This window comes from Saccostrea cucullata, unplaced genomic scaffold (genome assembly GCF_032062105.1).
Source record: "Saccostrea cucullata isolate Sc308-1 unplaced genomic scaffold, CSIRO_AGI_Scuc_v1 ctg2129, whole genome shotgun sequence".
NCBI classification, from domain to species: Eukaryota; Metazoa; Mollusca; class Bivalvia; order Ostreida; family Ostreidae; genus Saccostrea; species Saccostrea cuccullata.
Window position 1 is genome coordinate 1 of NW_026936545.1, and position 72089 is coordinate 72089.

General features: G+C 35.4%; 4 protein-coding genes across 5 annotated transcripts in view; 2 read left to right on the top strand and 2 right to left on the bottom strand.

Annotated features, from left to right (window-relative positions):
• Positions 1-5638: 5638 nt before the first annotated feature.
• On the bottom strand, positions 5639-6894 carry LOC134245790 (ladderlectin-like). Its single transcript, XM_062728043.1, has 3 exons — positions 6731-6894; positions 6021-6154; positions 5639-5774 (listed from the first exon to the last, which is right to left on the bottom strand). Exons 1-3 carry the CDS (start codon positions 6792-6794, stop codon positions 5676-5678), a joined length of 297 nt encoding a protein of 98 aa, XP_062584027.1. The 5' UTR covers positions 6795-6894; the 3' UTR covers positions 5639-5675.
• Positions 6895-10910: 4016 nt separating this feature from the next.
• LOC134245789 (integumentary mucin C.1-like) lies at positions 10911-16474 on the top strand. Of its 2 annotated transcripts, XM_062728040.1 has the most exons (4): positions 10911-10967; positions 11037-11174; positions 14970-15171; positions 15822-16474. In XM_062728040.1, the coding sequence occupies exons 3-4, from the start codon at positions 15009-15011 to the stop codon at positions 16397-16399; spliced, it is 741 nt and encodes a 246-aa protein (XP_062584024.1). In that variant the 5' UTR covers positions 10911-10967; positions 11037-11174; positions 14970-15008; the 3' UTR covers positions 16400-16474. The 2 variants fall into 2 exon arrangements, with proteins under 2 accessions (XP_062584024.1, XP_062584026.1); XM_062728042.1 differs by lacking the exons at positions 10911-10967; positions 11037-11174 and having other exon boundaries at positions 14812-15171.
• Positions 16475-26776: 10302 nt separating this feature from the next.
• LOC134245791 (uncharacterized) lies at positions 26777-38086 on the top strand. The gene is made up of 8 exons (XM_062728044.1): positions 26777-27191; positions 29926-30168; positions 30450-30540; positions 31181-31725; positions 31938-32168; positions 36293-36383; positions 36758-37302; positions 37770-38086. Exons 2-8 carry the CDS (start codon positions 29958-29960, stop codon positions 38075-38077), a joined length of 2022 nt encoding a protein of 673 aa, XP_062584028.1. The 5' UTR covers positions 26777-27191; positions 29926-29957; the 3' UTR covers positions 38078-38086.
• A 31455-nt stretch (positions 38087-69541) lies between these two features.
• LOC134245792 (small nuclear ribonucleoprotein G-like) overlaps positions 69542-72089 on the bottom strand; it is a 3417-nt gene continuing 869 nt past the window's right edge. Inside the window, exons 2-4 of the mRNA XM_062728045.1 lie at positions 71551-71573; positions 71312-71436; positions 69542-69879 (exon numbers count right to left, since the gene is read on the bottom strand). Of these exons, the coding sequence (XP_062584029.1) occupies positions 69826-69879; positions 71312-71436; positions 71551-71573 (202 nt within the window). The 3' untranslated portion in view covers positions 69542-69825. The remainder of the gene's footprint in view (positions 69880-71311; positions 71437-71550; positions 71574-72089) is intronic.

The window sequence follows — 72089 nt, forward strand, 5'->3', positions numbered from 1 at the left end:
AGAATAAAGAGCCATAGCACATTTGATAGTCACTTTCACCTACTCTATAAGTGTTTTTTAAATACATTGTTTAACTAAACTTTTGTCATACAACGTTAGTTTATACTTGCCTTAAAGCAAATCACACAAAAATGATACTCAAATATTAATAGTTCCCTCATATGATAGATATAAAAATCGTTCAGTTAATATGGAGAATATATTAAATACTGAGGTATACCCCTAAACAATGACAAATTGTAGCAAAAGACCACCCATAACCAGAAAAACAACTGCTGAACAATTTTAGTTGGATATGACTGCATTTAATTACATTTAGATGATTTTGGTTAAAAGTGGTTTTTCATATTAAAAAAAGTAGAAAATATGTATTCAATTTTTCTTCTCATACTATTTTAAGATTAAACAACCTGTCTTAAGGTCAAGATCTAGTAAATAACTTGGGACTAATTTTTTGGAGCAAGATCCATTATGACGTCATAATCAATTTAAACTTTCTTTTTCCCATACATTACGGCTTTAGCATAATTATGTAGAAAATAAGGTATTTTCATGACATTCAATTTGAAATCATATGAAAAGTAAACCGGATACCTATATTTAATTTGATATTGATTTAAAAAAGAGGCCATGAACATACTAATTACCGTTTTCTGAGAGACTGTAGGCAATCTGGATACATTTCCTTTGTCGAATTTTAAAAAACTCCCAAATTCATGACTGGTTTTCTTAATTTTTCATTGAAAATGACAGTTTGAAATATAGTTTTTTATATTGTTAACCTACAAACTATACCCCGAAACATCTTATTTGACCAAGCTTAAGTTGTAAAGCATCAATAGAATTTATTTCTCAAGTTTGATAAATCTGTAGGCACCTTTCATTTACTAGATCTTGACCTTAAATTTGTCCATCCGATTAAAATGACTTCGTGGCATAGTGGTATGATTGCTGGATTGTAGAGATAATGAATGTGAGTTCGAGTCTCAAAGTGTAGGTTTCTTAACTATGCTTTTATTATTTTTCCTGTGCATTTTTTCAATGTTTTCTTTTATTATTTTATAATACATGTATAAATAATGTAAGAGGTATATAATACACCATTACATTTTGAAAGTATTTCGGGAAAAAATCAGTCCTAAACTATTTTAATGACCCAAAGTCATAACTGCTTGTTTTTGTTTTTTTTAATTTTCTAAAATCTTATTTAGAATAAGAGTATTGAACAAGTAAAATGATTGTCATATAACAAATGTGCAACTATGAATATATAACACTGGTCCACAAATGATTACAAACATTGTAGTTTGATCTTGAATTCAAAAGGTGCATGTATCTATAAATAGCAACAGGTGATTTCCTTTTGAATACTTGAGTCGGCTGTGTCGTCGGTAAGGCGGCTATGGCTCTTTTAATTTCTTATATTACTTTCATATTATAGAAAAATATAGGGCATAATTTGTATTGAAACTGTACCTTGTTCTTTGATATGGATTTGACAAGAACTCTTTTGACACAGATACATATTTAAAGGAACTGCCTTAACGTGTATATACCACAAATTATTAGATTATTTTAACTGGTATATTGTTTTGAAGTCGTCCAGGTGGCGCTTTGAATAGTGCATTAATTTTGTTCTAGCAGAGTAAGGAGTTCTTTTCATGTCGCAGGTTCAAATCCAACTTACACTGCAAACTAGGAGAAAAATTCCTCAAATACTTCAAGGTCCCGTGAAGCAAAGGGTGCTGTGTTACAGCGCACTTTGAAAAATTACGCACTTTGAATTTGGGACCAAGCTAACGCACTTTGAAAAAATAAAATTTCTTTTAAAAGTGCGTTAATATCGACCATATAAACGCACTTTGAAAAACATAGGTAATCAAAGATTACGAAGCTCACCTCGACGAATGTTATCAGTTAAAGTAATGCAAATCTCACATCATATTTTCTTAATATTTAGTATTCATCCCAATAACAATATTCTTGCAAGTTGTGTTTAACCCCTTACATGGCATATACACTTTCTATGCGTGTAGCGTGAAAAACATGTATAGTGTAAACTAATATTCATAACTGTTAATACTGCAGATATCAAGGACTTCAAGTTCTTTTTGATTGATCTGTTCCCAAAACTTAAACCTGGTCTCTTGTATGGAAAATATAGGTCAGATCCAGTATCCGAAGCAAGTCTGATAGTGTCCATCCTTAGATACATCATCCATGCAAGTTTGGTTTAGCTAGAGCTTATACATGTAGTTACTTGGGAATGAAAATGTAGGTCAGATTCAGCATCCGCAGCAAGTTTTGTAGTGTCCATCCCTAGATACATCATCCATGCAAGTTTGGTTTATCTATGGCTTATAGTTACTTGGCAATGAAAATGTAGGTCAGATCCAGCATCCGAAGCAAGTCTAGTAGTGTCCATCCCTAGATACATCATCCATGAAAGTTTGGTTTAGCTAGGGCTTATAGTTACTTGGGAATGAAAAAGTAGGTCAGATCCAGCATCCGAAGCAAGTCTGGAAGTGTCCATCCCTAGATACATCACCCATGAAAGTTTGGTCCAGGTTGGGCTTATAGTTCCTTGGGAATAGACCTAATTCAAAAACTTTAACCTGGTCACTCAACTGGAAAATGTAGGTCTGATCCAGCATCTGAAGCAAGTCTGGTAGTGTCCTTTCCTAGATGCATCATTCATGCAAGTTTGGTCCAGGTTGGGCTTATAGTTCCTTGGGAATAGACCTGCTCCAAAAACTTTAACCTGGTCACTCATCTGGTAAATGTTGGTCAGATCCAGCATCCGAAGCAAGTCTGGTAGTGTACATCCCTAGATGCATCATCCATGCAAATTTGGTCCGGGTAGGGCTTATAGTTCCTTGGGAATGGACCTGCTCCAAAAACTTTAACCTGCTCCAAAAACTTTAACCTCGTCACTCATCTGGTAAATGTTGGTCAGATCCAGCATCCGAAGCAAGTCTGGTAGTGTACATCCCTAGATGCATCATCCATGCAAATTTGGTCCCGGTAGGGCATATAGTTCCTTGGGAATGGACCTGCTCCAGAAACTTTAACCTGGTCACTCATCTAGAAATTGTAGGTCAGATCCAGCATTCGAAGCAAGTCTGGTAGTGTACATCCCTAGATGCATCATCCATGCAAGTTTGGTTTAGGTAGGGCTTATAGTTGCTTGGGAATGGACTTGCTCCTAAAACTTTAACCTGGGACGCCGACGCCGACGCCAACGCCGGGGGTATAGCATAAGCTCATCTCGACTTCGTCGAGGTGAGCTAAAAATGTAAAGCTTGATCAATTTTCTTACAAATAATCGGTTTGATAAATAATTGACCCTGGTTGGATAACTTTTTGGTGATAAGATTACTTCAGGACCAGAGATAATAATGTTTTAAATATTTAAGATTTTGATACGTAATACAGTTATTATAAAACGGGAATGGGTCCTTTAGATTAGATAGAGCTGACTCTTTAATAAATAGATGTAGGAAGTAAGGGGTTGGGTAAAAGCATATAGCCATTTATCTTCATAAAAAGGGGTACTCTGATTTTTCAAGACTATGAAAATTCTTTCTCATTAGTTTTACTGTGCTTAAAAATTTCTCATCTGCTTTAAGTTAATACAATTATTGATAGTTTTTAACGTCATACCGGTAATGTAAATACATATCCATTTTAGGTAGGTTGAGTTGTTGCCGACGCCTGTGTATTGAAAGAAAAAGAGTTAGGCTAAAAAAATCTTCCCGGCTTTTCCTCTTCTCGACGGGAGCAAAACAAGTTTTTTGCCAGATAAATAACACTGAAATAGAATCGTTCCATTACCAAAATCTATATCCAAATTTTTTGTGTTTACATATTTTTTTTCAAGTGCGTTGAGTATGTCCAAAATTTAACGCACTTTGAAAAAAAAAAAACTTCAAAGTGCGTTGATTTTGTCCAAATTTTAACGCACTTTGAATTTTTTTTTCAAAGTGCGTAATTTTTTCAAAGTGCGTTGCCACAGTGCTGGCATAAAAAATGCCATACAGTTCAAAGAGTTAAACTGCTAATAACAGATCTGAATTGGCAGTCCTCTACCAGCAAGTGAACATAGGTAATCAAAGATTACGAAGCTCACCTCGACGAATTTTATTAGTTGAAGTAATGCTAATCTCACATCATATTTTCTTAATATTAAGTATTTATCCCAACAACAATATTCTTGCAAGTTGTGTTTAACCCCTTACATGGCATATACACATTTCTATGCATGTAGCGTGAAAAACGTGTATCGTGTAAACAAATATTCATAACTAATAATACTGCAGATATCAAGGACTTCAAGTTCATTTGGACCTAAATTTCCCAAAACTTTAACGTAGTCTCTTGTATGGAATATATAGGTCAGATCCAGCATCGAAGCACCTCTGATAGTGTCCATCCTTAGATGCATCATCCATGCAAATTTGCTTTATCTAGGGCTTATAGTTACTTGGCAATGAAAATGTAAGTCAGATCCAGCATCCGGAGCAAGTCTGGTGGTGTCCATCCTTAGATGCATCATCCATGCAAGTTTGGTTTAGCTAGGGCTTATAGTTACCTGGCAATGAAAATGTAGGTCAGATCCAGCATCCGAAGCAAGTTTGGTAGTGTACATCCCTAGATACATCATCCATGCAAGTTTGGTTTAGCTAGGGCTTATAATTACTTAGGAATGAAAATGTAGGTCAGATCCAGCAGCCGAAGCAAGTTTTGTAGTGTCCTGTCCTAGATGCATCATCCATGCAAGATTGGTCCAGGTAGGGCTTATAGTTCCTTGGGAATAGACCTGCTCCAAAAACTTTAACCTGGTCACTCATCTGGAAAATGTAGGTCAGATCCAGCATCTGAAGCAAGTTTTGTAGTGTCCTTTCCTAGATGCATCATCCATGCAAGTTTATCCATGAAGGGCTTTTAGTTCCTTGGGAATAGACCTGTTCTAAAAACTTTAACCTGGTCACTCATCTGGAAAATGTAGGTCAGATCCAGCATCCGAAGCAAGTCTGGTAGTGTACATCCCTAGATGCATCATCCATGCAAGTTTGGTCCGGGTGGGGTTTATAGTTCCTAATGGGAATGGACCTGCTCCAAAAACTTTAACCTGGTCACTCATCTGGAAAATGTAGGTCAGATCCAGCATCCGAAGCAAGTCTTGTAGTGTACATCCCTAGATGCATCATCCATGCAAGTTTGGTCCGGGTGGGGTTTATAGTTCCTAATGGGAATGGACCTGCTCCAAAAACTTTAACCTACTCCAAAAACTTTAACCTGGTCACTCATCTAGAAATTGTAGGTCAGATCCAGCATTCGAAGCAAGTCTGGTAGTGTACATCCCTAGATGCATCATCCATGCAAGTTTAGTTCAGATAGGGCTAATAGTTACTTGGGAATGGACTTGCTCCTAAAACTTTAACCTGGGACGCCGACGCCAACGCCGGGGGTATAGCATAAGCTCATCTCGACTTCGTCGAGGTGAGCTAAAAATGTCTTATTATCAATAGAAAATTTTTCAGAGGGACTTTAAAACTAATCAAATGAAAATACCTATGTATAGCCTAGGTTTTAAAAAGTCGTATAGAAACTATAATAGTTTTACTACAATATTTTGGCACAAAATGCTTAGTTTGAAAAAATATGCAAGATATTCAATTACCTGTGATCGTTGCCAAAATGCCTTGCAGGAATTCATATTGGGCCGTTGATCTTAAGGTCACGAGAGTGTTTTTGAATGTTTGACAAAACACCTTAAAAAGAAATGTGATCGGTTTCATTATATTAAATATTAAACAATAGAATTATAAATTGCAACTAAGTTAGAGAAGGTAGTACACACAGTTACTGGATCCATTTTTCATTCCATTTTGACTATGATTTATAAGCACTTATAGGTTGCCTCTTATTTATGTGAGGGTCCTGCGAGAAGGTTTCAGTTCTTTCACCTTAAAAAGATAACAGTCACTAGAAGAGATCAAGACACAACTTCAACAAACCAGAGCCTCTGGCCAGGAGAATGCCTCGGAGTGAAAGCTGTAGCAGGATTCCTCGTATCTTACAAAGCCATTAGGGCACTTCACAGAGGTGTCTCCTTTGGTAGCCTTGACGTTTGGAGAAACCGTTACCGTTGCTGAAAAAAAGTAAGGTTTTATCATAGAGAGAAAGAGAGAGAGAGAGAGAGAGAGAGAGTTATTGTTTCCTTTCTCTTGGATTATTTCAGAAAAAAAGTCTTTTGACTGTCTAAAACCATTTATTATTATATATTCTAAAGGATTCTTACAGTGTACTAAGGAAACAAATGGAAACACTTGCGTTGAAGATATGTACAGTAATGACAACAGAGAAGAGGACGACATACACATATCTCATAAAATCTACATCAATACATATATCTCTGAACAGTACAAAACAAAACCCGACATATGGGACCAAGTGCATAGAGGAGGAAAGTATCACCCATCCACCGTTCACAAATGTATCAAAAAGACAGAATATTTCAAAGTCTCTTTTGAGGCATACATCAAATCAATGCAAATGAGATTACAGATTATACTTACAGGAAATATTGTTAATCAAGAAACAGTTACTCAAGAAACAAACAGAAAAATTCCAAAGTTAGGAAAATTAAATACATCGGTTATGATTTCATAGTCATACTGACGACCATGGATAGACCTGTATTAATTTTATTCAAAAAAGATCAAACCTGCATTTGCAGAAAATATTCCAAGACAAGTAAGCAAAACCATTATAACCAGTTCCCCATCCATTATAATCACAGTTTTTGCCTGCTGTATCTATCTGTTAGATGATTGCAGTTGAATGTGGCGTATTAATCATCCGCAGTGTGTATATGATGTATGATGTTATGCTGTTTTCTGAAAGTGCGTTTCACGCAAAGATTTCCAAGAAAATCTCTCAATTTCTGAAAACGAAGAAGTTAAAGCCCATTAATATTTTTTTTTTAGAATTTTGTTCTATCAATCAACATAAATGATTAAGCATTTCAAATTTGTGTGTAGATATATACATGTATATTTAAGGCATGTCGATGAGTTTTAGTGCCTCGGTTTCCTTAGTATTGTTTTATAAACAATCAAATTTAAAAACAAGCTCCGTATTTTGAATACAGATAGATGTAAACTTTTAAAAAAATTCTCTAAAAAATCTTGTTAGCTATTAAAAAAAACCCGGTACCATTCTGAAAATATGACTGGAGCGGTTGGAAATTATTCTATTTTAAATTATAACAAACAAAAGTTTTATTTTCACTCATTATGATATATTTATCAATTATTTTTTTTCGTTATTGTGACAATGTATTTGTTTTTCAACTTTCAAATAATTCATCGTGTTTTGTTACTCTGATTAGTGTGCTAAATATTGCTCATGTACCATTTACACTATGTACATGGTTTAGAGTGAATAAATTGAATTGAATTGCGTAGTGTAGAATTCTGAGTGGGGGGTTAGCAATCAGTTGTGGCTAGTATTATGTCTCAGCAGCAATCCCCATGTCTTCAAGTTACATGTATGTGTTTCTCAGTGTGATGAATGTATTTACACTTTTTTTGGATCATTGTGTACCATGTTTTTGATAATAACTGAAAAGATACAATGTAAGCATGCAAGTAAGTGCTCTAAAATCACCGAAAATTTGTGAAAAAAAGATAACAGAAGTATTGTTCTACGGAGAATGATAGAAGTCGCGTTGGGCAAGGAATTTCTTTTAAATGTATGTGTCAATACGAGATACAAATTGTGTTTAAGTCAAAAATTTAATGGTGATTAGTTGAGCCGATTGTTCAAATGCCTACAATGTACGTTCCATTCGATATTTTACACTCATAAAAAGACGTACGTCACCACCTATCGGTGAAGGGGTTCAAATTTAGACCACATATACTTGGCACTTAAAGTCTTAGAGATACATATACGAATCTTCATCCTGTCAACGCCTACCGTGACACCGGTCTTTTAGGTATGACATCCGAACGACCCGCTACAATCACTTTAAGGTATTCACCCAGCGCTTGCCGAAGAAACAGCTGCTACAATTCTTTTATTGACATATGTCAGTCGTGGCAGAGGTTTGAACCAACGTCTCTACCGATTAGTGTACCATGAAAGTCGAATATAGAATGTTATACATATGTAATCAAATGAAGTATTATCCCTCAAATCACAAGGATAAAATGAATCATGAATTTAACATCATTAGAAATACTTCTAAAACATTGTATTTATTATTTAATAAAAGTCTTCATAAAGATTTCAAACCATTTTTACGGAGATTCTCGGTCTATAACTTTGTTTAATTAAGCATGCAATGAATCATTATTTTTTGAATGATATTTGGTCTTATAACTGCAATGGTGTGAGCAAAGAAATTATATAAAGAGATTTTATTAGAAATATTTCCAATTAGGGATGTCAAAATTGTCAATAATTGATATTCGAATATTCGATAGGAGTATTCGAATATATTCGAATATATTCGAATATTCGATAAAATAAATACATCTTGCATTATTAAATATATATCTTCACTCTCCTGTCAAACAGTATAGGTTTTTGCCATTATTTTGGAATAAAAACTCATGTAGAGTTCAAAAAATGCACTACAATTATGTATTTTTTTGCATTATTGAATAGTATACATTCAAAATGTAATGATCGTTCTTTTTTTTTTTGAAAATTCAAAAGTGTCTTTAATATGTTCCAGATTAATTGATCGTCTTACCAAAGTCTGCACTGATAACTCCTACAAATTTTTACCAAGCAGAACAATTATCTAACGGTGAAATATTAAAAGCAATTACTTTTTGCAAATTATAATTTCCTGATAATGATTTTTAATGATATTAAATTAGATAAATAAGAAGTCTGTGTGTTCACTGTAAAACTGGGTCCTTACAACAATAAAAGCTGATTGTTAGTACTGGACACTATTATACCACTAATTAAGTGAACAAATAAATAAACTACTCTTAGATACACACTTCACACCTTTAAGGTAATCCAAGAGGAGTGTTTTTTTTTATTTTGTACAAACTTGATTCAATTTCTAATAAAACTTTCCAGGTTTTTCTCTCTTTTTAATGCTTGTATACTTAAAAACGAATATTCGAATCATAAATTTATATTCGAATATCAACTCATCGAATGAATATTCGAATATTCGAATATTCGTTGACATCCCTATTTCCAATACTAGTATACTTTTCACATTTATATGCACTCCCTGGCTGTAAATGACATGGGGAATAATGCTATGTTTGCTATATCTAACCAAAAAAGCCAACACTGTGCTTTTTTCTTGATGTTTTTTCTTATGGGAAACATAGAGCGCAGTGTAGAACATACATAATTTTTCTGTCACTAATTTAATAGTATTGAATAGATACATCTTTGGTAAAAAATATTAAGTTTGTTCTAGTCTGCACTCAATATTTTCTGGAAGAAAACTGCTTGAAACTAAGTATAGTTTTATACAAAGTATGCTAAATTTGCGGGAAAACGTGAGGTTTATTGTGTCATATTTCTAAATCAACGGCATTTCCATCGAATTGAAAATACCAAATAAAGGTTGCATGTATAGCTGTACAGATTAAAGCTATATAGAAAAATTAAGATATTCATTTTAAGGGGCCATTTGGGACACTTATCATACATTGCTCTTTCATGCAGGTATGTAGGAGGAGTTGCAAATAAAAGATGGATACCCCAAAGCGTAAAAGAAGACAGGACAGACATCTTGATCATTGTATACGCTCCCACTTCTCAAGCGGAGTTAGATAAATGCATTATGGTGAATTCCGCTCAGATGTCCTCCTGCGCTTATAGTGAAATGTGAAGTTTTACAATTTGATCATGCGCAGACATCCCATTTAATGTACTCCCTGTAGATATTTCCAACAGGGACCTCTTAAAACAGAAGTGACATCAAATTCCGTGGAGGAGTAAACCTCTTGTCATGATCGAATAAATGGGAAATTATGTAGCAAAATCTATATGAAAATAATGGCATATAACTAACAATTTGTAAAATTATATCAATGATCATTATTGATTTGGCGACAGATTGCATTTGCATCTTAGATCTTTTATAACAATGTATAGAATAAGCCATAATGCTGACATTAAAATATTGTTGGTATCCTTGTATCATCACCTTATTTGTCTAAAGCCTGTCTCATTTGAGAACGTACTATAATAGGTCAAATATGTTTTGCTCACCTTATGGAAGACGTAAACTTAATATTTGGGTAATTTTTTTCCTCTATTGCAACATTACCATCAAGGAAAGTTGACAAAGACAAGATAAAGTCATCATGTTTACAGTAAAGGTAAGGTTTTTGAGTTTGCCATAAGTATATCTATTTTATTCTGCAGATATGTAGCAAGTGCGTCAAACTCTGTTTTTTCCTACAGCTTCTATTCAGGTACAAGTTTATGAATAATTTTTTTCCCTATACAAATACTAAGAACTGCATGGTGAAATCTGATCTAAAGGGTTCGCATCATTATAGGGCCCAACTCTTTTCGAAAGGTTGTGTGCATAGCAATAAACACCAGTGTTACACTATTTGAAACTGATATTATCAAAGTAACTATGCGTTATAATGTTATCATCCTAGACAAGGATGTTGATAAAAAAGATAATACAATATATATAAAATGAGCTTTTTTAATGTTATTCAACAAGCTGTGCATTCCAGGACGATAGCTCTCCATTTAAACTTTTTTATTTTGTTTAGATTTTGAAAGAAGTAACACATGCTTTAAAATCCATTGTCCATATTCAGTATTTCTATGCAAATAACTCTGTATAGGGTTGATTCATAGAGAATATTGATAAAAACATGATTCTCTAGAATTTTTATCATATTGTGAAAATCTGTATACTGTATTTTATTAAAATCATGCTCGGCTGTAAATAAGTACGAGTATTTTTTTCAAAATGAAATTCATGCTTCGTTGGGACTGCTGTTAAATGGACTATATAATAGGTAAACTCAGTCGTGATCTACCACGAATGAAAACAGAAAATTGTGCAAGATGACGTCCTTAAAGCTGAAATTCTATATGTAAAATAATAATGTAAAGAGAGTAAATGAACAAGAGGTTTATCTTTTTCCTGGAGTAAGGTAAGAAAATTGTAATATTTAAATTAAAAGGACATAATTATATACACTTAAAGCAACAAAAAAAATTATGTACCCCTTCCCTAAATAATATAGAAGATTTATATATATTATATCGTCCCAGATTTCTCTAGATACATTGTATAAGGATGGATATTTGTTTTCCAATGACAGGCGTCTTAAATGAGAGTGCTTACTGGAAGATTTTATTGCAAGTAAATGCCTTGTTAGACTTTAAGGACCCTCTCTACACCAGTGCAAAATATTTTTTGGACATTGAGAAAAAATTATTGCAAAAAGGAGCTTATATTGTGCGTATCTATCTAATTTTCAATGTATGGAGCGTGGCATTTACCCCCGAGAAAAATGTTTAGAGACAACACAGTATCTGTGAATAGATATCGCTGTTAATTACTCAGTAGAGAAAATACATGTAAATAATATGTTCAGTTAATTTATCCTGGCCTTTTAAAATTTTGAGAATACTTGAATTGATTACATATTGAGTAATATTGTGTAAATTTATATTTTTTAGAATTAACTTTAATGGGCAGATCACTCTAACTGCAGAAAAATACCTTAGAATCAGAAGTCTTTAGTGTGCAGTGTAGAGAGGTTTCTTAAAAAAAACTTTGTTTTTTCCGGCGGGAGATGCATGTAGTATCTTACATCTTTTTATCACATCTCCCACAGCTTACATATGTAGATAAATTCTATCCATGTTTTTAGGGAACTAGCATACCATGTACATGTACACTTTGCCTATTCAACTCCTTTGTAACACTACCCAAGACCTTTATCCCATCACTATAAAACGACAAGATTTGTTTACTGCATTTGAAACTTAAAAAAGAGGCCCATGGGCCACATCGCTCAACTGAGCACTAAGGGTAGGAAAAAGTAGAAAATGGCTTTTTATTGTAAAGTTTAAATCCAAAAGTAGTCCCATGACCAATCATGGATTTGCTATTTTTTAGAAAGTGATTTTTAAAGAATTTTCCTATATATATCTTTAAAAACTTTGGTCGGCCATTTTGGCCCCGCCCTACCCCTGGGGGTCATGATTTGAACAAATTTGAATCTACACTACTTGAGCATGCTTCCATATAAATATGATGAATTATGGCTTTGTCATTCTTGAGAAGAAGATTTTTGAAGAATTTTCCTATATATTTCTATGTAAAACTTAGGTCGGCCATTTTGGCCCCGCCCTACCCCTGGGGGTCATGATTTGAACAAACTTGAAACTACACTACCTGAGCATGCTTCCATATATATATGATGAATTATGGCTTTGTTATTTTTGAGAAGAAGATTTTTAAAGAATTTTCGTATATATTTCTATGTAAAACTTTGGTCGGCCATTTTGGCCCCGCCCTACCCCCGGGGGTCATGATTTGAACAAACTTGAATTGCACAACCTGAGCATGCTTCCATATAAATATGATGAATTATGGCTTAGTCATTCTTGAGAAGAAGATTTTTCAAGAATTTTCCTAATATATTTCTATGTTAAAATTTGGTCGGCCATTTTGGCCCCGCCCTTCCCCCGGGGATCATGATTTGAACAAACTTGAAACTACACTACCTGAACATGCTTCCATATAAATATGATCAATTATGGCTTTGTCATTCTTGAGAAGAAGATTTTTAAAGAATTTTCCTTTATATTTCTATGTAAAAATTTGGTCGGCCATTTTGGCCCCGCCCTACCCCCGGGAGTCATGATTTGAACAAACTTAAATCTACACTACCTGAATATGTTTCCCCATAAGTTTCATCTTTCCTGGCACAGTGGTTCTTGAGAAGAAGATTTTTAAAACATGCCACCAAATTTTCATTAATTCCCAATTATCTCCCCTTGGATGAGGGCGTGGCCCTTCATTTGAACAAACTTGAATCCCCTGTACCCAAGGATACTTTGTTGCAAGTTTGGTTGAAATTGGCCCAGCGGTTCTTGAGAAGAAGTCGAAAATGTGAAAAGTTTACAGACAGACGGACAGACAGACGGACGGACAGACAGACGGACGCCGGACAAAATGTGATCAGAAAAGCTCACTTGAGCCTTCGGCTCAGGTGAGCTAAAAAGCTCAGGTGAGCTAATAAAAAGCATATGTACTTGAAATCTTTAATGTGCCCCCATTTGTATAGCTTCTCAACGTTATGGGTGAACATGAAACGTTCCCTGGCAGTTAAAAGTCTATCATATATTACATGATTTTCTTTTATAAGAATTCCAAAGTGTCGATTAATAAACATGTGTATAGGGTTTCAGGGTTTTTTTTCAATCAATATATCTTAAATCACATGTCCCTTGCTGAAGTATGCAATGCAAAGAAACGTTCCATTCAAAATTTTTAAAAGTGTACTTGAGTTTCTTCTTGCAGTCACGTAAAAGAAATGCTTCGCGGATTATAAAGCGTAAACTGACCCAAACCAGGTTCTACTCGAATATTTTGGCCAAGAATAAAAAAAATATAAGGATTGTTTTGTTGTGGGCAGTTGACATCTACACAAAACGGGTTCGACCGAATTATCTTGCAAACCAAAATGGCAGTATAAATAAGCGAAATGTTCGACGGTCTCCATTTAAGGTCAGGAAGAGCTTTTAACAAGTTATAAGGAGGAATGTTTTGTTGTGGTTTGTTTGGAAACCTTGAAAAATACGTTAAAAACACACGTTTACTAATATTTTGAGATTGCACTTTTAAAAACATGGAGAAATAAATCGAAAAAAGCACATATTTTTGGGCGCAATATGTATAGTTTTTCAATGGGTGGCACTGTAGCTCTACGGACTGTCAATATTTTTTTTCAGAGAGCTTTAATTTTGAAGCTTTAAAAATGTTAGCATGTTTGAATTTTCGTTTTCGGTGATCTTAAACATGCATTGCAGCAATTTAAATCGGTAGAGCAATAAAATCACTAGTTTTATTCCTTATTTCCATCTGCGTACATTTCTTATGTTTAAAAGTTGTACATACAAGTTCTTGTAATATTTCTACTAAGATGTAATTTTCAAGAATTTTCTATTACAACAAGGGAAGAACAACACGGAAGGGGTCGGGGTGGCGACTAACGACAGATCGAGAGACAGGAGTTGGGGTAGGGTGTTGTAAATGAGTAAGCGAATATAAATAAACACTATCAAATATTAAGAATCGAATAAATTGTATGACACATTAACATGATTAACACAATAAAAATTCCATGTTTGACTTCAATTTTGTGTTTCTGAAAAAAGGCATATAAAAGTCAATATTGTCTAGGAAAATTGAATCATTGACCACGTTGGACTCCTTTTAATAAAACTATGTTGAAATTAAATGCCCTGCAAATGAAAAAATGAATCCATGACCACTCTCCCATCTTTCTCTCTTTTCATCGCGTTTACTCTTTCTCTCAATTGCGATTCCCCTTAATCGAAGAATCTGAGGTACTGTGTACAATTTTGCTCCGCTTGCCCGACTTTCTTCCTATCTACAGTTCTATTTGACAGTAAAAGCTTCAACTTAGCCCATAACTTTTGATATAACTAGGTATTTCGTATTTACACAAGTATTTATTATTATTGTGAGAAGACCTTTAAGATGCAACATTTTGAGCCTTTGACTTTGGAGTTCGGTCAAATTTTTGAACATTTGGTGCTAAAGCCGTGATGTTATATGTGTACTTAATCACTGAATTTTTCCATGAGTATAAATGTTTTTGACCAAATGACCTTGATTTAGTGTTTCCAACATTCATTTGATCATTACTTCCGTGCGGTAGTTTTTCATTCATGAATTCATCATTTAGGTTACCACGATCTTCAAGAAAGTACATTGTAGAGGAACCATGAGAAGCCTAATATCTCTCGTTGCTCTGATAATGTACTGGTACCAACCTGTCCAATGTCAACAACGTACTGGATGTGCGGGGTGCAGGTCCTCTACGATGGATATTTCTACACATACTCCTATAGAGGATGTTACATCTACCTTAACAGAAAAAACACAATGTAGGTTCATTATCATCCAATGACGTGTTATATATAAATATATATATATATATTTATATGTATATTGATTTTATATTTTATTGATAACATAAAAAAAATACAAAATGTTTGTGGTATATTTGAATAGAAAGACATGGAAACTTAAACGAGAAGGAAGATACGATGTAACGATTGATTGATTGTATATTGATTAACGTCCCTCTCGAGAATTTTTCACTCATATTGAGACGCCACCACTTGCCCGTGTAAATTTTGTCCTACACTCGGCACTCAGGGCCATTGAGCAGGGAGGGATCTTTTTCGTGCCAACACGTACTGCGACACGTGACCTCGGTTTATACGGTCTCATCCGAAGGACCGGTCTCCACGTGCCACAGTGGGATTCGAATCTGCGACGTAAGGATCAACTCCTTACTTCGTCACTCTAGGGCAGACGCTCTATCCACTGCGCCACGCACGATGTAACGAACAAACATGATTAATCGTACACATAAATTATGACATATACATTATCCTCATTTATATATTTGTTTACTACTCCAGAACTTAATTGTATATAATTAAATTAGGTTGATGTGGTATTACATCAAGATTTAAAAAAAAATTCATTCAGTCATCGGATTAACAAAAGGAGTTTTTAAAATTTTCAGCAAGTTCGGAGTACGGAACAGTTACTAGCTTGGATTGTGCCGAAGATAATCCTAACAGAGACTCAAAGTGCACAACAACTACTCCAGCTCCAATATCCACCAGCAGAACCACAACTCCCCAAACAGTTACTAGCTCGGATTGTGCCGAAGATAATCCTAACAGAGACTCAAAGTGCACAACAACTACTCCAGCTCCAATATCCACCAGCAGAACCACAACTCCCCAAACAGTTACTAGCTCGGATTGTGCCGAAGATAATCCTAACAGAGACTCAAAGTGCACAACAACTACTCCAGCTCCAATATCCACCAGCAGAACCACAACTCCCCAAACAGTTACTAGCTTGGATTGTGCCGAAGATAATCCTAACAGAGACTCAAAGTGCACAATAACTACTTCAGCTCCAATATCCACCAGCAGAACCACAACTCCCCAAACAACTACTCCAGCTCCTATGCCCACCACAAACAGCGTAGGCCGTCCGGGCAATATTGTTGATGGACGCAGTGCAGGTGCGCGAACAATGGCCGAAATTTTCCCCCTAATATCCCTGTTTTCTATACTTTTAATTCTTTAATTATATTTCTGATGTGCAAGAGCAGATATTTTATAGACGTATTTATATTCGTTGTTATTGTGTGTACATAGACTCTTCTATGGTATCATTTTAATCTTTAAGAACATTGTACATAGCTCATTTTATCATTATCATTTTTAGTCGTTTGACAATGTATATAATAAACTTTAAGTCAGTCACTTTTATTCCAATAGAATGTTCAATTTTGAAAACTACCGGGAAAGTTTTGGTATTGACTTAAATCAGGCGTCCGCTAAAATGCATTCGATGGCCATCTTAATCGGACCAATGCTAGTTGAACTACGGGATCTAGAGCTCGACGCCATACTTAAACATTTTTGTTTAAAACTGAACACGACTCGTAAAAGGAATCTGTCCGCCATTTTTGTTCTCGAGTCTCGCTCCTCTGCAGAACCCTATAAATAGAGCAGAACTTAGTCACTGTTCAGTGTAATCAGTCGACACCGGCGAAGACGGACGTATGCTATACAGAACTCGACGGTAGCGAGAATAATAGCGTAATACTTCGTCTAATGCAGGAAAATAAGGTACCAAATCAATTTACAATTATAGTTGTACAGGTCAGTGCAGTATACAAACAACACAGATAAACGTAACTGCAAATAAAATATAAACAAGGGTAATGCAAGATAACCAGCACGAACACGGGTCGCCATTCCACGCCGATACCCGTGACAATAAAAGCAGTCAGGTGTAACGAATGCGACGAGTATACCCTAGTATTGATGTATCGTAGATAATGCTATTGAAAATGGCGTATGCCTATTTACGAGTCGTGTTCAGCTTTAAGCTTTACTTCTCCTATCACCTTCTCAAAAAAATCATGTGGATTTTGAAAATGAAATAGAATGTCAAATTTCTAGGCTCTAAAAACACCAACGCCAATGGGCCACATCGCTCACCTGAGTAACTTTAGCCAGGCTGTTCTTAACTAAACCCAACCTTGAATTACCTACATGTATTTTGAACCCGTCCTTCACTCATGGGTCATGGTTTGGACAATTTAGAATCTTCACTACCCCAGGATGATTCAACATAAGCATCAGCTTTTCAGGCCCAGTGGTCGTCGATAAAAAGATATTTGAAGGTTTTTCCTATATATTTCATTGCAAAAGTTTGGTTCCCCATTCTGACAACGCCCTATTCCAAAGGATCATGATTTAAACAATTTAGAATTATACTATCACAGGATGCTTCCACATAAGTTTTACATTTTCTGGCCCAGTGGTTCTTGAGAAGAAGTTTTTCCTCTAAATTTCAATGTAAAACTCTGATTCCCTATTGCAGCCTCGCCCTACCCCCGGGGTCATGATTTAATCAATTTAGAATCTACACTATCCCAGGATGATTCCACATTTGTTTAAGCTTTTCAAGCCCATTGGTTCAGTCTTGAGAAGAAGATTTTTAAAGATTTTTCTAAAACATGTCAATGTAAAAGTTTGGTTCTCTAGTGTGGTCCCGCAGTACGCCCCGGGGATCATGATTTGAACAATTTAAAATCTACACTACCACAACTAAGTTTCAGCTTTTCTGGCCCAGTGGTCCTTAAGAGGAAGATTTTTAATGACCCCACTCTATTTTTGCCCTTCATTTTCACAATTTAAACTCCACTTTACCCAAGGATGCTTTTTATCAAGTTTGGTTAAAATTTGCCCAGTGGTTCTTGAGAAGAAGTTGGAAATGTGAGAAGTTTACAGACGGACGGACAAACAGCAAGATGGACGACGGACAACGGGTGATCAGAAAAGCTACCTTGAGCTTTCATCTCAGGTGGGCTTAAATCAGTTAAATTAATTAGTTTTTACCAGTTCTTAAAAATCTGAACTTCATATCTTAAGTAAAAGAGGCAGTGTTTATAATTCAACACTTCATTTACAAAACAAGAGGACCAGGGGCCATATCGCTCACCTGAGCATATGGCTAGGAAAAAGCACAAATCAGATCAGAACTAAAAAGTTTACTGAAGGAAGGGGGAGGGGGCTTGCATTTAATACTACTTGAGAATGCTTTCATATTTATACAGCATATTACTTAGCTGTTCTTGATAAAAAGATTTTTTAAAAACATTTTCTTCCTATATATAACTTCATACTTATTTGAATTTGATTCCCCATTACTTCCCTCCGTACCCTAAAGGGCCATGATTTGAATAAATTTAAATCTTTTATACATGATGATGCTTACATGTCAATATGACTAAACATAGCTTTTCTGTTCTGGGATTTTCCCCTTTATTTTTCGATGTAAAACTTTGATTCACCATTGTGGCTCCTACCTACCCTTGGGGGTTATCATTTGAACAAGCTTTATTATTCTACACAACCTGAAAATGCTTCCATATAAATACTAGTACCACTAATCATGGCTATTCTTGAGAAGAAGATTTTAAATATATTTTAAAGTAAAACTTGGATCCCCCATTGTGACCCCACCCTATCCCTGGGGGTTATGGTTTGAACAAACTAGAATCTACACTGCCTGAGGATGATTCCATATAAATATAACTAATCATGGCTTTGAAGTACTTGAGAAGAAGATTTCAAAAGATTTCCCTATCTAGTCCTATGTAAAATTTTGATCAGCCATTTTGGCCCCACCCTAACCCCGGGGGTTATGATTTGAACAAACTTGAGTCTACACTACCTAAGGATGATTTCATATGAGTTTCATCTTTCATAGCCCAGTGGTTCTTGAGAAGAAGATTTTTAAAGATTTTTCCTATATATGCCTATGTAAGACTTAAATCGGCCATTGTGGCCCCACCCTACCCCCGGGGTCATGATTTGAGCAAACTTCAATCTACACTATTCGAGGATGCTTCCACATGAGTTTCATCTTTCCTGGCCCAGTGGTTCTGGAGAAGATTTTTAAAGAATTTCACTATATACTCCTATGTAAAACTTTGATCAGCCATTATGGCCCCATCCTACATTCGGTGGTCATGATTTAAACAAACTTGAATCTACACTACCTGAGGATGCTTCCACATAAGTTTCATCTTTCCTGGCCTATTGGTTCCTCAGAAGATTTTTTTTAAAAATGCCATTAATATTTCATTATTCATAATTATCTCCCTTTGGAAGAAGGTATGGCCCCTCATTTGAACAAACTTGAATCCCCTTCACCTAAGGATACTTTATGGCAAGTTTATTTGAAAATGGCCCAGTGTTTCTTGAGAAGAAGATGAAAATGTGAAAAGTTTACAACGACAACAACGACGACTACGACGACAGGCAACGGACAAAGTATATAGTATGTTTCCACTTAAGCATAGTGCCGTGACCCCTTTTTTGGACCCCTCTAATTTTATCAAATTAACTCAAATCTTAATAATTTTACACCTAACTCATACTTTGCTATCTTTGTTGTATATTACTTGCAAAAATTCACACTGAAAACGGCGCCTTCGTTTTATAAATGGTTATTAAAAAGCCATATACTGAGTGTTAATTCCGGAATGCTGCGCTTGTCCGAGTTCGGTTTTAATTGTGTCACATTAATATTCGGAGTAGGCGGGACATTTCATCGATCGATTGAAAACATGCAATATTTAGCCAGTTATAATGGCTTCTGGAAGTTTTGTACCTTTTTTCAAAAAGTTTACCCCGAGCGCAGGCTTGCCAAAAATTCTCCCTTAAATATGTTGAATTTCTAACAGTTCTACACCTTCTGTCCTTTTGAGAAATTTGGGCAAGCATGCGCTCACTATGTATTTCAGCTCTATAAATTGGAATAACTTTGAATAACAATGGAGATTCTTGATTTGCATTGACCCCTCTTACAAAACACATCCTCGTTCTTTAATTTTACTCACTTTTAAGTTCTGTAATTTTACAAAATAGCGATTAAGACCTAGAAGAATTGTTTTATTAACTTCATTAGGCTAGTTTCTATTATTTTTGCGCAATTCACCGGGGGCCACTTTTTGTACACTAAGTGCAATCATTCTTTTGAGCAGAAAATTTAACTTGAGACTTCGGCTCCGGTGAGCTAAAAACTTTACATGGCCTGGATAACAAGTATCTGAAACATAATCCTCCATCGCATTCATGTTCTTCTTCGCCCTATAACTATAGTCCCACTGGACACGTTATCACAGGTGACGTAAATATAGTTAATGAGGACCTTAGATCACTTATTTTAAAAGGTCCTAGATATAAGGAACCCCGATCCTTCTGGCGTCGGAATTTCATAAATATTATAGATTCTGTTGAAAATTCGATAAGCAAGAGCATGCTCTTCGTATGAACATTTTCTAAAACTAGCAATGAGCTGACTAAATGATACCCCCCGCCTCCCATAATGTCCATGTGTTGCTATATATATATATATATATATATATATATATATATATATATATATATATATATATATATATATATATATATATATATGACGTCATAGGTAATGATATAATTGCAATGTCCATGTTGCGGATAAGAGATGGGTACCCCAAAGCGTAACAGAGGGACGGTCGGACGGACGGACGGACGGAAATCTCGATTACTATATACCCTCCCACTTTTCAAGCGGGGGGTATAATAGTGGACTAACAATTGGTATGAAAAACGTCAGTCAGCATTTGACTCGATGATAAATTGTATTTGTTGACAGGGTCATTGTATCGACCATAGAACTTACGAAATGATGACTTTAAACGAGACTACTGATATTATTGTTTCGTCAACTTGCTTGTCAATAATGTACCTCGTTATACCCCCCCCCCCCCGGCCCCCGCTTGAAAAGTAGGAGGGTATATAGTAATCGGGATTTCCGTTCGTCTGTACGTCCGTCCATCCGACTATTACGCTTTATCTCTCATCCGCTACTCATCTTATACTACTGAGTGAAATTTAATGAAACTTTCACAGAATCTTGATTACACATTGCCATTGTGCACCTCCTATTTTACTTTTTTATTCGACACGTATTTTAGGTTTTCCATGGCAAAACATGGACATTGCCATTATATTCTATGTTTATATCCTATGACGTCACATATAGAAGCTTCTGCAAGGTTGTTAGATTACCATTAACGTCTTTTTCAAGTAAAATATCCAAGTATGAAACAGATGTGTGAGACTCTGTGGTATCTTTTATCTCAAGCTCACCAGAATATATCATATCGACGTAGGAATGTAAATTATCATTGTTAATTGACAATACGTCGTCGATATATCTAAATGTCGAGTTGAAGGTCATAGCAAGTGTTTTCTTCTTTTCACACATAAGATTTTGCACAAATTCGGCTTCAATTGAATATGAAAATAGATCAATAGATCAGATTATAACCAAAGAAAAGAAAAATGTTAACATTAAAATATTGTTGATATTTTTGTGTCATCAACTTATTTTTCAAAGGCCTGTCTCGTTTTAAAAACTGTTATAATACTTAAATATGCTTTTTGCATCGAACGGAAGACAATACATCTGTCAGGTGATTTTGATTAATGTATTGCTACCTATAATAACTTGTGAAGTTTTATAAAGAGACTTACTTTAACATTCGACAGCTGACTTTTACATGTTAGTAATTAGAGTTTGTCGCTGTTTAAATTGTAGAAGTCAGTTGTCGATTGTAAAAGTAATTCTCTTTAAAAAAAACACCCATTAAGGGAAGTTGATGACAGAATAGATAGTCATCACCTTTATTAAAAATTTTAGGGATTATGAGTTTGCGATCAATATCTTTATACCCCCCGCTTGAAAAGCGGGAGGGTATATAGTAATCGGGATTTCCGTCCGTCCGTCTGTTACGCTTTATCTCTTATCCGCAGCTCCACTTATACTACTGAGTGAAATTTAATTAAACTTTCACAGAATCTTTATTACATATTGCCATCGTGCAACTCCTATTTTTAGCTCACCTCAACGAAGTTGGGGGAGTTTATGTAATACCCTCGGCGTCGGCGTCCCAGGTTAAGGTTAACTTTTTTGGAGCAGTTTTCTTTTTAAGAACTTCTATGTCCTATATTGATTAGACATGCATGGAAGATGATTCTAGTGTGTTTCATTGTACCAGTCAAAGTTTCAGATGCTGCAATTTCAGCAAAGGAATGACCAGGTTAATGTTTTTGGAGCAGGTTAACATTTTTGGTGTAGGTTTCATTTCCAAGTAACTATAAGCCTTATGTTGCCCAAACTTGCAGGGATGGTACATCTAAGGATGCATACTACCGGGCTTGCTTCGGATGCTGAATCTGACCTAAATTTTCCGGTTGAGCGAACAGGTTAAAGTTTTTGGTGCAGGTTTCATTTGCAAGTAACTATAAGCCCTATGTTGACCAAACTTGCATGGATGATACATCTTAGGATGCATACTACCGGGCTTGCATCGGATGCTGAATCTGACCTACATTTTCCGGTTGAGTGAACAGGTTAAAGTTTTTGGTACAGGTTTCATTTGCAAGTAACTTTAAGCCCTATGATGACCAAACTTGCATGGGTGATACATCTAAGGATACATACTACCAGGCTTGCTTCGGATGCTGAATCTGACCTACATTTTCCGGTTGAGTGAACAGGTAAAAGTTTTTGGTGCAGGTTTCATTTCCAAGGAACTATGAGTTTTTTAATGACCAATCTTGCATAGATAATACATCTAAGGATGCATACTACCAGGCTTGCTTCGGATGCTGAATCTGACCTACTTTTTGTGGATGAGTGAAAATGTTAGTTTTTTATGCATGTTTCATTTCCAATAAACTATGAGCCCTATAATGAGCAAACTTGCATGGATGATACATCTTAGGATGCACACTAATGGACTTGCTTCGGATGCTGAATTCGACATACATTTTTCAGATAATAGACCAGGTAAAAGTTATGGCTGCAGGTCTATTACCAAAAACTATAAGGCTTATATAACATTATATAAACCAAACTTGCACAAATGTTGCATCAAGAGATGAAAACTCTCAAATTTGCTTCAGAGGCTTGATTTTCATTACATTTTCATGAAGAAGAACTAGTTTAAATTTTTTATGTAGGTCTATTTCAAAGTATCATATCAAAATTGCTTAAATATGTTCATTTTTGGAATGTACACTTTTTGTTGGTTAATTGTGTGACTTTGCCTTACTTAAGACAACATTCGTTGAGGTGAGCTCTGTAATCTCTGATTACTTATGTTTTACTTTTATTATTGGACGCGTATTTTAGGTTTCCCATAACAAAACATGGACATTGCCATTATATGTTTATCTATGACGTCACATATAGAAGCTTCTGGATAACATTTGATAGGACGGGTTATTCCTCTTTACACATTACCGTACAACAATATACTCAACAAAAAAAGAAACGCATATTGTTTTACTCGTCAAAGAAATTTTTAAAATGTACATGGAACAACTATTTTTTATATCATTGGATACCTGTGACCTATTTAAAGGACAACATGGGGTTTTAAAACCCAAATGTTGAATTATCTCCCTTGATTAAACATGTTTTTAAAAGTAGTAATTTTCATGAATTCTTCTAAACTGGATGTCTATTTTCGTTGATATTTTGGATTTAGAGAAACTATTAACACTCCTATTAAACCCATCTTTAAGATTTGATTGGAGAGTTGTTGCTGCAACGCCACGCCGAAACAAAGATGAACACAACCAGGCTAACGATGATACTTAACGGAGCTACGGAACAGGAAGTTGCAACTGTATTTGGAATAAATCAATGGGCTTTGCAACCGTTATTATAATAAACTAACGTCTGAAGACCATTATCTGGCCATCCGCAGGTAACCACGACCAGGCAGGACATTCAGACACCCCCCCCCTTCAGCACCTGAAGCGATTCATAACTTGCTGTAAAACTGCTGCTACAATTGCTGGATGAAAAAATCAGCATAAAAGTGCATAATTAAATTGTTCGCAAGAGACTGAAAAGAGATGGTATTCCTCCACGATATCCGTACATTGGAAACTCACTAGCATTCAGACGTCGCACAGTACATATTGTTATATAACATTTTTGAATACGTTTTCCTATTATATCACAATTGTAATAAATTTCGCTATAAACCCTGAAAAATGCCGAGTCACACCGGAAACAGTTATGTCAACACTCGCCGGAAACAGTTATGTCACTATTTCGATCACGTTCGCGTGTTTTTACGTTACGCATTTTTGCTCTGGTTCGAGATGTTATGACGTCGGTTGCTAAGCAAATGTAAACAACGGAGCGTTATCCTTAACGTCAAGAAAGCATTTCTGGATTATTTGTGAAAATTTCAACGATTTTAAATGATTTAATTTTTTTTTAATTTTAAAAATATAATATAACATATACTACATGACTTCTCGGGTGACTATACCAGAATATTTGCCCCTCGGTGACAGGAAAGCCCTGGAGTGTTATGTCACCCTCTGCCTTCGGCATTGGGCGACATAACACTCCAGGGCTTTCCTGTCACCTTGGGGCAAATATTCTGGTATGTCACCCTCGAAGCCATGTGATATATGTATAATGCCCCTTGAATTTGGGGGCGATGAAAATGGCATCAACTTGACTTGTCTATTTGCAACATAGGACATGTTTGATTTTTATCACAACACACTCTAAAATCACTTAAATAAAATAAGGTTTAAACTTAAAACTTAGATTTTCATATTATTCTGAATATGCGTTTCATTTTTTGTTGAGTATATATAGCAACACAGTGACATTATGGGAGGCGGGGGTATCATTTAGTGAGCTCATTGCTCACAGTATCTCTAGTTTTATGTTAGACTGAGGATATGTATCAAGTGTGACAAACTCTGGGTTTTTTTCAGGTATGTTTTGAACTATTTTTCCTTACAAATCAAACTGCAATCTGCTCCAAGACGCAACTCTCCGTAAGGCTGTGTGCATGGCAATAAACTTCAATGTTGCACAATAATAATTGATATTTGAAATCATTAACAAAGTATCTATGCGTTATAATGTCATCATTCGAGACATGGATGTGGATAAAGAGATAATGAAATAGAGTTAAAGAACACAGGTGCTTGAGGACAGGACACCCCCCCCCAATATAGACCCCCGGGCCTGTTAGAATTTTTTCCACATAAATTATATATGGATTACACATTTGTGATATAATCTATCCTATCAATTCAGAAAATTTGCTCAAACTTACATTTTATAAAAAAAAATATCTACCCTCTCTATATATAAATTAACAAGGTTGCCAACTTCTTCTGCAAACCGAGAGGCACTGCCGAGAATTTTGGTTGAATCGACTCATAAATCTAAACAAAGCCCTAAAATCAACAACTCATATTGTAGATTGAATATTCTTTTCATTAACCATTAACTCTCATGAAGGTTAAAGCACTGTAACAGTTGTTATGACCAAGTTTTCGAAAGGATGTCAGGCTACAGTCAGCGTTTTTGCTTAGTGAAGGGAGGTGACGAGGAGACGACTTTTTACCAAAATACACAGTTCTGCAGAAAGTCTAAAACACTGTTTTGAAGTAAAATTTTGAAGAAATTTGGTTGATATACACTTTAAAAAATGTCTTTCAAATGTATTGAGAGAATAGAGTTCTCAACAACTCATATTGTAGATTGAATATTCTTTTCATTAACCATTAACTCTCATGAAGGTTAAAGCACTGTAACAGTTGTTATGACCAAGTTTTCGAAAGGATGTCAGGCTACAGTCAGCGTTTTTGCTTAGTGAAGGGAGGTGACGAGGAGACGACTTTTTACCAAAATACACAGTTCTGCAGAAAGTCTAAAACACTGTTTTGAAGTAAAATTTTGAAGAAATTTGGTTGATATACACTTTAAAAAATGTCTTTCAAATGTATTGAGAGAATAGAGTTCTAAACCGCTGATGCAAATGAAATGTCTCTAATTATTTTTCAAATACCTGATTTGCATATGAGAGTTATGCCCTTTTAAAAATGAAATTTATAAAAATATCTTCTTTTCCTTAAATATTTGTGTAAATCTACAAAACGTTTGAAAATAAAATTTTGATGAAGAATTCGTACAAAAAAAACAAGAATATATCTATTGTTGATATTTTACACGCATATTTGGGTATATGGGGAACATCGGGATTAGTCCTCTCCTCATTACTTCCGTTCAATAAGCTTTTTACGGAGTTGGCAACCTTGTAGATTTTTATATAGAGAATGTAGGGTAGATTTAATAGAACGTTTGTTTTAGGTAATTTTTCGATTTGCCGGTATAGATCTTTTCACAAATATGGCAATGAAAGATTTTTTATGAGAAAAAAAATCGAAAAAGCCCAGGGGTCTATATCGAAGGGAGGGGGGTCCTGTCCTCAAGCACCTGTGTTAAAGAATAGCTTTTTTAATGTCATTCAGCAAGCTGTGTATACCACGACAATAGTCTTTTCATTTTAATTTTTATATTTGCTTCGATTAAAAAAAACTGCACGTTTTACAATCCATCGTTTATATTCGGTATTTCTGTGCAATGAACACTATATGTACTTGATTCAGAGAGAATTTTTCATAAGTACATGATTCTCTGGAATTTTTATCACATTGTGAAAATCTACCCGATAACGTTTTAATTTTTTTTTTTTAAGTCACGCTCGCCTATAAATAAGTACGAGTATTTTTAACAAAATAAAACCCGTGCTTCGCTAGGACTGCTGTTAAATGGACAAGGTCAACTAAATCGTGATCTACCTCGAATAAAAATAGAAATGTGTGCAAGATGACATTCTTAAAGCTGAAAATTTATGTAAAATAATAATGTGAAGCAACTGACTGAACACCTGGCTTATCTTATTTTCTGGTTTTAGGTAAGATAAATATTATATTTAAATCAAAAGGACATTTATCCACTTTAAGCAACAAAGAAGATATATACCCCTTCTCTAGATCAAAAAGACGAACTTGTAGTCAATAGTCCCAGCTTTCTCTTGTTATGAGGATGGACATTCTTTTTCCCATGATGGGCGTCATTATTTGAATGAGAATGGTCACTAGACAGTTTTATCGCAAGTTAACGCATTGTTAGATTCTGAAGACATTTGTTGTTTTTGGCGAAAGATTCATGTAGCTTCTTCTAATTATCGCTTTGTTACATCTGCAAAATCATAACTGCAACGCTTAATACTTCAAACGATAAATTGATCTCATGCTTTAGGGGAAATACCACTCAATGTACAATTTATCTATTCAATTCGTTTTTCACATTACCCAAGACCTTTATCCAATTACTATACAAATACAAGTTTAGTTTACTGCTTTTGATCATTTAAACTTTAACAACGTTCTTGAGGCATATGCAACATAAAGGTGACCCAATTGCAATTTGCATTGCTGCTAAACGTTACGAGTGGATTATACATGAAAGGTTCTCTGGCATTTCAAACTATCAATATCTATCAAAATAATGCAATTTTTATAAGAATCCCAAAGTAGCAATAATCACAGAAACATGTGAAAAGAAAGTTTCAGGGTGTTTTTTTTTCTATCAATATACATGTATCTTATAAAATACACGTACTTATAACCCATCGTTTCTTTTCACTATTATATATATTTCAGCAATTTTGCTGAAATGTATTTAGTGAAAAAAAAACCAATGGGTTTAATATCCCCTTAAAACTTATAAAAGTACACTTTAGATGGTTTCTTCTTTCAGGCACGTAAAAAAAATGACCTTTTATTTTGATATCTTATATTATCTTCTAAGATTTGTCTTAATTTTAGTCCAGGATGGTTTTTTTTTCAATATTAAGTCAACAAAAACAATAAAGCAAATACACATGAAAGTCAAGTTTTATCTCGCCCAGTGGTTCTTGAGACGATTTTTTAAAAAAATGATTTCACCCTATTTTTTGCCTTTCTTGATTATCTCCTCTTGCAAGGGGGCTTGGCCCTTCATTTTATCATTTTAACAATTTTGGTGAGCTAATAATAATAATAAAGGTATGACAAATCTCGACTAATAAAAAAAATTGAGAAGAAATCTAGACAGGAGTTTTTACAATAATTAAGTCATTTAACTACACATATGCGTAGCTTAACTTTCTCAACCTCAGACTGAACAAATGACAATGCATAGCAATGAGTGCGGGTAAAGTAAATGATTAACCGCCCCCATGATCGATTGACTGATTGACTGTATGTTGTTTAACATCCCTCTCAAGATTTTTCAAGACGTTACCTCTTCCGATGGAGAGTTGCAAATTTGGTCCTGTACTCGGCACTCAGGGCCATTGAGCATACGGGCACGGTCCCTACGTCCAAAAGTGGGATTCGAAACCGCGAAGTGAGGATCTGATCAACTCCTTACTCCGCGACTCTTGGAAAAAAAAGCTCTGACCAGTAGTACTGCCCCATTCTGGAGACTTCTCGAATCGAGAATCTGGGGTACTGTTTATAAGTCCGCCGTCTGTCTGTCTGTCTTACTATCTGTCCGTTTGTCTGCAAAACCTTGTCCATAACTTGTGATTACTTGAATATAGGTATTTTATATTTCACACGAGTATTTCTTATGACAAGACTATTCTTTGGATATCAAAATTGAGCTTATGACCTTAGAGTTTGGTCCAATTTTGAACAGTTGGTGCTAGGGTTTTGATATTTCATATGTGTTCTTAATTGAAAGTTATGTGAGAATAAACGTTTTTGTCCATTTGACATTAAAACATAAAATCAAATTAACATCGGTCATTACTTCTGTGCAGCAAGACTACATCTTAATAATTAATTCTACACCTTGACCTTTGATTTTTACCCTCTTTAGAAGAAACTTCATCCTTGGTCTTAACTTTTGAATGGTTAGTGCTTGGACTATTTTCACAGTTAAATTTCCTTTCTCTGGTTTATAGCATTTTTATATTTTTGGACCTTGTTGTTTCATTTGCATTTAAGAAACTTAGACTTTCACATAACCATAATATAAGGGCATCGGTGTTTAAAACCGTATTTGAATTTGTATTCTTGTATTTGAGTTAGGATCATCTTTGAAATGTGCATTACACTTGTATTAAGAAATATCTTAGTCTTGAACCAGACATATCCCGTATTTTTGATTAAAGTCTTTTTTTTTCCTTTTGAAGCTTTTTTCCCCATGGTGTTCTGAAAAACTCTTTACAAGTAACTAAAGTAGATTTTTTTCATTCCTGAAATATACTGCTTGTCATTTATGTACCATTTAAGATAAAGAATAATTTGCGAATCACAAAAAAATCCCTAAAATTTAAACGCCATTTAAGGACATATGCAACGTTATTGTCTTTTTCTCTGGAGTTGAAGAGTTCCAATACTTTCTCTTATACAAGTTTGGATGAACAAAACGTCTAGAATATATTTTGAGTAATTTTTGTATATTTGTCTTTGAATTATACAAGAATGTTCAGTAGTTCATATCTTTTCAAAATCCCTGGTAATGCTTGATGATTTTTCTAATGATACTATTATCTTAAAATTAAAATTATCTTGAAAAATTACCAGTAAGTATGGTACGTTGGGTATGTCCTTTATTGGATATATCATTTGCCATTTTGGATTACCATCATTTAGGTTACCACGATCTTCCAGAAAGTAAAGGAACAATGAGAAGACTAATATCTTTTGTTGCACTGATAATGTACTGGTACCAACCTGTTCAATGTCAACCACGTCCTGAATGTGCTCCTGATAATCCTAATCGACCCCCAGACTGCCCAGTATGTCCACGAGAGGGGTGCCGGTCCTCTACGATGGATATAGCTACACTTATTCCTATAGAGGATGTTACATCTACCTCAACAGATAAAACACAATGTAGGTTCTTTACCATCTAATTGAGTGTTTAATTTTTACATATTTATTTATTTTTCTACATTTAATCTATAACATTAAAACATACATAATGTCTGTGGTATATTTGAGTAGAAAGACAAGGACAAGTAATCAAATGGGAGATACGATGTAACGAAATGAAAATAAATATGATAAATCGTACAAACATAAATATATTAAATAAATATATTCATTTACTATTCCAGACTGTGTGTTATTAAATTATGTTAGCGTCGTATTAAATCAAGATTTTTTTTATTCAGTCAGTGGATTGACAACAGAAGAGATTTCAAAATTTTCAGCAAGTTCGGAGTACGGAGCGTCAGTCCGAGTTCACACTGATGACCCAAGAGTGTAATAACAAAATATTTACATCCACTGAATATATTTTCCTTTATTTCTTATGAATACCATTGCCATTAATTAGTTTATGAACAACACTGAGGAAGCCACGTGTGAAGCTGTTTTAACAATGGCTGTTCCATCATTTTTACATACAATGACATACATGTATACATCTTAAAAATAATAGTTAACAAATTTTATTTCACTTTGAATGATTTTGAGACAGATAAATATAAACAATAAAGTGCTTTCTTTGTTAGTACGGGAATTAACGTCGCAGCAATTGCAGTAAAAATACATAACCCGCGTTTTTTCTGCAATTTCTGCGACATTAATACCCGTACTAACAACCAAAGAAAGCATAATATTATTTAAGTAAATGTGCAATTTTAAATTGTAACTTAAAATATCAAGTGGTTGTTTTCCAAGTCCAAGTACATTATAAAAGTATTAATCTGATCTACTTTGTGAAAAAATAGCCTTAAAATAATAAATTGAATTTTGAAGTTTGAAAAAATGGTCACAATTTGAGAAAATTAAAATTAAAAAAAGCTAAATGATTATGCCAGCATTCGTGATGCTTAAAAGGAGACACCTTTTGTCTTGTGTTTATATTAATCCATATAAATACCTTAAAATTTTAATTCAGATTTTTCATTTCGGCGAGTGGACTTCCTGATCATGAAACACAGAGAGTCAATCCAAACACACCCACAGCTCAGAACTACAATATAACAATTCTGAAAAATCCCCAGATTGAACAAGTACCCGGATGTGTTGGGCTGGGAATGATTGGAATTACACGAACTGGTGTCGCCATCTACAATCCACTGGCAGGGGAGTTAACAAATGCTGTGGAGGGATCCAATCCCGAAACGTTCGATCAATGTGATGGACACGCAAGTCCAAATGGTGCTTATCATTACCATAAAATACCCGATAGTTGTATGTATAAAGGGGAAATTGACGAATTCATTGGAGTGGCGCTTGATGGCTTTCCTATCTATGGACCGAGGGTTGGACAGTCAAAGAACATTTCCGAAGCTGAATTGGATAAGTGCCATGGAAAATTTGTCAATGGGAGTTACAGATATTATGTTACAGAGAAGTTTCCATATTATTTGGGTTGTTTCAAAGGACGTGTTGTTAATCAAGGGACAATAACTTCTAACAATTGTACCACAGACACATCACGTAAGTTTGTTACATCGACCAAAATTGTGGATATTTATGTATTATTTCTTCCAGAATTTTTCATCATCTGGTAAATTTCATTATTTTAACAGTCGAAATTTGCTGGTAAATTTCATTATTTTAACAGTCGAATTTTGCTGGTTGTGCAACGCTTTTTCTCTTATTTGTAAGATTTTTTTAAGAAACAGATCATTGTTTTACATTCTTGGTAGACTGGAACATGGAAAGCTATGGATACGACTACTATCTTTGTCACTGTGTGAACTCGGGCCCCGGTGGTGGAGGCGGAGGACCTCGCCCGGAATGTGCTCCAGAAAACCCTGACAGACCCCCAGACTGCCCGCAGTGTCCTCCCGAGGGATGCAGATCAACAACAATGGACACGGCTACCCATCCGCCAATGGAAAATGTCACCACTTCTAACTCTACCGGAGCTATGCAATGTATATTTTTTCATATTTGTTTAAATCAAGTTTCACGTATATTTGGTACATTTAGTTACGTGCATCAGGTTCATGATAATTATTTATTTACTTGAATCTCTTCATATATTCCAAACGAAATATATTGCAATAACGAACAGTATTCAAACTCAAAATTCCATATTTAACAATTCAAATTTTGGAGCAGAGCAAACATGGATCTCTAACACATCAGAGGTAGGAACAGGTGATATGAAGGAGATATCATCCCCTGCCGACCGCTCACATCCGCTGTTACTCCTTGTTATGATCGAGAAATGACGGGAAAATCTGTTGACAATTCAGTGTGTATACTGTAAATAATGGTCTAACAATTACACATAATATGAAAAACGTCAGTCAGCATTTGACCCAATGTCAAACTGTATTTGCTTATGAGAAGTTCAACAAATATTAACCATCAAGAAAACATGCAAGGATTGGTTTGTGAGGTAGCATTATTATTAAATCATTATTGCTAATTTATGCGTCATTATGATAATTAAGTTATCCGCAAAGGCCTATATTTACATTACCTTACCCATTACACTCTTTGAACACTATACTCCTCAGGTGGTTAATTCATATTTCCGACAAAAAAACTTCCTATGGCCTAAGAAAGACCCCTATTGATTTTGAGGTCAAAAGGACACAGGTCAAGGTCATAAATTCAACAAGAGGCCCAGGGGCCACAGCGCTCACCTGAGCACATCGGGCTTGAATTTACTACCCCCCCCCCCTTCCAGGCGTTCATCATTTCAACAAACTAGAATCTACACTACCTGAGGATGATACCATATAAATATCACTAATCATAGCTTTGAAACACTTGAAAGCAGATTTTAAAAGGTTTCCCTACATATCCCTATGTAAAACTTGGGTCGGCCATTTTGGCCCCACCCTATCCCCAGGGCCGGAGGTCATGATTTGAACAAACTTGAATCTACACTACCTGAGGATGATTCCACATGAGTTTCATCTTTCCCGGCCCAGTGGTTCTTGAGAAGAAGATTTTTGAAGATATTTCCTATATATTCCTATGTAAAACTTGGGTCGGCCATTTTGGCCCCACCCTTGCCCCGAGGGTCATGATTTGAACAAACTTGAATCTACACTACCTGAGGATGATTCCACATGAGATTCATCTTTCCTGGCCCAGTGGTTCTGGAGAAGAAGATTTTTAAAGATTTTTCCTATATATTCAGTTATAAAACTTGGGTCGGCCATTTTGGCCCCACCCTTGCCCCGGGGGTCATGATTTGAACAAACTTGAATCTATACTACCTAAGAATGCTTCCACATGAGTTTCATTTTTCCTGGCCCAGTGGTTCTGGAGAAGAAGATTTTTAAAGATTTTTCTTATATATTCCTATGCAAAACTTGGGTCGGCCATTTTGGCCCCGACCTTGCCCCAGGGGTCATGATTTGAACAAACTTGAATCTACACTACCTGAGGATGATTCCACACGAGTTTCATCTTTCCTGTTCTAGTGGTTGATTTTTAAAGATTTTTCCTATATATATATTCCTATGTAAAACTTGGATCGGCCATTTTGGCCCCACCCTTGCCCCGGGGGTCATGATTTGAACAAGAGGCCCAGGGGCCACAGCGCTCACCTGAGCACATCAGGCTTGAATTTACTCCACCCCCCCTCTAGGCATTCATCATTTGAACAAACTAGAATCTACACTACCTGAGGATGATTCCATTTAAATATCACTAATCATAGCTTTGAAGTACTTGAAAAGAAGATTTTAAAAGTTTTCCCTATATATCCCTGTATAAAACTAGGGTAGGCCATTTTGGCCCCACCCTATCCCCGGGGGTCATGATTTGAACAAACTTGAATCTGCACTACCTGAGGATGATTCCACATGAGTTTCATCTTTCTTGGCCCAGTGGTTCTGGAGAAGAAGATTTTTAAAGATTTTTCCTATATATTCCTATGTAAAACTTGGGTCGGCCATTTTGGCCCCACCCTTGCCCCGGGGGTCATGATTTGAACAAACTTGAATCTGCACTACCTGAGGATGATTCCACATGAGTTTCATCTTTCCTGTCCTAGTGGTTCTTGAGAAGAAGATTTTTAAAGATTTTTCCTATACATTCCTATGTAAAACTTGGGTCGGCCATTTTGGCCCCACCCTTGCCCCGGTGGTCATGATTTGAACAAACTTGAATCTACACTACCTGAGGATGCTTCAACATGAGTTTCATCTTTCCTGGCCTAGTGGTTCTGGAGAAGAAGATTTTTTAAAAATGCCATTAATTTTTAACAAATTCATGATTATCTCCCCTTGGAAAAGGGCGTGGCCCTTCATTTGAACAAACTTGAATCCTCTTTACCCAAGGATACTTTGTGCCAAGTTTGGTTGAAATTGGCCCAGTGGTTCTTGAGAAGAAGATGAAAATGTGAAAAGTTAACGACGACGACAACAACGACTACGACAACGACAGACAACGGACAAATTTTGATCAGAAAAGCTCACTTGAGCCTTCGGCTCAGGTGAGCTAACAAACTTGAATCTACACTACCTGAGGATGATTCCACATGAGTTTCATCTTTCCTGGCCCAGTGGTTCTGGAGAAGAAGATTTTTAAGGTTTTTCCTATATATTTATATGTAAAACTTGGGTCGGCCATTTTGGCCCCACCCTTGCCTCGGGGGTCATGATTTGAACAAACTTGAATCTACACTACCTGAGGATGATTCCACGTGAGTTTCATCTTTCCTGGCCCAGTGGTTCTGGAAAAGAAGATTTTTAAAGATTTTTCCTATATTTTCCTATGTAAAACTTGGGTCGGCCATTTTGGCCCCATCCTTGCCCCGGGGGTCATGATTTGAACAAACTTGAATCTACACTACCTGAGGATGCTTCCACATGAGTTTCATCTTTCCTGGCCCAGCGGTTCTGGAGAAGAAGATTTTTTAAAAATGCTATTAATTTTTAACAAATTCATGATTATCTCCCCTTGGAAGAGGGCGTGGCACTTCATTTGAACAAACTTGAATTCCCTTCACCTAAGGATACTTTGTGCCAAGTTTGGTTGAAATTGGCCCAGTGGTTCTTGAGAAGAAGATGAAAATGTGAAAAGTTTACAACGACTACGACAACAACAACGACAGACAACGGACAAATTTTGATCAGAAAAGCTCACTTGAGCCTTCGGCTCAGGTGAGCTAAAAATTCTGTTTTAACACTTTCGTTTACTCGCTATACCTAGAGAAACGTATGAGCTTTTGTAATGACATTTTATACCACAATTTCCTATGGTCTAAGAAAGACCTCTATTGATTTTGAGGTCAAAGATCAAGGTTATGAATTCAAAACATTCTGCCTGCTTTATCACTTTCGTTTCCGCTCGACATCTCGAGAAGCGCTTGAGCTTTTGAATGACATTTTTTGCCACAAATCCCCACGGTCTAAGCAAGATCCCTATTAAATTTGAGGTCAAAATTGTCAATTCATACATTCTTTGTGCGTGTGTAGGCGATATCTCAAGAAGTTTTTTAGATTTTTTTTTCAGTTAAACGTTTTATATCATACCTCTCTTCTTACAGCATTCCCCTCCCGGGTCAGCACATTCTCTTCTTTTATCCTTCACCGGGGAACATAGATTTTCAAAGTGAGCTTATTTATCAATCCCCTGATCGTTCACGGTAGCTCAGTCGGTGATCGGGAGGTCGTGAATTCGAATCTCAGCCGCGACTGACCCAAGTCGATAAAAAATGGGTAGCAACTGTTCCTTCGTCATGCGCACGACACTTTGAAGTAAAATATGTGGGTCATTCGGATGAAACCTTAAAAACCGAGGCCCCAAGTCAGCGGCAGGCCTTCTACAATAAAGATCCCTCATTGCTCAATGGCCCTGAGTGCCAAGTAAAGGTTAAAATTTGAAGCCCTTCACCGGCATACGCTGACGTCTCCATATGAGTGAAAAATTCTCGAGAGGGACGTTAAACAACATACAATCAATCAATTCCCTGATAACGCTTCTTTTGTAAGAGATGACAAATTGATTTCTTTGTATGTGTATATTGTCTTGGACAACACACAATTAGTTCCTGATTTTATTGTTAGAAGTTTTCTTATATTTCTTACAGTACATGGACTAAAAAGAGAAGAAATCGCAAAATTCACAGCAAGTTCAACGTATGGGGCATCTGTTAGAGTTCACACCAATGACTCGAAAGTGTAAGTCTCCATATGAGCCCTTTTCACATACAATGAACCATTTCTGCATGAACAAATGTCAATTTTTACTTCTTTATTTCAATAGAAAATACATGATTATTTTTAAATACAAAACAAAGATGATATTCGTAAAACTTTTCAATATCATGTTTATATGTTACAAAAAAATTACTCATGCATACACCTTATCAATTTTACTTGTCGCATATTTTATACCTTGAACTCAGAATGAATAGAATCTTCTAAAAAAAAAAAGATTCCTACCTCTTCATCGGTTCGATCCTCCTCTGATTCAAAGATACTGCATTTTTTCTAATCCCTGTAAAAAGATATAAAGCGTGCTAGAAATTAACAATATAAATCATAACTTGTAGATTTTTCATTTCGGCGAGTGGACTTCCTGATCATGAAACACAGAGAGTCAATCCAAACACACCCACAGCTCAGAACTACAATATAACAATTCTGAAAAATCCCCAAATTGAACAAGTACCTGGATGTGTCGGGCTGGGAATGATTGGGATTACACGAACTGGTGTCGCCATCTACAATCCACTGGCAGGGGAGTTAACAAATGCTGTGGAGGGATCCAGTCCCGAAACATTCGATCAATGTGATGGACACGCAAGTCCAAATGGTGCTTATCATTACCATAAAATACCCGACAGTTGTATGTATAAAGGGGAAATTGACGAATTCATTGGAGTGGCGCTTGATGGCTTTCCTATCTATGGACCGAGGGTTGGACAGACCAAGAACATTTCCGAAGCTGAATTGGACAAGTGTCATGGAAAATTTGTCAATGGGAGTTACAGATATTATGTTACAGAGAGATTTCCATATTATTTGGGTTGTTTCAAAGGACGTGTTGTTAATCAAGGAACTATTACTTCTTACAATTGTACCACAAATACATCACGTGAGTGTTTTTTAAATTAATCTTTAGAGTTTCCATGTACCGGGAAATGCGCGTTATTTGTCTTTGATCTGCGGGAATCATGTATACTTAACATTTTCCCCAAATATTCCTTAAAATTCGGCTTAGGCAAACTAATTTCAATATTTTGTACAAAATTACTCATTTAACTAATATTTCTAATAAACCTTTAGCAGATAAAAACAATATTTGGAAAGTAATTCCCTTTGTATAATTCAATATGAAAATGGAATAGCAAATGTGGTGGATACATAAAACGTACGTTTCAAGTGCGGCCAGTTTCTTGCCAAATTCCAATAAAAATCGCCTCCTTCTTTTCAAAATTAGTTTTTAATTTTCCTATTCAATTCAGTTTGCTTATTATAAGCAGGGAAAACACGCTTTTATATAAGTGTTCATTTCTTATTTCTATTTTCAAATTACTTGGAAACATTTTTTTCCATATAAAGACTGGAACATGGAAAGCTATGGATACGACTACTATCTCTGTCACTGTGTAAACTCGGGCCCCGGTGGTGGAGGCGGAGGACCTCGCCCGGAATGTGCTCCAGAAAACCCTGACAGACCCCCAGACTGCCCGCAATGTCCCCCAGGTGGATGCAGAGTCACAACTCCACCAGCTTCGATGTCCACCACAAACAGCGTAGGCCGTCCCAATGTTGTTGACGGACACAGTGCAGCTGGCCGAACAGTGGCCGAAAATTTATCCCTATTATCCCTGTTTTCTATACCTTTATTTTTTAAATTATATTTTTGATGTGCAAGAGCAGATATTTTATAGTCGTATCTATATTAGTTGTTATACATAGATTCTTCTTATCTTGTTCATCTTTAAGAACATTGTACATTGAACAGTTCATTTTCTCTTTGTTTTAAACAGAAATTGGTCGTTTGTATAAGCTTTATTTCAGTAACTTTAATTCCAATGAAATGTTCTATTATGAAAAAAGGAAGGATTTGGTAAATTATATTCCGATCATGACAAGAAGCCTATGGCGTGTGCACAAGGGGATGCTCCTGTTTTAACATACATGTGTTGAATACTCAGTATCCCTGTTCAATTGAAAGAAATAAAATCATCAAAATAGTTTTCATTTATTCCTTTGCAGACTGATACCCGCCTTTTAATGTACGAGGGTTGTACGTAAAGTTTGTGGACAAGCCTAAATTAACTAAATTAAAATAGAAATTGTGCCTTTGATATTTATTATTAGCATATTTACAATCCTTTACTAAATGTGAATTACAAAATGTATAAATTTGTATTCGATTTTAAATATTCATTTACAATTATGACGTCAATATTAGATTTAAGATTGTGACCCGGAGCATGGCAATGTTTTAATTGAAAATTTATTTATCACTTTTTACATTTCAATTTTATCTTTTAAACCAGAAGTCCCTGTCGAGACTGTAGCTCTACTGGATTGCACTTATAAAAAAGGATGATAAAAGAAGCCATTGCCATCAGACCAAAACTTAAGGAGTAGCATTTTAAAGGAATTCACAAAAAATTCTATTACTAGTAAGCATGGCAACACTGTTCATCGAAATCAAAAACCTATGCACTATTCTATGTATCTTAGTGTTGTCTACTTGTTTGCCAATTTATATTGAAATCAGACTAAAACTGTAGAAGGAGTAGCGTTTCAAAGGAATTTCACAGAAAATTCTATTTTTAGTAACCATGGCAACACCGTTCATCATAATCAAAAACCCATGTACTATTTTATGTATCTTAGTGTAGTCTACTTGTGTGCCAAGTTATATTAAAAGCAGACCAAAACTGTAGGAGGAGAAGCGTTTTTACCAAGAGGCCCATGGGCCACACCGCTCACCTGAGAAGCTTTGACAATACCGTTCTTTACCAGATTTCACCCTTGGAATACATAATGCATCCCCATCCTACCCCACTGATCATAATTTAGACATTTTGAAATCTACACTACCCAGGGATCCTTCCATGTGCACATAAATTTCAGCTTTTCTGGCCCAGTGGCTCTTGAGAAGAAGATTTTCAAAGATTTTTCCTATATATTTCTATGTAAAACTTTGATTCCCCATTGTACCCCCCCCCCCACCCCCGGGGATCATAATTTGAAAAATTTAGAATCTACACTACCCCAGGATGCTTCTACATAAGTTTCAGCTTTTCTGGCTCAGTGGTTTTTGAGATGATTTTCAAAGATTTTTCCTTTATACTTCTATGTAAAAATTGACTCCCCATTGTGGCCCCGCCCTACCCCCGGGAGTTATGATTTGAACAACTTAGAATCTACACTACCCTAGGATGCTTCAACATAAGTTTCAGCTTTTTTGACCCAGTGGTTCTTGAGAAGCAGATTTTTTAATGACCCACCCTAATTTTGTCTTTTCTTGATTATCTCCCCTTGTAAGGGAACTTTGTACCAAGTCAAAATTGTACCAGTGGTTCTTGAGAAGAAGTCGAAAATGTGAAAAGTTTACAGACGGACAGACAGCTAGACAGACGGACGGACGACGGACAAAATGTGATCAGAAAAGCTCACTTGAGCCTTTGGCTCAGGTGAGCTAAAAATTGTTTACAGACAGACGGACGGACGACGAACACCTTACTATTGCATAAGCTCTTCTGGTCTCTGACCAGTAGAGCTAAAAACATACCAGAAATTTGGATCTTTTACATTATGAGGTTGGCAAAAGAACGTCAATTCTGCAAAATTAGAGCGTACAATGTCTGAGAAATCGAGGTTGGAATATATACTCAACAAAAAAAACGCATATTGTTTAACTCATCAACGAAATTATGGAACAACCATCTTTTTTTATCATTGGATACCTGTGACCTATATAAAGTACATCGTCGGCTTTAATAAACCCCAATTGTTGAATTATTTCCCTTGATCATGCTTCTGAAAATAGTGTTTTGCATTATTTCAAAACACTATTTTCAGAAGCATGATCAAGGTCTCTCTCACCCTCCTCTCTCCCCACTCTCACCCTCCTCTCTCCCCACTCTCTCATACTCCTCTCTCCCCACTCTCTCACCCTCTTCTCTCCCACTCTCTCACCCTCCTCTCTCCACTCCTACCTTCCTCTATCCCACTCTCCTCACTCCCCACTCACTCTCTTCTCTCCTCACTCTCACCCTCCTCTCTCCCCTCTCTGTCACCCTCCTCTCTCACCATCTCTCCCCACTCTCTCACCCTCCTCTCTCCCCACTCTCTCACCCTCCTCTCTCCCCACTCTCTCACCTTCCTCTCTCTCCCACTCTCTCACCTTCCTCTCTCTCCCACTCTCTCACCTTCCTCTCTCACCAACTCTCTCACCCTCCTCTCTCCCCACTCACACCCTCCTCTCTCCCTACTCTCTCCCTCCTTTCTCCCCACTATCACACTCCTCTCTCCCCACTCTCTCACCCTCCTCTCTCCCCACTCTCTCACCTTCTTCTCTTCTTACTCTCACCCTCCTCTCTCCCCACTCTCTCACCCTCCTCTCTCCCCACTCTCTCAAATTCTTCTCTCCTCACTCTCACCCTCCTCTCTCCCCCTCCTCTCTCCCCACTCTCTCACCCTCCTCTCTCCACTCCTACCTTCCTCTCTCCCACTCTCCCACCCTCCTCTCTCCCCACTCACTTTTCTTCTCTCCTCACTCTCACGGTCCTCTCTCCCAACTCTCTCACCCTCCTCTCTCCCATTCTCTCACCCTCCTCTCTCCCCTTCTCTCCCCACTCTCTCTCCCTCCTCTCTCCCCACTCTCTCACCTTCCTCTCTCTCCCACTCTCTCACCCTCCTCTCTCCCCACCCTCTCACCCTCCTCTCTCCCCACTCTCTCACCCTCCTCTCTCCCCACTCTCACCCTCCTCTCTCCCCACTCTTTCTCCTCTCTCCCCACTCTCTCACCCTCCTCTCTCCCCACTCTCTCACCCTCCTCTCTCCCCACTCTCTCACCCCACCCTTCTCTCTCCCCAATCTCTCCCCTCTTCTCTCCCCACTCTCTCACCCTCCTCTCTCCCCTCTCTGTCACCCTCCTCTCTCACCTTCTCTCCCCACTCTCTCACCCTCCTCTCCCCACTCTCTCACCCTCCTCTCTCCCCACTCTCTCACCCTCCTCTCCCCACTCTCTCACCCTCCTCTCCCCACTCTCTCACCCTCCTCTCTCCCCACTCTCTCACCCTCCTCTCTCCCCACTCTCTCACCCTCCTCTCTCCCCACTCTCACCCTCCTCTCTCCCCACTCTTTCTCCTCTCTCCCCACTCTCTCACCCTCCTCTCTCACCATTCTCTCTCCCCACTCTCTCACCCAACTCTCTTTCACTTCCCTCTTTTCTTCTCTCTCTCCCTCCTTTCTGTCAGCACTCATATGTACCAAACATTAGACTATTCCTGATTTCAATTGTATTTGATAATAAGTTGACAGCAAATTATTCCTCCATAAATATCACATTTTGTTACACAATAACTTGTATCATTGTACATGTATTAGTATAAATTTTTCCTTTAGTAATTAAATGAGATTAAAATGTAAAGGTTATTCACGGTAAATATGTGGGAAATTTTTCACTCTTCCAAACTTTTTTTCTTACTTTGAAAGATATTTTTATCAAGAAAATCTTTTGAAAAAAAACAACAAGTGTTTTCTATTGTTCATAGCAACTTTCAGATATCGTTCTTGACTTCCATAGTTGGAAATCATCCAGACCTGGTATAAGAGTTTAAACCAGAAGTCTCTGTCGAGACTGTAGCTCTACTGGTTTGTACTTAGCATTTTAAAGGAATTTCACAGAAAATTCTATTTTTAGTAACCATGGCAATACCGTTCATTGAAATCAATAACCGATGCACTATTCTATGTATCTTAGTGTAGTATACTTGTGTGCCAAGTTATATTGAAATCAGACCAAAACTGTAGAAGGAGTAGCATTTTAAAGGAATTTCATAGAAAATTCTATTTTTAGTAACCATGGCAACACCGTTCATCGAAATTAAAAAACGATGCACTATTCTATGTATCTTACTGTAGTCTACTTGTGTGCCAAGTTATATTGAAATCAGACCAAAACTGTAGAAGGAGTAGCATTTCAAAGGAATTTCATAGAAAATTCTATTTTTAGTAACCATGGCAACACCGTTCATCGAAATTAAAAACTGATGCACTATTCTATGTATCTTAGTGTAGCTTACTTGTGTGCCAAGTTATATTGAAATCAGACCAAAACTGTAGAAGGAGTAGCATTTCAAAGGAATTTCATAGAAAATTCTATTTTTAGTAACCATGGCAACACCGTTCATCGAAATTAAAAACTGATGCACTATTCTATGTATCTTAGTGTAGCTTACTTGTGTGCCAAGTTATATTGAAATCAGACCAAAACTGTAGAAGGAGTAGCATTTCAAAGGAATTTCATAGAAAATTCTATTTTTAGTAACCATGGCAACACCGTTCATCGAAATTAAAAACTGATGCACTATTCTATGTATCTTAGTGTAGTCTACTTGTGTGCCAAGTTATATTGAAATCAGACCAAAACTGTAAGAGGAGTAGCGTTTTGAAAAATTGTTTACAGACAGACAGACAGACAGACGGACGGACGCCGGACGCATTACTATCGCATAAGCTCTTCTGGTCTCTGACCAGTAGAGCTAAAAACAGAATCGGAAAACAAAGTGTATCATTCTTAACTGGAACAAGACTGAATTAATTGCATAAAAAATGTGTGAACAATTAATCTTTGAAGAAAGAGATACTAGTATTTAGATGTGACTTGCCCTTATAGCAGCCTCTTTAATGAATTCCCTAAGAAAAACAGACTGAGGGACAGACACAGTCATTCTGCTCTTCTAGTCTCTGACCATATAAGATAAATATAAACAATCATTGAGTACAATTTACCTTTGATGCAATGGTTAAGAACTTAAGATTTGAGGTGAGGCTCTCAATGATCGCAATTTTCAATTACTATAGAAGTACTTTTTTCTGAATTGTATCAATTTATGCTTTGTATGCCGTTACAAATTTTCCACATAAATTTGTCCAAGCATACTTAATATAAATGAAAGGCATATAGTGACAGTCTATGAAATCTGCGTAATTTTCTACACGCAGATTCAACAGAAATTGAGATTCAGCCGAATTGTGACCACGTGGAAAAAATATGTCTACAGTAATTAGAAATAAACAACAATGTTAACAACTGTTAACAAGAGATGTTTGTAAAACACTTATGCCCCCTCCCCCCCCAAATTGGGATTTTTCAAAGTCCAAAAGGGCATTATCCTGTCAAAAATGGCATGATTGTACCCAAAACAAAACTTGACCTAGATATTCATCTGATAAATCTGTATATTAAATTTCATTTCAGTATGTGCAACCTCTGCAAAGAAAATGAATGGAAACTTGCAAATAATTGTAATTTTTCTAAGTCCAAGGGGCATAACTATGTCAAAAATGGTGCGACCATACCCAAAGCAAAACTTGACCTAGATATTCATTTGATATATCTGTATACCAAATTTCATTTCAGTATGTGCAATGGTTGTGAAGAAAATGAACTGAAACTAAGTGGACCGATAGACAGACAGCAGCAAGGCAATAAGCCCTCCCTTCTTCAAAGGGGGGCATAAAAAGTTCTCTTGGAAATGGACTTAGTTGGTCCCGTGATCAAATGCTGTGAACCCCAAAGGGCTCTCAGTGGATTTGATCACATACCACCTAAGTTCATTTCCCAGAGAACTTTTTAACATTGTTGTTTATTACTTATACTTGCATTTGAGATGAATATTTTGTGTACATGTAAAACTGCAAATATTACACTAACAGACTGCCATATTGCTATGTTACCTAACGTGCAATGACCTAGTCTAAGAAGTTGTTTGGTCTTGAACGTTGGCCTCACTCAAACATTTAAATATACTGAAACGCAACAAGCAGTAATCTACAAATGCTTGAATTTTTTATTGAATGAATTTCAAAAAAGAATACAGTAAGGCTAAACTCACTTTTCAGAACATCAGAGATTTGATAAAAATATTACATGTTTATCTTTTAACTTTACTAAGTAACATATGACTGTTAAAACACCCCCCTCCCAACCATTTAATTACAGCGTGCAAGACTGCCCTAAACAACAATTGCAGCTTAATTTCTACAATGCAATAGGTTAATCAATATTGAGATCTGAGTGAAGGAATTATTCTTTGCCATTTTTAACTGCCTGTTTTTCAGATGAATTATAAGGTCGAAATTTCTCTAACTTAGCGCATTGTAGTAACCCTTGGACTTATGGTCCGACTATCATTTATGCATATGATACGTAAAACCCAGTTGAGGCGTATTGTAGTGTATTTTTGCATCGCGGGTATGTTAAGGAAGCATATAAGTCATTTCTAGGGAAATTTAGACTTTTTAAAGAAAATTAAGTTGAAAAAATTATCAAAACCGCTGATGAACGTAAACTGTTAATAACTTTTGCATACAGATAAAAAAGTGTCTAACGCAAAGACGTGAACCACCTCCACGGCATCACGTGACTTTTATTAAATAGCGAAATTTTCCTTAATAAAAAAGCTAACAGAACAACAATACCCCGGGGTATAATAATTTCTTTGAGTAAATGATATAGTTGAAAAACATCTATTTTGCCTAAAAAGTGCTGCTAGAATCCAACTGTCTTGTCAGTAAAGAAAATATTCTACACATTCGCACGAAACCTTACCCTATGTTTTGAATTTTATACATATGAACCAAGATTTTTCGTAAAACCATGCTTAACTCGGGATTCTAGCAGCACTTTCCAAGTTTGGCAGAAGCCAAACTTTCCAACTATACAAATCTTATGTTTTGAAATATACAGCTTATTGTTGTTCTGTTGCATTATTTTTGTCACGAATGACAGAGGAAAGGCCGACCGGGATACGTTTATAGCTGACTGTCTTGAAAGAGAATATTCTCGATGAAAATAAATTAGCATACCTGTTTAATTAACTGAACTCCATATAAAATTCACATAATATTCACGTTATTTCCTTCTAAACTCTATCTTAGGTATCTTTGTACAAGCCGTCTAAGCCAAATTCTCTTTATACGACATCATCAATTCCCAAGTTACTTGAAGTACACATATGACGTCATCGGTGGTTGATTTTAATCAAAACGACAGATACCAATATATCAAAATAAAAACATTTTATTATACCCCCCGCTTGAAAAGCGGGAGGGTATATAGTAATCGGTATTTCCGTCCGTCCGTCCGTCCGTCTGTTACGCTTTGGGGTACCCATCTCTTATCCGCAACTCCTCTCATACCACTGAATGAAATTTGATGAAACTTTCACAGAATCTTTATTACATATTGCCATTGTGCACCTCATATTTTACTTTTTGATCCGACACATATTTTGGGTTTCCCGGCCACAGGAAAACATGGACTTTTTCACCAGTTAAAACCATATGGGAGGCGGGGTGTATCATTTAGTGAGCTCATCGCTCACAGTACCTCTAGTTTTTGTTAATGTTTACACGTTTCTATTCATTTTCTAGAGTTAAATAACATCTCTAAATACCAATATTACGAAACCTTGTGTTCTAAAATTGACGTCATCTCGCCTACTATGACGTCATAATGGTGCACTGATTAAGTCAAGGTAGAATATTTTGTATGCTTCCTTATCACCCCTGCGATCATCATCTCTCCATCACCTTTACTTTGAGATTTTCCAGCTAGAGAAATGGAAATGCGTACATAAGCCATTTTCAAGAAGCCTTAATTAGCATCGTTACTTGAAAAGAAAGGAGATTTTATTTCTTGAAATATTGCTGCATTTCTTAAGATGAACAGTACAAACACTTAAATCTCCATAACATTGCCAGATGTTTTGTTAAACATGCAATTTTTGATTTTTGTTAAGCTGTGAGACTCAAACTTGACTTCCCGTTATGGTATGAAAACTGTTCAACCGTTAAATTACCGATACATCTGTATTTATCAAATTGAAGATATCCATAATTTTAAGATACAAAATTATTTACTTTACATAATAATTTCTCCCTAGAGTAGGGTGTTGCGATTCTTTTGCGTTTCAGTATACATGTATTTACGTTGATATTCTGAGTCCACTTCAGTTTATTATGAAAGAACAAATAATGATCGATACTGAGAATAATCTTACTATTTATGAGTTCTTTATATATCTGAAGTGAAAAGCCATAGTACCGCCTGTTTTAGTTTACATAATTTTAAAGAATTTTGTGTTGAACCGATAAGTTCAATTTTAGGCTAATTTTAGTATTCAAAACATTTTTCACACCGAAGGAAGATCTGTTGAAAGAAAAATATCTATATTTTTGACATTCAGTCCACAAATCAAATTTGCATTACAAAATTTTGTTTGCTCATTTAAATGTACCTTTTTTTTACCGAATGATATTTCAAAGCAGATATTGGTCAGAATAAGAGCATTAATAGCAATAAAAAAAGTAATCAAGAACAATTGATTTACTGGGTACAGTATTTTAAAGACAGTAAACTCCCCTATAATTCAATGCCTACATTATTACCTATAAATTTCATGGTACATTTGAAGATCATCTTATTTATTTATATATTATACCTTATTTTTCTAGTCATTCCAAATACTACAGAAGTGGTTTTACAGTGTTCATGGTGTTTTTAATTTCACTATGTTCATGATTTACAACCATTCCAGGAACTTTAAACCTTCAAGATTATTATCTCACTTCATATTGACCTAAAAACAGGCACATGTAGCACCTGAATATTTATAAAAGATTTTCCATAAAATTACAAGAGGTCCATGGGCCACATCGCTCACCTGTGAAGCTTTGACCATTCTGTTAATAAATAAATTGCTAGATTCTCATCCGAATTTTTTCAAAAATCGAGGCGGGTGGGCGGCTTTTATTTTAAATTTCTTATTTTTTCTATTTTGCAGATTTTTTATTGACCTGGTCAATTGGTGTAATTTTATCTACAATACCCGAAAAAAGTCATAGTAAAGGTTCAATTATCTCTTACTTCACATCATCACTAATCTTTTTCAACCAATGACCCTTGTTTAAAATATATACGCATGTATTACAGCAATTACCATCTTTTCAGCTGTCAAAATCATGTCGACTTTCGCGGGATTTAAAACGAAAGTAGAATGGTAGATCTATACCGATCCCGATCAGAATTAAGACGAAGAAAAACAGAAATAAAAAATATCGAGGTGGGGGTAAAAAATCGGGGCAGGCGGGGATGAGAATCTAGGAATATTTTTATTATGGCCTAATACTGTAAACCGACTTTTATTCGCGTGCGAGAAATTTTCGCGAAGTTCGTGAGAGCCTCGTTATCACGAATATTTCTCGCCGCGAACCGGTCCTTCAAGCCTCTGTGGTTATTAACAACAGATCATAAAAGACATGATAGAGAAAATAAATCGTCGCAAAGTAGGTTACCCCTGGTAAGTCGCGAAATAAAGTTGTCGCGAATAAAAGTTGGTTTACAGTACATAATGCGACCCCATCTTACCCCACTGATCATAATTTAGGCATTTTGAAATATACACTACCCCAGGATGCTTCAATGTGCACATAAGTTTCAGCTTTAAATCTGGCCCAGTGGTTCTTGAGAAGATTTTCAAAGATTTTTCCTATATATTTCTATGTAAAACTTTGATTCCCTATTGTACCCCCCTACCCCCGGGGATCATGATTTGAATAATTTAGAATCTACACTACCCCAGGATGCTTCCACATAAGTTTCAGCTTTTCTGGCCCAGTGGTTCTTGAAAAGAAGATTTTCAAAGATTTTTCTTATATACTTCTATGTAAAAATTGACTCCCCATTGTGGCCCTGCCCTACCCAAGGGGGTCATGATTTGAACAATTTAGGATCTACACTACCCCTGGATGCTTCCACACAAGTTTAAGCTTTTCTGGCCCAGTGGTTCTTGAGAAGAAGATTTCAAAGATTTTTCCAATATATTTCTATGTAAAACTTTGATTCCCCATTGTGGCCCCATCCTTCCCCCGGGGGTCATGATTTGAACAATTTAGAATCTACACTACCCCAGGATGCTTTCATATTAGTTTCAGCTTTTCTGGCCCAGTGATTCTTGAGAAGATTTTTTAATGACCCCACCCTATTTTTGTCTTTTCTTGATTATCTCCCCTTGTGAGGGGACTTGGCCCTTTATTTTAACAATTTAAATTCCCCTTTACCCAAGGATGCTTTGTTCCAAGTTTGGTCAAAATTGGTCCAGTGCAGTGGTTCTTGAGAAGATGTCGAAAATGTGAAAAGTTTACAGACGGACAGACAGACAGACGATGGACAAAATGTGATCAGAAAAGCTCACTTGAGCCTTTGGCTCAGGTGAGCTAATAACCACTATGAAGGTAACTGTCTAACAAATTAAACTGTGAAATTTTAGACACTTAAATTTCTACAGTCTACAGTATTCATTAGGTACAAGTCTGCAATTATAAATATATAATCTACTTACCATTCTAATGATTGGAACTTGGTTGCTTTTCTTTTTTCAGTGAAGATTGACAGCTGGATCATTTTATGATCTTTACATCTTTACTCCTGGACAAAATGAATGTAGAATAATTAAGTTTCAAAACATGAGAACAGTTCTGATTAATATATGTACAATGTTTCTTTTTAATTGAAATAATCACTTTTATAAGAAAGCTAAGTCAAGGTCAAAGGAAGGGTCACAGTCAAAAACTGTTGATGCAGTTGAATAATTCTGATGAATAAGTACAATATATAATGTACCCACCACATTATTCTTGAAAATTCTATCATATTTTATCCTATTGTATATATGAGTGCATCCTATTGTATCACACATGTATCCTATCATGATTTGTATTAATATCATATGTTGAATTTTATAATCATGTTTTGCATTTGTCAGGCTTTGCATATATTAGGTTGTCAGTTCATATCCTATTCATTCTAGAGGCAAGTTTAACCACTTTTTTTCATTTTTTAAAAAGAGAATGAGGTATAATGATTCTATATACATGTATATATATATATATCATGAACAAAAACTGAGCGACTGCTCACTTGTAATCCTAATATAATTCATTGCTATGATGTGAACACACCCTCTTAATATGTAAACATTGAATTTATTCAGAAACTAATCCCGTCTTTTGATTTGCTTTAAGAGTGCTAAAATTTTAAATGTCTCAAACTAGTAATTACTGAGAAAATTGCAATGGAAATATGATACAGACATGTGCAAGGACTACACTTTATGCAAAAGACATTAAATCATCTGATCTGACCAATGTGCAGTGCATGCTTCTGGTAAAAGCGACATTTTTTGCACCAGACTCGAATGGCCTGCAATGTCTCACTTGAGGTTAACTATTTTGATGCGGAAATGCAGTTTTTCAGATCCCTTTGTGTTTTTACTGGTATAATTAATTGAATTGTAAATGACATATTAACCCGGAAAATAGCTCCAAATCAGTTTTAAAATATTTGTTTGCTTTAAATATTTAATTTTAAAAACTTACAACACACATATTACAAAGAATCAGCTCATCAAAATCATTTACATGTGACAGCACAATTAATTAAGTTCTGGCCATGTAAAAATAAAGAGAAAATTACTTCACTTTTTTACTCGTGAGAGATTCTCACCGATTTTCCAAAGCTTCTGTTTGAATGGACAGGTGTGTGTTGATCAGCCACCTCAGGTGACTTGACCTCAGTGTTGATAATCGTAGATCTACTGAACAGTTACTATACAGTATATATGTTTATTATATACCTATTGTGTATCACCCAATTTTACTGTTGAATTTACGCTATCACGTGACGTCGTGATCCGATTTTCCGGATCACCAACATGTTGTTTTCTGAATCCATATCACCACTCTCTGAAACTGATGACGTAGTACGCAGAAATATGACGTTATTTTCTTGCGCGTTAAAAAGTCCCTTGTTATATTATGCTTTGTTTTGTGGATAAATGTTATGCAATTGATCTCTCAAGTTTTCTTTTGCTATATTTTGCTAGTTTTGAGGAGGTATATAATAAATTTATCATTATAACAGTCACTTGATCCGAAGAGCCGTATCACGTCTCGTTGACAGGCGCGGATCATCAGATCAAACTCTACGCTTCGCGTCTCGTTAGATCTGATGATCCGCGCCTGTCAACTCGACGTGATACGACCCTTTGGATCAAGTTACTGTTATAATAATATATATGTAGCGCCTACTGAGACAAGGACCGGACTTCAATTAATATATGGTCTCACTCATACTGGACCTTCACGTCCCAAAGTGGATTCAAACCCGTTACATATTATATAAGATGGGGGGATAAGGCGGACAAAGTGCCTACAGTGCGACAAACATTAAGTGAAAAATTAAATCTCAATTTTATCCAACTTTTCTTTGATAATTCGTCTAACATTAAAGTATACTTAATAAACAAGGGCCTTATAGGTCACCTGAGCATTATGCAACAACTTTCCAGTTACAGTGTATTGAATTTGATTCATGTTTTAAGCCAGATGTTATATGGCATTTACAATTTTGAAAGAGGCACCATTGATCATCATAACAATACACTTAGTAGTTGCTTAGCTTGGTTACTGAATACCCACATGCAGGGTAGGGGAACAAAAATGCACTCCAACTAATCAGTAATATTCAGTAATAATCAGTAGTGCCCCTAACACTGTGACATAAACCCCTGACCCTAGGTCCACACATTGCACAAATTTTTAAAAGGCACCCATAAAATTGCCTATCAAAAAATAAATAAATGTTTTATAAATTTTATACAAAGGAGCAGATTTCAAACAATTCATTTTCAGTATATAAGTAGAGCCCCCACCCCCCACCCCTGACCCTGGGGCCTTGAAATTCACAATTTTGCAAGATTAGGGCCCTTGCTCATCATAACTATATAGGTATTTCATCTGCTTCATACCCAGAGACAGAGAAGAAAATTTTCAAAGATTTAATGTATTTTCACTATATGATCAATAGAGCCCCACCCTAACACCTGACCCTGGGGCCATAAAATTCATAATTTTAGAAGAGGCATTCTTGCTCATCATAACTATGTACTTAGTTGGTTTATTTAATTCCTAGGAGCAGAGAAGATTTTCAAAGAATTCATGATTTTTCAGTGTGCGCGAAAAACTTTTTTCAGCACTAGCCCAATCGGGCTAGTAATGAAGAACAATTACTTGCCCGAATCAGATTTTGCTAGCCTACATACTTTACAACATGAATACATAACTAAGAACATTCAAGTGATAATTCATATTGATAGACATAACGCAGCCATAACCGGAAGTAAATGCTGATGTGTATTTTATAAATCCAAACTGTACAGAGAAGACCGATTGCCGAAAGTTCTCGACACGCTTAAACAAAAGAAACCCACGCACATGTAAAAAGAAAGGAAACAATAAGAATTCTTATACTTATTTTATTACTTTTAAAGATTTATCAACAAATAAATGTAAAATGCATGCAACTTTTCACTAGACCGATCGGGCTAGTGCTGACCTACATTCTACTAGCCCGATCGAATTTTTACTAGTGTTCGGGCATCGGGCTAGTCCTTTTGGCGCACACTGATTTTTACTATATAATATATAGAGACCCGCCCTAACACTAGAACCCCTGACCCTGGGACCATAAAATTCACAATTTTGGTTGAGCCACTCTTGCTCATCATAACTATGCACTTAGTTAGTTTATTTAATATCTAGGAGCAAAGAAGAAGATTTTCAAAGAATTCATGTATTTTCAACATATAATCAATAGAGCCCCCCCCCCCCCAATACCAGAACCCTTGACCCTGGGGCCATAAAATTCACAATTTTGGTTGAGGCACTCTTGCTCATCATAACTATGCACTTAGTTAGTTTATCTAATACCTAGGAGCAGAGAAGAAGATTTTCAAAGAATTCATGCATTTTCACTATATAATCAATAGAGCCCCCCTCCCACCAATAACAGAACCATTGACCCTGGGGCCATAAAATTCACAATTTTGGTTGAGACACTCTTACTCATCATAACTTTGCACTTAGTTAGTTTATTTAATACCTAGGGGCAGAGAAGAAGATTTTCAAAGAATTCATGTATTTTCACTATATAATCAATAGACCCCCCCCCCCCACACCAGAACCCTTGACCCAGGGCCATAAAATTCACAATTTTGGTAGAGACACTCTTGCTCATCATAACTATGTACTTAGTTGGTTTATATAATACCCAGGGTCAGAGAAGAAGATTTTCAAAGAAATCATGTATTTTCACTATATATAATCAATAGAGCCAGCCCTAACACCAGAACCCCTGACCCTGGGGCCATAAAATTCACAATTTTGGTAGAGGCACTCTTGCTCATCATAACTATGTATTTAGTTGGTTTATTTAATACCCAGGAGCAGAGAAGAAGATTTTCAAAGAAATCATGTATTTTCACTATATATAATCAATAGAGCCCGCCCTAACACCAGAACCCCTGACCTTGGGGCCATAAAATTCACAATTTTGGTAGAGGCACTCTTGCTCATCATAACTATGTATTTAGTTGGTTTATTTAATACCCAGGAGCAGAGAAGAAGATTTTCAAAGAAATAATGCATTTTCTAGGGATGGGTATCGCCAAAAATTTCGTATCGCGATATATCACGATTTTTTCTCCACAATATCACGATAATATCATGATATTTTTAAAAGCAGTTTTTACAATGACTTTATATGAAAAGTCAGTATTTTTCTAAAAAATATGCTAGAAAAACAAAATTTTACTTTCTTGAAATTTTTATGTATATAATATCAATTACTTTTGGACTGTAAGATGCCGTTCTTTTCACTTTTTACAACATTTTTTATACTTTCTGTAATTGTTATTGAAAGATTGAACAAATAAATGAATAATTTCTGGACTTTATAATATGTACCTAAAGACCGGTATTTAGGTCTCCGTATCACGATACGTATCACGCAACAAAAAATCGCAATATACCGGTTTACCGATAAAATCGCACATCCCTAGCATTTTCACTATATACTTATTTAGCCCCGCCCTAGCACTAGAACCCCTGATCCCAGGGCCATGAATTTCACAATTTTGGTAGAGGACTCAATGCTGATTACAATCATGCAAATAGTTTGACTGCTTGATGTCCAGGAGTAAAGAAGAAGATTTTTAAAGATTGCATTAATTCTAGTGGTTTTGGCCCCACCCCTCAGGCCCCAGGGAGACAGGGATCATGAAATTCACAAATTTTGGTCCCCTTCACCCATAGATGCTTTGTGCCAAATTTGGTTGAAATTGGTTCAGTGGTTGCAGAGAAGAAGCTGAAAATGTTCAAATGTTAACACACGACGCACGACGGACAAAAACGGATAGCAATAGGTCACCTGAGTTTACTCAGGTGACCTAAAAATCTCTATAATTTACAAAAATCTTACGAGGATAGAAATTAATTGCCTATGAAAAAGCACACGCACACTAAAAAGAACAAATAAGAACATTTTCTCATACTTAAACATAATTTTTCAATATGAGGGGGGTTTTGCTCCATTTTTGGAAAGATATTCTTAAAAGTTTGCAATAAAATATACATTTTTTGGTTTACAGAAATATGGAGCAAAGACCCACTGTACCTCAATAAAAGTACACTAAAAAGAACAAATAAGAACATTTTCTCATACTTAAACATAATTTTTCAATATGAGGGGGGTTTTGCTCCATTTTTGGAAAGATATTCTTAAAAGTTTGCAATAGAGATTGTTCTATCTGACGTATCCGTATCCGTATACGTATCCGTATCCGTATCGAGGTATGAGAGGCATCTCGATCCCGAAGTCTAAACCATCTGGTTACATTTCCATCGTTTCAAGTTTGGTTTTTAACCTTATTCACTAAGAAATTATATGTAGTGTGATTTTTTTTTAGATAAAAACATATAAGTTGCTGTACACGTCTTATGCATCATGCCTTTTAGGGTGGAGGGGTTATAAAAGTTTAAAAATAAAATTATAAAAACAGGTATGAATTTTTTTTTATTTAAATGTGTAGAAAATATTTCTAGATCGAAATCGCTCTCTCTCTCTCTCTCTCTCTCTCAATTTTAGGGTATTCATTCTTCATTCTAGCTTGCAATAACATTAACAAGAACACGACATATCCCCAGTAATATACATGTATTATTATATATACAGTTAAACCTCTTTATCTCAAACTTGTAAATTGTAAATACATGTAGTTGTACATTAACAGGGAAAGGTTTAATCAAAGTGCAAAACAAATGTGTATGGGGGATTCACTGAAAATGTCCATCCTCATTTCCTTTTTTATCATCTTCTATGTCATTCATTATCACATATTTGATGGTCATAGTTCTCCAGAAAATTTTGGATATCTGGTAATTCGCGGGCAGTTTGAATACACTCCTTAAATTGTAGGTCGATTACCGTATCATGGGCGTCGGAAGGAAATAGGAAGGGGAGCTAGTTGAAAGGGGTTGCTAAACCAACAAAAAAAAGATAAACCCCAATTTTAATTGCCTACATATAATGTCTATCTTTGCAAGAAAGAGGGGGATGGCTTAGCCGCCCCTACCCCCCCCCCCCCTTTCCCGGTTCCGACGCCTATGCATATCCAGGGTTTCAAGGAGCTTGAGAAAAGACTATGTACAAGATCTTAAAGTACTGCGTTTAAACGCTGTTTATTTTAGATTTGATTAATTAAACACTTGTCGATAAAGGGGGAGGAAAATAAATGTTAGGTTATGATGTATCTTCCTCTCTTAAACTATTCTTTTTGCATATTAGCTTCCTTTCATGAAAGTTACATGATGGAGTTTTTAGTAAACAAAGCAAGCTCTGAAAAACTCACCCTTAAATGCTATTGTGTGTGTGTGGGGGGGGGGGGTATCGCCCCCCCCCCACTTTATTTGCAAAGATGGACATAATATATATTGAGGCGTAGGATAAGCCCCTTCCCCACTCTTAACAGGCATGTTGTATTGCAGTTAACTTAGGCGTCGGAACCGGGGGGCTAGGGGGCGTATCTGCCCCTCCCCCCACTTTTTTATCCAAAGATAGACTTAATATAGACATTGAACATCGCTTAGGTTAAGCCCCCCCCCACTTTCCACAAACATGTTTTAGTTTAGGTTAAATAAATGTGGAAAGTGGTGTTGTTTGGAAAAAATATGCTAGTCAAACTAACAACCCCCCCCCCCCCCCGAAATAGGATTTCGTGTTTAGACGGACATTTCCTTTTTTTGCATGTCAGTTTTTTTTTGTTTTTTTTTTTAAGGAAAAACAAAATATTTCTTCAATAGCCCCACCCCCCCCCCCCTTATTACAAATTACAATTTGCTTCCGACGCCAATGGTTAAAGTAGGGTAAGTGGGAGTGTTTGAAAAGAAAATTGTAAGGAAAAAAGTTCGACATCCCCCCCCCCACACACACACACACTCATTCACACAATAGTATTTAAGGATTTTGGACAATGAACAAAAAATATTCCTTTTATCTGCATTTTCAGGGCTGAATTTTTCTCTCTTTCAACTCCCTACAATGTACTTTCAATTTCCTTCTGACGCCAATGTGAGGGGGGTTGAAAAGGAGGGAGCTGAACTGGCTATTCAAAGCATATACTCAGAACTTGTAACGGTCCTGAAGCGAATTATGAAATCAATCTGAAACTCTCTCTAAAACGGCTACAGAGTTTTATTGATCGCGTTGATGATAAGGTATTTTGTATTTCAGTGTGTGTGTGTGGGGGGGGGTATCTATAATGTTATCAGTTACGTGTAATGGTATAGAGAAAAATACAGAATGAATCAATAAAATATCCTGATATTATGACTGAGGAAAAAGAGAAAGGGGATTTTTCAAGAAATATTTGGAAACAAAATGAAATTAATTTTAAACTTCGTGTCATTTTCTTTTCTTTTTTTTAAATCAATATTTTTCTTCGAAATGATAGAAGTTTACAGCAGTTTAGTATTTTTATCAAAAAAAAATATTATTTGTTATTTTTCAATGCAAGACTGTGGCTTATTTAAGCAACCATGAACAGAGATGGAATTGTATTGAATGGTTTAGACATCGGGATCGAGATGCCTTTCATATCTCGATACGGATACGGATACGTATACGGATACGGATACGTCAGATAGAACAATCTCTAATAAAATATACATTTTTTGGTTTACAGAAATATGGAGCAAAGACCCACTGTACCTTAAAAGTATACTAGGGCTGTGCAATATTACCGGTATATCGGTATATTGCGGTATCATCCACCACGATAATATATTGCGATATGAAAATCAGATACAGGTATTCACGATATTTATAAAAATATATATAAACCTCCTTTATTGAAGAAAATGCTGAATTAATACTTGTAACTTCCCCAGGCCTTTTCAATCTAGTTAAAAAAAATACTTCGTCAGCTTTCAGAAGCAGATAGAGAGAAAAGAGAAAGAGAGAGGAAGCTTTTCATTCACAGTCGCAATTTTGAATATCTTACTTTAAAATGAAATTAATAATTAATAAAAAGACTTTCAAATAAAATTATTAGGAAAGAAAATATATAAAACATTTTTACATGGTGTATACCATGTGTACTGTGATTCTCAAAATCTCATGGAATCTACACGGTCGATGTCACGATGATGAATGTTAAGTTCAAAATACATATTACAAGTAAATAGCCATCCATGTTTTCACTTGATGCAGTGTTGCTTTTTATTATTTTTTAACAAGTGTCATGCCATTTTAAACACCTTCATGCTATACCAGGAGCATGTATATTAAAACAATAGAAATAGGCCAATGCAGTTCCTGATCGTATGTCATAATGTGAAACAAGTAATAGCTTTTCAAAAAAGCTTGCCTGACTAATGCAATCAAATTAGGAAGACGTCGAACAAAACATCATGCATTAATTTTAAGTTGTTTGCTTCTTATGAAAGCAATGGACAGCCTCGTTTTTGAAAGGGGGGGCTAGAGAATTTTTTTTCACTCACCTGCAAAAAAAAGGAATATGCCCAAAGTTGAAAATCCTATTTCGGGGGGGGGGGGGGGGGGTCCTGAACAACTTAACTTTTTTCAGTGTAAAGTTCTTTCTGTACCAATTCTTTAAGCATTAAATACTGCATTTCTCTTTAATAAATTTCCTGTTATATACAGGGGGGATCCAACCTTTCAATTAACATTTTCTATATACATGTATAGTAAAAGTAAGGTTGGGAAAAAAGTGGGGGGACAGCCTCCTCCCCCCACCCCCTGTTGCTACGCGTCTGATGGAAAAGGAACAGTGAGATTTTATTTAAAAGGTATATTTTGTATGTGTTTTGTCCTTTTTTTCGTTTGTTGTATAAGGACGCCTGTTGAGTGTTACAAATACTTCAAACTCTGGACCAATGAGCAGTTTCGTGTATTTTTTTTCGTGCTAACACCTACTGCGACTCGGGACTTGGTTTTAAACGGTCTCATCCCAAGGATCGATCTCCACGTCCTGCAGTGGATTCGAACCCGCGACGTAAAGCTCAGCTCCTCATTCCGCAACTCTATAAATGGTTTTAGAAGATGTAGTAATTAAATAAGGGAAATGAACTAATGAATTAATGTATGCTGGAAAACAGTGTCTCTGTAAAGGTTATATATTGATTTTAAAATTAAAATTTAGAATTAGATTCAACTGCATATACTACCAGGAAGACAGCTGAGAATATGATAACTACAAGAAATAAATGAATCGTTATGATTAACATGCAGAATATGTTTAAGTACTAGATTGTTGGGTATGCCAGAGCATGAACGATTGTTGGAAACAGCCCGTTATGCATAAATGACCCAACGAACTTGACGGTGATTCCTTATACTAGTATTCCTCAATCCTGGAATAGGAGGGACACTTTTCCTAAGTCTATTTTTTGTGTTTCGTAGGAGGAAGAATTTTATCTCTGAAAACTGGGGGGGGGGGGGGGGGCTGCAAGTCCGGGCGAGATATGATCAGAAATATTATGCATACTTGGCCAGTTTTCCTCTTAAGAACATTTTTTCCGTTTCGTTTTATTTACTTTAGTTGATGTAACTTCTAACTTCTTTCACAATATCACCGATATGTTTTTTCCCCCAAAGTTCGAAATTCCGATAAAAAGATGAAGTTTTCATTTCCATTCAGTGCAGTAGAATCATCCAGGAAAAAAGGCGCGAAGATATACACTTGACATTAAGCGAAAAATGATTGTGACACCCCTTATCTCGAAGACAAATGGACTCATCCAATAGTACAGAAATGCAGAAAAAAGGTCAAACGGACATGTCCGTATATGAAATTTTATCAAATAAACAGCTGCATGCAAAAAACTAAAGGAAATAAACACATCAATATATTGTATCAGTAGGACGGTAATTTTTTTCTTCTAAATGTTTTGTTGAAACGGAGGTAACAAATTCCAGTGAAAATCAGCATGCACAAAATTCTGCTGGCTAACTGTGACCTCTTCTCTTCGCACCTCGGAAATATCAATCCTTATACAGCCTGACGCCGTGACGTCAGGCAATTAGGTCGGGTCAGACTAAAACACCAAACGCCCGAAAAATGGTCACACATATCTTTCTGACTTTAGTTTTATTCTGTGAACACATAAAATTTCCATATAGTTTGTATTGTTTTAATCATTAAATTATATTTTTTCCTATTTCAATGAAACACCCCCCCCCCAAAAAAAAAAATGTATAAAGATAATATACTATGTATAAATTTTACATCAAATGAGTACATTTTGTTTTAATATTTTACCTGGTATTTGATTAAAAGTTATTATAATTATGTGTGCGATTAATGTCTTATCCCCCGCCCCTTTAAAATTTATAGATAAATTCAAAGAGTCTTTGAACTTGATAGCATCTTAAACTGTTTGCACAAATTGATTATATGATAATTAATCTACAATATATCGCAATATATTGCAATATTCAACGCAAAATATTGCAATATATCGCAATATGGTTTTCACTCGCAATACCCAACTCTAAAGTATACACTTATAAGTTTTATGACATAACATTTGCATCTTTCTGAGAAATACTCCAAGTCTGTTAAATCAAGGGTCATATCACAACATGATTTAAATGTTCCAATTTATCATGAAGGAGTCATGTAGCATTGGGATTAGTGCATTTACACATGTAGTCTCAAAGCAGTATGTGATAATTGATGAAATGATTTTTACTTCTAGAGTTCAAATCACATGAATACCATTTTATATTTTTACAAAAGTACAATTATTTCTGTTATATTTTTATTCCTCAGAAAAGCTTTGTTTCTCAAACTTTCATTAATTGCAATTATGAGGACTTAATTTAAATACTCAATTCACATATTGAACATATCATTTCTTATTATCTGAAGCTATAGGCATTCAGTACATGCCTTGTTCCCCCATCTTCTTCATAGTAGAATTTTTCATACATGACAAGGGCAGACCTCAACCAATACTTGAGGGAGACTTCACTTTTCCCTCACAACTACTAAGGGAGAGGGAGAAGTTTTAAAAATCATGGAGATTTCTATGATTAACAACTGACATTCTCACTTCATTTTTTTTAACTAACTTAACACTTTTTTAAAAAAAAGTTTGCTTAAAATACCTTGAATACCTTCTTGGAGACTGATCGATCTAACTGAAAAATAAATATTGCTGCACCTCACCCTACCCCGTTTTGATCAAACATGAATCTGCACAAATCAATCTAAGGATGCTAAAATTATGCTACATTTAACTAAACATCAGGCTTTGTTGTTTTTGACATTTTTACAGATCTTTAATATAATGTAAAACTTTGATCACCCTTTGTCAGTCTGTTTGTGGTCCAACCCTGGATGGACATCATTTGAGAAAACTCGAATGTTACAGACTGTGACACTCAATTTCGCAGACCTGCAGATGTTTCTACGTTAAAATGTCTGAATAATTATCTAATGGCTTTATTAACGAGTAGATACTTATATATCTTCTCTACACTGTATATTCACATTGTAAAAATCTGATCACCCATTGTGGCCCAGCCTATACCCATGGGGTCATGATCGATTTGAAAAAAAAAAAATTAATTTACTCAACTAAAGGATGCATGCCTCTAAATAAATCCAACCATGTCTATTCTTCAGAAGATTTTTATAGATTTTCCTATCTATGCATTAAATTAATTGCTATGTAAAAAATTTAATCACCCTTGTGATCTCAGGTTCTCAATCAAGGTGGTCATGTTTTACATAATTAGCTCCCTCTGTATATTGTTCTCAATCAGAAACATAAGATAGCTGTCGAGGATTGAACATTGCTTCCGTTCCTGCAAACAGTGACATATTTCTTATACCATTGTTTATACACATGCATAGTGACATTTTTCCTCCAATTTTTGATTGGCCTAATGGAAATAAAAAATCTACTCAAGTGCCCAGGTATTTCACAAGTAAATGCTAAAATTTATCCCTATTATAAGATAATCAAACGTATACTTAGGGGAGGAACAGCTAAAGTCGGACAGCATCGAATGTCGGACAGTTTTCTCTTTCAGAATAAAATCGTTTCTAAATTTAGTGTAATGTGTATTTTTCTTTCAGTATCTCCGTCTACAGGATGTTTTTGGTTGTTTCGTACATATATAGTCGTGAAAACGTTTGAAATAATTATAAAATCTGGAGGATACATACGCATCTCACGGATCCGGATAAAATTCGCATGCGCACCGAGCGCGCACCTGTCGACATTGACCTAGTTCATCCTTGGCGAAATCTTCAGTTTGCCGCCGGTACTCCGTGATTGTTAGTATATTTTGTAATTAAATCATACTTTTACATGATTAATATTAATTATTCCCATAATAATAACTTTATCGTGGATATTTATTTATAAAACCATGAAAATTAAACTGTCCGACTTTACATACTCGGTCATTTAAAGTCGGACAGAGGAGAATTTAAAGTCGGACAGCACATTATATTGAATAAATTGTATTTTAATTGTCATATTTTAAAAAACTAGAACAATTTATTATAATGTTATTAAACTTGCCGGCAATTTAAGAGTATTTAAGCTTTTGTAAATCAAATTCTGCCGATTCGCTGCAAATTTTTGGAAGGAAGAAATAAAAAAAAAAAAATGTTATCACTTACCTCATAGAAATTGTTTCATTTCAGAAAAAAAAAAAAAATGAAAAACACGTAAAGCAAAATCGATCTCATTAAATTTTAACAGCAACAGACTGATATAATATTGCAGAGAAATGAAATTTTTTATACTGTATACATAAACCGAGGAAAATAAAAGAAGGAAGGGGATAAAAAGAGAAGAAAAGAAAATCTATTTAAAAAATCAACAATTTTTTTTTTCGAGGCTTTATTTGAGTTTCATGTTTATAACTCATCACTCATTCTGTCATTCAGGAAAAAGAAAGGTTTCTTTCTTGAAAATTAAATAAGTTACAGATTACTACATGTAATTCTAATGTAAAGAAAATGGGGTATATATTTTATGTCAATAACCATTTATATAAAATGGGATTAATTTTGGGGACAATTTAAACCCAAAAAATTATTCACACGATAACCCATGAGTTTATAGATTATAGATCGCAAAATACATGTACTATATGCCAATTTAAATTTCTTGGTATATAAATGGAAAAATCGAAATAATCCACACGATTACTAAGTATATTATACGTAAAAATAACTTTAAATGTTCACGAATTTTTTCCCGGGCCCATGGTATTATTTTTGTAAGCTGGGGAGGGGCTAGAAAATTAAATTAAAAAAATCAACTTACCTGAGTGAAGAAAGAAAACGACAAAAAAGAAGGAGTGGGTAATGGTCCAAACTCAAAGAAAATTCTATTTTGGAGGTTGATGGGAGGATACGTTCCATTTGATTACATCTTTCAAAACCGAATTTTATTCATACATATTACCAGATTACCCTGATTTGAGGGTAATAAAAAGGTAGCGGTGGGACAAACAGCCTTTCAATGAACTTGAATTTTCAATAGTGTAAAGTAAGTGTTTGGGGGGGGAAAGTGAGGGGTCAGCCCCCCCCCCCCCCCCCCCCCCACCCCAACCTCCTGAATACTTTGTGCATGCTCCACTACGATTTAACACCTAAAAAATGAAGTAAATAGGACTTTAAATGCCAAAACTAGTATGTGTCCGACTTTAAATTCTACATGTCCGACTTTCACTGTCGCTGTCCGACTTTATCAGCCTTTGCCTTTCCGTGTTTGGTTTTGAATTATAGCACTACAAAGCTTTTAACCAATGAAAATTAAGAATAGACAGAGGGTAAAAACATCATTTTATGTGACGTGAAGCTTTCCGGTTATGTGTTACGAGTTTGGAGCGCGTACCGAAGGTGCATACGAGAGTGTCCGAAAAAGCGTCCGACTTTCGCTGTTCCTCCCCTACCTAAATAAGCTCTTACGTTTGCTTCTTACTCCTGTTGACAGCCATTCGCGCATTTATCTCCGTGCATTCTACCGCGTTAAATACGGAGTTTGCCGATTAGGACAAAGGTTTCCCGAAAATGTGTGAGAAGATGCGATTGGTTCGTTTTCTTACCCAACATTCAAAGCGCATCTTTTCGTGATTTTCCGACGAATTTATTTTTCATTATATATATATATATATTCGATCAATGCATACTATCTTTGCAAGATATATAACTGTATTCAGCGGCAGCTCACACATATTGGTCCGACCAAAATAATTCCATCATGATAAGTAGATACAACATTATTGTTCATGATAAGAGTAAAGTTGTGTATGTCATACGTTAAAGAAATCAAAAATAACGTCAAAATATCATTAGAAAGTCACTTTCCCCCCGAAATGCAAATAAAAAATATCAATATTCCTACGCTCGCTCCCTCCTCAGCCTTTTTTTTTTTTACGTGTTTGATAACAGAGAATAATTAGGTCATTCTTCGATTCATATCTTTTCACCAATGAATTGATAATTTACTATATCAACAATTGTATTAAGTACATGTTTATAGTCCGTTAATTATCATACAATTTGTTCTTAAAGAAAAAATTAATCATTCTCTGTGTGTGTATTATTAAATGACGGAATTTTCAATCCCTGGCCTGCTCGTGTGTACACTTTGTAAACTGTAGGGTATGTGTGGCAAAACGAGAACTGCATGGGTTGGAGATTCGGGTTCGTGTTGAAGTTCAGCATACCATTATATATAGAACTTGAATAATGTAAGTAATTTCTGCGACAAATATATTAGTATATTTCAGTTATTTTCAAAACAAAAAAGGTTTTCCATGTTTTCAGTTTAGAATTTTCCGACCCGGTCCTGATTTTCCCAACCCGGCCATTTTAAACACAAGTTGTTGCAGATGCAAATGTTAGAACAAACTATATAAAGTTCAACAGGGATTGTATAATTTTTATTAATCAGAATTTGTATTTATATGATCTAATTAAGAAAAGAAAAGTTTTGTCTGACACCGTAACTTCTCGGCAAAACAAAACGTGTTTCTCGCTCGCTGGATGCGTGTGACAGCTCCATTGCACGTGTGTAGACCAAGGCTACAGGTACATGTAGGCCTATGTGTAGTGTTTGTTAGGAGACTGGGTGACCGTAATGCTATGGAATCACGATATTTACAACAGTTCCATAATTAGACAGTGCAGTTTTTTTTAACGTCATTATAAACACTGTTAAACATATTAAATCTAACAGTCGAATATCTTTGGATATGGGGTAACCCATATCTATTCTTGTATATATATATTTTTTTTTTCCCTGTCCATTCGTCTGTCTATACGTCTAGCTGTCTTTCTTTCATAGCTGTTCTGTCTGTCCGCAAAAACTTTAACCTTGCCTATAACTTTCGAGTGGGTGGGGCTATACCTTTCAATTTCATATTTCATGGGCGGACCCAGTCCGTGTAACGCTTAAATAACAATTCAAATTTCTAAAATAATTTTGAATTTCAGAATGTTAAAATATTAGTTCAAATTTCTAACTTTCAAAAACTCAAATTGATCTGGTATATTGAAATTTAATATATTTAATTCAAAAATCTAAATAATTATTCAAATTTCCAAACAGGTTTTAGAATTTTAATATTTTAGATTTTTACCTTAAATATTCAAGCTTAAATTAATATATAGAGTTTATTTTCTTAATTATAGTGCATGGATGGGTGGAGGTGGGACTGAAAATAAAAGAAAAGATATTAATAGGAAATTTTAAATGTGTAATAGGAGATAGTATAAAGAAGTCTCGGACCTTGATTTTGACACACATTTGAGGTCTCATTAATATCAAGAAGAAGATGGGGGAACAAGGAGTGCAGAATGCCTATAGCTTCAGATATCAAGAAATCATATATTCAGCGCGAATTGAGTATTGAAATTTAATTCTCGTTCTTGAAATTTATGAAATTATGGGAAACAAACCTTTTCTGAGAAAAAATATCTTTTTGAAAAAAATATTCTTTTATAAAAATTTAAGATGGAATTGGTAAGATTCAAATTTTTAAACTCTAGCAATTAATAGACGAAGTATTTCTCGGAAAGATGCGAATGTTTTGTCACAAAAGTGTAATTTTTAAGATATAGTGGGTCTTTGCTCCATGTTTTTAAAACCAGAAAATGTATACTTATTTTGTTGCAAACTTTTACATGTAGAATTATCTTTCAAAAAATGGAGCGAAAACCCACTCATATATATTTAAAATAAATTGTTAGATCAATTGTTAAATTATGATATATGAGAAACTGATCTATTTTGTTCTTTTTAGTGTGACTGTTTGCTTTTTCATAGGCAAATAATTTCGGTTCTTGTGAGATTTTTGTAAATTGTAGAGATTTTACATTATAAGTTTACAATAATATTAAAAGGAATATCAAATAAATATTGGATATAATTGAGATTTAATTTTTCACATAATGTCTGTCGCACTATAGGCACTTTGTCCGCCTTATTCCCCTATCTTCTTCATTATAATGTTCCAAAATTTCTACAACTTTTCGCGAAAAAGGTTTTTGGGATTTAACGAAGGAAACTGCATGTATGACAATTTAAGGATACACCATCTCAAAGGTTGTGTACTATCACCGAGTACATAGCAGGGGAAATGGTTGAGATGTATAAACTATGATCGGGGAGAATAAATTATATCATATGAATATTACGTTTACGGATTTTATTTTTTTTTTTCAATCATAAAGCATAAGTTGGGACTTTTCGGCAATTCACTCGGAACCGAAAGATGTCTCAAGTGCAAGTATAATATTATATAGAAATCAATGAACATTGTGCATTTATTTGCTTACTTTCTTTTGGAAATTAATGCAGATGCTCACACATTTAAATATATTTCATAACCTGCAGGTAAGGCTCATATCGGGCCTAAACTAAACAAGTTTCCTCGCAAAACATTAGAGTACCTTACCAAGCATTTGGACAACATACCACAGAGTCATATTTCTTATATAACCCTTATGGGTAACATTCTCAATGGCCTGATCACACTTTTTGTTGGTGTAATTTTATTTTAAAATATTTTGAAAACAATGTAGAAATCTGAATTTTTTTTTTAGAGAATGACAAATATGAATATTTTTTATATGATACCAAGAAATACAAACGATATATTTGAGGAACCTTAATATATACCGCCGGAAAAAAAATCTAAGTACGAGGGTTGTCCGGTAAAATCGTATATTTTTCAAATATCACCCTCGTAGCTATCATTTCAATGCATAATTTATCAATCGAAACACAATATAAATAAAATGTTTTACTTTTCGATGTCATAAGAACTTCATTTATCAACAGAATGTTAATATTCCATGACTCATGACTAGTGTTCCCGACTCTTATTGTGGTCTCACTCCCGCTAGCTATATACTCCAGGGGGTCGTAACATAAAGGCTACTTAAGTCTAAGACCGTGCTTAAGTAGGACTTAAGTACAGTCTAAAACGTAAGACCGTAACTAGAAGCGTGCTAAGATTTGGTAATCTTAGCAGAACTTAGGCGGCCGGTAGAGGTGACTTAAGTATATCTTAACTTTCATGTACATATATTTATAATTATTTAATGTTGACTTTCGATGTTAAAATATTCCTCTGTTCATATTATGCTGATAATTCCTGAATTATTGAAATTGATAATAAGAAAATAATTATCTCTATTTGACGCCGATTTAAGAATTTTACTTTTTCGTTGGGGGGGGGGGGGGGGGGGGGGGGGGTTGATCACTGATTCCAATATCACTCCCAACAGAGCATACATGTAAATACAAAATTTAATTCTAGGGATACGTCTGAAATTAGTGGGACCTCGGTTATAGAAGTAAATTGAACACAGTAATAAACCATGGATCTGTATGTTCGTTTTGAAAAAATGAGTTGAAATGATTTGTTAAAAACAGAAAAGAAAGAGGATGATGACTGTGACAGTATATCATAAAACTTCTGCAGTTTTTGCTTCTGACATGCATGGCCTGATACATAGCGGGGATTCAACATGTATTGAACTCTTTAGAGTTTCAAATTTAAGTAGATAGACGGTCGATTATATTTTCTTGTCTGCGATAATAACAGGGTAAGTGAACATTTGTCAAAACAAAAGAGTTGCAAAAGGAAAACTGAAAACATCTCAGGTGATAAAATAATTGCCGTAAATTTACAATGAACCACAACTCGCCACTTTCTGACCGTGCGGCATTTGCTTCCAAACATTCCGATTAATTCATAACATAATTATAAATTTTAATACGAAATCTAATCTAACATAACTTAAACCAATAGGCAAGGACGTCAACTTCAATATGTAATGAATTAAAACCCTAACCGAATCACTTTTAGCAATATATCTATATAAAATCAAAAAACATAGGTTGGCTCATATGAAATATTTTAAACATAAGTTTGACTTAGCTAAGACCTAGCTTAGTTTGCTTTATGTTACGGTTTAAGACATACTTAAGTAGTACTTAGACAGGTCCTAAGATTGTGCCTAAAACGTACTTACGACCCTACTTAAGTCAAAAACTTAGCAAGCTTTATGTTACGAGCCCCAGGAGTCATTGTTTGAACAAACTTGAATCTACACTATGTAAAGGTTTCACATAGGTTTCAACTTTTATGGCCCAGTGTTTTTTTTTTGAAACATCATAAATTTTCACTATTTCTGAATTATCTGGCCTTGAATGAAAGCATGGCCCTTCATTTGAAGTTACTTGAATACCCTTCACCCAAGAATGCTTTGTTGCAAGTTTGGTAAAAAAAAAATATTTTTATTGTCATGCTATTGCATGATGAATCCTAGAAAGGACATTCCTATGGACATATAGTTTAAAGTCTACTTATCTTAACAGTTATAATAACACAGGTAACAACTCTGTCAGTTAGAGTTATTTAAAATGATTTTTTAAAAAGTTTTTTTTAAATTTTTTCCAAGGTCAAAACTATTGAAATTGTAATACAATACTGTTTATTATGTGAAATTTTGCCTGTGTTATCGTAACTGTTACATGTAGGACAGGCATACTTTAGTACAATTCTCAGTTAAGCCTGGACTTTCCGTAAGGCGTGGCATTCTCGGCACTACGTAATTAGCGTCTGTCCTGTCAAATAGATTCTCATTGATTAGGAAATTAATAACATCAGGAACTTTAAATTGCTGTTAAATTGACAACGACTTACGCCCTGCTTCTTTGCCGTACGAAACTTGTAATTGGCTATCTGCTACACTAGTTGACATTCGGCCGAATTTCCATCCCAAATATATTTCAACATAGCTGCAGATCTGTAGCTCTCCGAAAAAAATATATTGAAAGACCGGAGAGCTACAGTACCACCCATTCAAAAAACTATATTTATTGCCCACAAAAAAGTGTGCTCGGTTCTTGATTTATTTCTCCATGTTTCTAAAACTGTAATCTCGAAATATTACTAACCGTGTGTTCCTAACATATTCTTAGACTTTCCACGACAAAACATTCGTCATAATTGTTGTTAATAGTCCTCCTGACCCTGATATTGTAATCATCGAACATTTCGCTTATTTATGCTGCCATTTTGGTTTCAAAGATAATTCAGTAAAGGAAACCTGTGTAAATTTCAGAAGATAATAATTATTATGTAACTCAAGAATGACACGCCTTACTGAACACGACTTGTAAATAGGCATACACCATTTTCGATATCATTATCTACCAGGGTATACTCATCAGAATCGTCACACCCGACTGCTTTATTGTCACGGGTATCGGCGTGGAATGGCGACCCCTGTTAGTGCTGGTTATCTTGCAATACCTTTGTTTACATTGTATTGCAGTTACGTGTATCTGTGTTTGTTTGTATACTGCAATGACATGTATACAACTATAATTGTAAGTTTCTTTGGTACATGTATCTTACTTTCCTGCATTTGACGAAGTATTATATTATAATTGTTGATCGCTACCGAATGCTGTATAGCATACATCCGTCTACACCGGTGTCGACTGATTACACTGAACACATACAAAGTCTCGCCCTTTATATTGGGGTCTGCAGGTATAGTGATTCTCCGAACAAAAATGGCGAACACATTCCTTTTACCAATTGGGTTCAGCTTTATCTGAAGATTGTACTATTACATTTTCTGACAATTTATTTCAAAGTATAAGTTTCCATTCTGTGTAGCTGTCTGTCCAGCAGTGCTCGGCCCACAATATCAGCGGATTGACTTGGACATTTAACTACATGTATCCAAGATTTTGTACATGATTCCTACTGATTACATGCCAAATACATTCATGCTAGTTTAATACAAGTAGGCCTTTTACATACTTGGGGGATAAGCATTGACCTTGCCAATTTTGGAATGTTGGGCAATGGCTGAGAAAGCAGCATATGAAACCTGACCATTACACTGAAACATATCTGTACTTGTTCATCACCAGTGCAACTATGGTCAATGAATTAAGGGCACAGAAATACATGTATATGATACATGTAAGAAATCTGGCCCAAAACATTTACTTGAGATGCCAACTTAAATGTATATAGTATTACATGTAACATGTAGATAGGATTAGTTTAAATTAGTGAGCTAATTACCCTTTCCAAGTCGCAAGCAAATTATATTACAGTTAATGTTATTTTTAAATAAAATCATAACTAAACACAGTCAGACTTCACATACGTTTATATGTATTTTTTAATTTAAAAAAAAATATGAGAAATGAAACAGTTGTGGAATATGAAGTAAAGTTACTTTCATGATCAAGAATGATTAACATTGATGTTGCTAAAAACAGCTCTATACATATTTTTGTACAGTACACAGTCATGTCCCTTGTTTCCTGGGCATTTTGAACACATTGTTCTCCAGTCCTCTCTCACACACACACATATAAGTCACTATAAACAGTCAATCACTGCTGCCCGACATCATCACACAAGTTTCCTGCTCTATCCAATCCGATCCAGAGCTTCCAGTAAGATTATACTGTTACCTCGGACAACCTAAAAAGACAAAATGATCATCTTAACACTGTATCTATAATACTAAAAATCCTAAATTACATGGTCTGTTGCATGCAAAAAAGTTTATCGTCTTCTATTAGCTGGTTGTATAGTTTCGCTTTAATTTTTTTTTCAAAAGAAATCAATAATTTCAAGCAACAAAAATTTCAGCACATCTTAGTGCAAACTTAAATGAAAATAAAATATACAGTAAAACTTGTTTAGAGCAAACACGGATATTGCGAATTCACAGATATAGCGAAGTCATTTTGGATCCCCCGCTACATAAATTTAATGAATTACTTATACGGTTATAACGAATTATGGATATATCGAAGTACTGTATACAGGGAAATTTTCGCTCCCATTTTATTTTCGCCCTTTCACCTTATACTAATTTGAGCGAATTTAAAACATGGCAAAATGGAATAATACATATAATTTCAGTAATAAAACTATGATTGGGCTAATTTAAAACGGGGCAAAATTGTTTGCAAGTGTGAAAGGGCGAAGATTAAACTGGGCGAAAATAACCCTGTATACAGTAATTTCCAAGGGCCCAGCAACTTTGTTATAACTGAGTTTTACTGTATCTTAGGCTATCTAAATTTAATTCCCTGGTTCTCAGGCCAATTTTCTCCAAAACAGATGCGGGAGGGCGGCATTTTATTTTTCATTTTATTGGCAATAAAGTAGATGAGGGAGGTATTTTTTTTTATTTTTTATTTCCGAATTTTCTTTAGCATAAAGATAATTTTTTTAATCTCAGATATACTTTCCATTTCTGGTCAAAATTTCTGCTTTATCCATTGCTTAACAGCGTGTAAACATCGTAGGTAATGTCCTCGAATGTATTTTCAAACGAAGTAGCCAAAATCTCATTGTAAATGGCTACCGGAAGTGATATTTGAATACTACACTACAAAACAAATGAGGTCGGAATTTTTTTTCCCGGATTGGTCTCCGCAATACCAACTTTTTATTATATCAAAAATACAATAAAATCGGCAATGCGGCTACCTCAAAACGGATGCGCGCGGGCCTGAGAACCAAGATTTCAATTTTATATGGCCTTATAATGGGGAATAATAAATAACTTTAAAAATCTCAATGAGAATTGTCTTCCTTTTTAACAGAGGATCAATGAACCTAAGAATGTTTATTGCTTGTTACAACCATAAGGCAAATATGGACCAGTGACAGTAATCAATATGTATGCAATGCAGGTAACATAAAATTATAATAACAATACATTCTATATTATAATGGTTGCTAATAAATGTAATAATTAAAAAAAGGAGCTTGGGCTCCTTCAGCCTCTGGGTGTATGGAATAAAAGCCGAGGTAAATTAAATCCCCATACATCCTTGACAGGACCTGGATATCTAATAGTGTCCAGCAGTTTTTCTGTTAGACAGTGCATATTACGTACCACCATGCCTATCGTGTTCTTTTCTCCTAATTTTGTTTCTTCGATACATTCGTCCACCACCAGATTCATAAAGGGGTCATATCCTCGTAAAATCCCTGTGATTTGTCTGCCTCCATTTAATTTTACTGCAAAAAAAAAAATTAGTATGAATTCATGTTTAACAGTGATGTGATGTCATGAACTTGGTAAACCATACAAAGGAAGGACTATGCTATATTTTGCATACAGTTTCTACTCACAGTTGATTTTCTTTTCCATATACCTGAAAAAGAGAAAGGTATACTAGTAAAGATTACAAAAACCAAATGTCATATTCTACATTTACATGCTCTACTGTGTGTACTATTTAATCTTTCTAAAATACAGTGGACCTTCAGATACCCGGACGCTTCAGTATCTGGACGATTTTTCATCGGAACGAAATTTTTCGATGTTATTTTTTTTTTGTTTTATTATTAATTCAGATATCGGAATGCTTCACATATCCGGACAAAATGACTAGGAACCAAAGCGTCCGGATAAATGAGGCTCCACTCCAAGCACCAAACTCGCTTGAATTTTTGACCCCCTATTATAATATACTAGGGGGTCAAAAATTCATGCAAGTTTGGTGCCTGTGGCTCCACTGTATTTACAGGTGAACTCAACATGCTCAAAACAGAATTGTTCTTGCCACAATAAATTTTAACGGTCACAGAATTTACTTAACCATCCTCATCATTCTACAAAACTAGTATTATCTATTGATAACAAGGATTTAATGCGATATCCATGCCCC

Excerpts from the sequence above, each read along its gene's own strand:
- LOC134245791 (XM_062728044.1), top strand. The coding sequence starts at position 29,958 with ATGAGAAGACTAATATCTTTTGTTGCACTGATAATGTACTGGTACCAA. Across the intron at positions 32,169-36,292 it reads CTCTACCGGAGCTATGCAAT|TACATGGACTAAAAAGAGAA; the intron begins GTATATTTTTTC and ends TATTTCTTACAG. Across the intron at positions 36,384-36,757 it reads CACACCAATGACTCGAAAGT|ATTTTTCATTTCGGCGAGTG; the intron begins GTAAGTCTCCAT and ends CATAACTTGTAG.
- LOC134245789 (XM_062728040.1), top strand. The coding sequence starts at position 15,009 with ATGAGAAGCCTAATATCTCTCGTTGCTCTGATAATGTACTGGTACCAA. Across the intron at positions 15,172-15,821 it reads CTTAACAGAAAAAACACAAT|CAAGTTCGGAGTACGGAACA; the intron begins GTAGGTTCATTA and ends TAAAATTTTCAG.
- LOC134245790 (XM_062728043.1), bottom strand. The coding sequence starts at position 6,794 with ATGGATGGGGAACTGGTTATAATGGTTTTGCTTACTTGTCTTGGAATA. Across the intron at positions 6,155-6,730 it reads AATATTTTCTGCAAATGCAG|CAACGGTAACGGTTTCTCCA; the intron begins GTTTGATCTTTT and ends ACTTTTTTTCAG. Across the intron at positions 5,775-6,020 it reads TCTCCTGGCCAGAGGCTCTG|GTGTTTTGTCAAACATTCAA; the intron begins GTTTGTTGAAGT and ends TTTCTTTTTAAG.